A 72089-nucleotide genomic window follows, 5' to 3' on the forward strand; every position below is an offset into this window, starting at 1 on the left:
CTATTTAGGCCCAATAATGTTGAAGGCCCCTCAATAAATCAGGGTACGATGTGACTTGGAGGGATCCTGCAAATTATGATATTCCTCTGGTTCTGCTACTTCCTCCTTCTTGATTATAGAGTTTGAAGTTTGATAGGTCCTGTCAGAGTAATTGCAGTATATTTAGAAGGGAATGCAAACTGAAGCCATTGTGTTCTAGTATAGGGTGGCGTAAATTTTTAGTGCAAATGAACAAAGTGTCACTCTAGAAGATTGTTATTTTCTGGATGGTGTCAAAATGTTTAAGAGTTATTGGGATTGCACTTATCCAAAGAAGTGGAGAGCAACCTTTCGAAGACCTGACTTGTAAATAGTAGAAAGTGTCTCGAGGCATCAGATGAGTTACCTGCCACAAGATATTCAGATATTGACTTATTCTTGTATTGCTTGTGTGGCTGGTTCAAATGAATTTCTGGTGAATGGTAACACTCAGATGTTAATTATGAGATTTTGATGATAATAATTTTGTTGAAGTTGTTATTTTGTTGGTGGTTGGACTCTTTCATTTGAAATGGTTATCACCATTTATGAGCTCATGTCTGAATGTTGCATAGAGTTTGAGATGGACTGCTTCATTTTATGTGAACGGAAATGAACATTGTATAACCATTTTTGAATATTCTCATTATGCTCTATGTTTGCTCTTATATCCTCTTTATGACATGACTATCTTTAACATTGTGGCATATGAAAAACACTAACTATAAGCAATGGCCTTATGATGCCTGTCAACCACAACATACGTATATTGATCAACCTCTCAATCAACAGCCCATTCCATGTTGCATAGTTCTATTTCCTAGACAACTATTATCATCAAACAGGCAACCAGGAGGCACAGAAACAAAGATAAAGCTATGGAAAGCCCAAATGTCAATTGTGAGACACATAAAGCCAAGATGTATTATATACTATTCTTTAAATGGCAACCCATTCAGCCAAGTGTCTCATCGACCTGCAATCCAAAAGGACCTGTCTAATGCTCCATATTGGTTTCCACTTTGCCATTTTCCCCCATGAATATCAAAGGCTGACAAGTGTTAGATATTAAACTTTTTCAAAGCAAAGTGAGTTGGCTAGTGTGGCCTGAGAAATGTGAAACATTCAGGTAGGTTCTGGCAAATGTTCAGTGCCACTCACAATGCTTCAGTGAATAACATGGTTGCCAATACCAATACTCCAGAGATCTGAGCACCAGATCTCAGCTAATACTCAAATGCTGCATTGTCAGCGATGACACTTCTGAGATGAGATGCTCCAAAAAAACTATTGCTCCCTAAATTGGGCTATTTTGAAGAAGACCAAGAACTTGCCCAAATCTTATTAATACGATTTGATGGTGACAATACGAAGCAAGAGGGGAATTTTGAAAGAGTTGTAACTTTCTCTTTTATTTTGTCCATGACAAGTGACATGTAAGGAAAAAAATTGACAAAGTATAAACAATACATGCAAAGTAGTGGAAGAGCTCAGCAAGTTATGTAGCATCAATAGGGGGGAATAAGCAGTTGATATTTTGGGACAAGACCCTTCATCCTGAAAAATCGATTGTTTATAAACAAAAGACAACAGACAATAGGTGCAGGAGTAGGCCATTCGGCCCTTCAAGCCAGCACTGCCATTCACTGTGATCATGGCTGATCATCTGCAATCAGTATCCAGTTCCTGCCTTATCCCCATAACCTTTGATTCTACTATCTTTAAGAGCTCTATCCATCTCTTTCTTGAAAGCATCCAGAGACTTGGCCTCCACTGCCTTCTGGGGCAGAGCATTCCACATATCCACCACTCTCTGGGTGAAAAAGTTTTTCCTCAACTTCGTTCTAAATGGCCTACCCCTTATTCTTAAACTGTGTCCTTTGGTTCTGGACTCACCCATCAGCGGGAACATGCTTTCTGCCTCCAGCGTGTCCAATCCCTTAATAATCTTATATGTTTCAATCAGATCCCCTCTCATCCTTCTAAATTCCAGTGTATACAAGCCCAGTTGCTCCAATCTCTCAACATATGACAGTCCTGCCATCCCAGGAATTAATCTTGTGAACCTACGCTGCACTCCTTCAATAGCAAGAATGTTCCTCCTCAAATTTGGAGACCAAAACTGCACACAGTACTCCATGTGTGGTCTCACCAGAGTCCTGTACAGCTGCAGAAGGACCTCTTTGCTCCTGCACTCAGTTTTTTCTTGTTATGAAGGCCAGCATGCCATTAGCTTTCTTCACTGCCTGCTGTACCTGCATGCTTACTTTCAGTGACTGATGTACAAGAACACCTAGACCTCATTGTACTCCCCCTTTTCCTAACTTGACTCCATTTAGATAATAATTTGCGTTCCTGTTCTTACCAACAAAGTGGATATCCTCAAATTTATCCACATTAAACTGCATCTGCCATGCATCCGCCCACTCACCCAGCCTGTCCAAGGCACGCTGCATTCTCATAATACCCTCCTCACATTTCACACTGCCACCCAGCTTTGTGTCATCGGCAAATTTGCTAATGTTACTTTTAATCCCTTCATCTAAATCATTCATGTATATTGTAAACAGCTGCGGTCCCAGCACCAAACCCTGCGGTACCCCACTGGTCACCGCCTGCTATTCGGAAAGGGACCCGTTAGTCGCTACTCTTTGTTTCCTGTCAGCCAGCCAATTTTCAATCCATACCAGTACCCTACCCCCAATACCATGTGCCCTAATTTTGCCCACTAATCTCCTATGTGGGACTTTATCAAAGGTTTTCTGAATGTTCAGATACACTACATACACTGGCTCTCCCTTGTCCATTTTCATAGTTACATCCTCAAAAAATTCCAGAAGATTAGTCAAGCACGATTTCCCCTTCGTAAATCCATGCTGACTCAGACCTATCCTGTTACTGCTATCCAAATGTGTCGTAATTTCATCTTTTATAATTGACTCCAGCATCTTTCCCACCACTGACATCAGGCTAACCGGTCTATAATTCCCTGTTTTCTCTTTCCCTCCTTTCTTGAAAAGTGGGACAGCATTAGCCACCCTCCAATCCACAGGAACTGATCCTGAATCTATAGAACATTGGAAAATGATGACCAATGCATCCACAATTTCTAAAGCCACGTCCTTAAGTGCCCTGGGATGTAGACCATCAGGTCCCGGGGACTTATCAGCCTTCAGACCCAACAGTCTATCCAACACCATTTCCTGCCTAATATAAATTTCCTTCAATTCATCCATTACCCTAGGTCCTTTGGCCACTATTATATCTGAGAGATTGTTTGTGTCTTCCCTAGTGAAGACTATCCAAAGTACCTGTTCAACTCGTCTGCCATTTCCTTGTTCCCCATAATAAATTCACCCATTTCTGTCTTCAAGGGCCCTTTATATACTTAGTATATTTTTATATTTTTAGGGTCTTAGGGTGTATTTTTATATATTTTTATACTGTCCTTTACTTCCCTTGTCAGCCACGGCCTCCCCTTTACTTCTCTCCATCGATACTGTCTGATTTGCTGAGTTCCTCCAGCAGCTTGTGTGCATTGCTCAATATTTCCAGAATCAACAGAATCTATTCTCATTAAAGTACAAACAACTTATTCACTTACAGGCGATGATTATGCATGGCATTAATGTTCTTTTCTAATCCTGGTGCTTCTCCTCGGTAGTCATCAAGATTTTGTGAATCTGATTATTCAGCTTGCCATCACAGAACAGACATACCTAATGCAAAGCAGAATCACAGCTTTTCATAGCAGGTCTCATGAGATAACAATCCCAAGCGGTTAGCTGTTGAGCAAAGATGGAAATTAACTCTTTGTCCATCAGATTTGTGCATCTTCATTAATCCTCTTACAACTTTCCTGTCATTGTTGCTCAAGGTCCAGGGAAGCCTGAAACATGATAAATCCACAAGACCATAAGATATAGGAGCAAAATTAGGACATTTGACCCATTGAGTCTGCTCTGCCATTTCATCATGGCTGACCCAATTTTCCTCTCAGACCCAATCGCCTGCCTTCTCCCCATATCCCTTCATGCCCTGACTAATCAGGAATCTATCAATCTCTGTCTTAAATATATGTAAAGACATGGCCTCCACAGCTGCCTACGGCAAAGAGTTCCACAGATTCCCCACTCTCTGGCTAAAGAAATTCCTCCTCATCTCGGTTCTAAAAGTACACCCCTGTATTCTGAGGCTGTCCTCTGGTCTTAGACTCTCAAATCATAGGAAACATCCTCTCCACATCTACTCTATCAAGGTTTTTCACCACTTCATAGGTTTCAATGAGGTCACCCCTCATTCTTTTGAATTACAGTGAAGACAGGCCCAGAGCCTTCAAACACTCTTCACATGATAAGCCATTCAATTCCGGAAATATTTTTGTGACCCTCCTTTGAACTCTCTCCAGTTTCAGAAGAGCTCTTCCAAAATAAAGGGCCCAACACTGCTCACAATACTCCAAGTGAGGCTTTTATAAAGTTTCAACATGGCATTCTTGCTTTTATATTGCAGTCCTCTTGAAATGAATGCTAACATTGCATTTGCCTTCCTCATCTCAGACACAATGTGAAAATTAACCTTTAGGGTATTCTGCACAAGGACTAGTAAGTCCCTTTGCATCTCAGCTTTTTGCATTTTCTCTCCATTTAAAAAAATGGTCAACTCTTTCTTTTCTTCTACCAACGTGCATGACCATACACTTCCCGACACTGTATTCCATCTGCCATTCTTTGCCTATTCTCCTGATCTAAGTCCTTCTGTAACCTCTCTACTTCCTCATAACTACCTGCTCCTCCACATATTGTCATATTGTCTGCAAACTTTGCAACAAAGCCATCAATACCATCATCCAAATCATTGACATATATTGTAAAAAGAATCGGTCTCATCGCAGACCCTTGTGAAACACCATTTGTCACTAGCAGTCAACGAAAAAGGTCTCCCCTTATTCCCACACTTTGGCTCCTGTCACTCAGCCATCGCTTCATCCATGCTAGCATCCTTCCAATAATACTATGGGCTCTTTTCCTGTTAAACAGCCTCATGTGTGGCAGTTTGTCAAAGGTCTTCTGAAAATCCAAGTACGCAAAATCAACTGGTTCTTCTTTGCCTATCCTGAAAGAGATTTATCAGGCAAGATTTTCCCTTGAGGAATCCATGCTGACTCTGGCCTAATTTATCATGTGCCTCCAAGTATCTTGAGATCTCATCCTTGATAATCAAGTCCAACATCTTCCCAACAGTTGAGGTTAGGTTAATTGGCCTAAAATTTCCTTTCTTCTGGCTCTCTTCCTTCTTGAGGAGTGGAGTGACATTTGCAATAATACTAGACTTCCGGAACCATTCTAGAATTAAGTGATTCTTAAGAGATCATTACTAACAATCTCTTCGGACACCTCTTTCAGAAACCTGGAGTGCACACCATCAGGTCCAGGTGTCTTATCAACCTTCAGACCTTTCTGTTTCATAAGAACCTTCCCTTTTGTAATGGTAACTTCACAAACTTCATGATTCCTGACACCTGGAACTTCCACCACACTGCTGGTGTCTTCTATAGTGAAGATTGATACAGAATATTTATTCAGTTTGCCTCCCATTTCATTGCCCCCATTACTACCTCTCCAGCATCATTTTCCAGCAGTCTGATATCCATTCTCACCTCTCTTTTATACTTTAATGTATCTGAAGAAACTTTTGATATCCCCATTAATATTATTGGCTAGCTTCCTTTTCTATTCCATCTTTACCTTTTAATGACTTTTTTGGTTGCCTTCTGTTGGTTTTTGCAAGCTTCTCGATCCTCTAATTTCACACACATTTTTGCTCCACTACATGCCCTCTTTCTGACTTTTATATTGGCTTTGTCTTCTCTTTTTAACCACGGTTATGTCATCTTACCTTTAGCATACTTCTTCCTCTTTGTATGTATATATCTTGAGCCTTCCGAATTGCTTCCAGAAATTCCAGTCATGGCTTCTCTGCCATTATCCCTGCCAGGATTCTTTTCCAGTCAATTCTCGCCAACTCCTTTCTCATGCCTCTGTAATTCCCTTTACTCCATAGTAATACTGATACATCCAACTTTAGCTTCTCCTTCTCAAATTTCAGGGTGAATTCAATCATATTATGATCACTTCTCCTGAAGGTTCTTTTACCTAAAGCTTTCTAATCAATTTTGGTTCATTGCACAACACCCAATCTAGAATAGCTTATTTTTCAGTGAGCTCAACCACAAGCTGCTCTAAAAAGCCATCTTGTAGGCAGTCTAGAAATTCCCTATCCTGTAATCCAGCACCAACCTGACTTTTCCAATCTACCTGCGTATTGAAGTCCCCCATGAGTATTGTAACATTGCCCTTTTGGCATGCAGTTTCTATCTCCCATTGTAATTTGTAGATCACATCCTTACTACTGTTTGGAGGACTGTATACAACTCCCTTAAGGTCTTTTTACCCTCGCAGTTCCTTAGCTCTATCCACAATGATTCAACACCTTCTGACATGATGTCACCTCTTTTTAATGAGTTGATTTCATGTTTTTTACCAACAGAACAACACCAGCCCCTCTGCCTTCTTGCCCGTCCTTCTGATATAATGTGTATCCTTGGAATTAAGCTCCCAGTCATAGCATTCTTTCAGCCAAGATTCAGTGATGCCTACAACATCATACTTGCCTATCTACAACTGTTTTACAAGTTCATCTACCTTATTCTGTATACTATGTGCATTCAAATATTCTTCCTTCAGTCCTGTATTCACCTTTTTCAATTTAGTCCACCTTTTCCATTGAACTCATGCTGTTGACTGGAATTTTACCCTATCAACAGTCTCTCCTCACCACACATTGCCTCTGTTTGTAAACCAGCTACCTCATCTTCAGAACTATCACCTGCCTTTCCTACTTCTTGCATTGAAATATATGCAGCTCGGGACACTAGTTGCACCACGCTCAACCTTTAGATTTCTAACTTTGTCTGAGGTCTTACTGACATCTACTTCCCCTACCACTCCACTAACTATTCGGCCACGCTGGATTCCATCCCCCTGCAATTTGAGTTAAACCCCACCCTGAGGCATTAACAAACCCTCCCGCTAGGATATTAGTCACCCTCCAGTTCAGGTGCAAACCACCCCTTCTGTAGGGGTCCCACCTTCCCCGGAAGAAAGCCCAATGATCCAAAAATCTTCAGCCCTCCCTGCTACACCAATTCCTTAGCCATGTATTAAACTGTATAATCTTTCTAGTTGTAGCCTCACTAGCACTTGGCACGGGTAGCAATCCTGAGATCACAATCCGGGAGGTCCTGTCCTTTAAATTAGCATGTAACTCCCTGAACTCCCTATGCAGAACCTCATCAGTATTTCTACCTATGTCATTGGTACCTACGTGACCCATGACTTCTGGCTGTTTACCCTCCCATTTAAGACTTGATCCGAGATATCCCACCTTTGCACCCAGAAGGAAACATAATCCTGTCTATTCCCCTAACTAACAAATCCTCTATCACCACATTGTGCCTCTTCTCCCCCCTTCCTGTCTGAGTCACAGAGGCAGACTCAGTGCCAGAGGCCTGATCACTGTGAATTTCTTCCGTTAGGTCAGCTCCCACCCCTAACAGTGTTGTTGAGGGGAATGGCCACAGGGGTCCTCTGCACTTTCTCCTTCCTGACTGCCGCCCAGTTTCCTGTGTCCTACACCTTGGAGGTAACAACCTTTCGATATGTCCTATCTATACCCTTTCAGCCTCACAAATGATCTGGAGTTCATCCAATTCCAGCTCCAACTCCTTAACGCGATTTGTTAGAAGCTGCAGCTGGATGCACTTTTCGCAATTATAATCGTCAGGAACAATGAAGATCTTCCTCCCTTCCCACATCCTGCAAGAGGAGCAATCCAGTATCCTGCCTGGCCCCTCTACTGTTGTAGCTGAGCAGACATAAAGAGGAAAAAAAAAACTTAACCTTGATTTTTTTCTTTTGCTTTCTCTGACTAAAACCTCCCTTGGCTGAAGCCTCGAAGAGCTAAAGCCTCAAGATCACCACTCTGACTCTGCCCACTCAGATGACGCCACTGTACTTGCCCCTGCCTTCTTTCAATTTGCTCTTGCTAATCTATCTCAAACGTGATCGCAGAACTGTTAGCAGGATGCTGAATTGGAAAAGATTCTGTTGGGAGTTGGCTTGTTCCGCTCTACCTGGAACACCTGGAGGATGCCTCTAAAAACAAGTGAGATTGGTCGAAGGACACTTAGGCAGGAGGAGTGGCAACATCCAAATACATGAATGTTTGAATTATGAGCAGAATTAGACTGTTTGGTACTTTGAGCTTGTTCTACCTTTTAAGTGATTGAAATGATGAGTAACACACACAGACTGGTTGACAACTCAGCAGGTCAGACAGCATCAATGGAAAAGAATAAAAGGCCAACATTTTTGGCCGAGGACCTTCATCAGGTGTTTATGATTGAAATGACTGCAACCTCAGATGAACATCTTTGTCTACCCACATAAACCTTTCATCTTCTTCTTTTTCAGTAATTTATTGAACTCGTTTCTAAAAATATTCAAGGACTGCTTCCACCATCTTTTGAGGAAGAGAAATTCAAAGATTCATCACCCTCTGAATGAATAATTTCCAACTTATCTGTCTTGCATGGTGACTCTTAGTTCCAGATTTTCTTACAAGAATAGATATGATCACCACATTCATCCTCTCAAAACCCTTCAAAATGTATGTTTCAAAAGGTGTTAAATTGTCCATTCTCCATCTCTGCTCCAGTTAATTACCATCCCTACAATATCTTAATGCCATGTAGTTTTGTCCATTTCTAACATATTTTCTCCCTCTTGTGCTCTGCATTTTCGGGAAGCTGAGTTGTGTGCTTGCCCGTGTATCTTTTTTGTGTGTTTCTTTGTGAGTGTGGGTGTGTTTGTATGTGTTTCTGTTCAGCTGTGCGTGAATGCTTATGTATGATTCTGTTTGTGCAGGTGTTTATATGTGTCTTAGTCGCTAATTCTGTGTGTTTCTGTTTGTGGATATAATGTGTGTGTGTTGTGTATGTTCCTGTTTTATGTACACGCATTTGTGTGTGTTTTCTTTGCGTTTCTGTAGGTTGCTGTTTGTGTGTGTTTGTGTGTGTGTGTGTGTGTGTGTGTGTGTGTGTTTGTGTGTGTGTGTGTGTTTGTGTGTGTGTTTCTGTGTGTGTGTGTGTGTGTGTGTGTGTGTGTGTCTGTGTATGTGTGTGTGTGTGCACGTGTGTGTGCGCGTGTGTGCGTGTGTGTGTGTCTGTGTCTGTGTGTGTGTGTGTGTGTATGCGTATATCATCGGCCTAAGGATTCATTGGACATTTTTCCTTCCAACACAACTTCACGTACACAAGTATAAAAGTAGCATCTAATGTGAGAGAAAATATACCTGCCAATTTGGAACGATGCAAGCCCCTAACTCTCTTTTGAGCAAGGCAGCTTGTGTCTGATGGATGGAGATAAAAATCTCACTGGAATTCATGCATCGGTCATATCACTATTTTGTGAAAACATTTTCTTGCAATACACTGGCAGGTTCATTAAGCTTTGCAAACTTAGGAACATGAGGCTTTTTAATGTTTAAAAGTTCAAAGAAAATTTGTTATCTCCGAGCATATACTACCCAGAGATTCATTTTTCCTGCAGGCATTCACAGTAAATAGAAAGAAGCACCAAGGATGAAAAAAACTCACATGATAGAGACAAGCAACCAATGTGCGAAATACAACAAGTGGCATATACAAAATGAAAAGAAAATGATAGTAATAGTAGATCATAAGACCATAAGGCATAGGAGCAGAATTAGGCCATCCAGCCCATCGAGTCTGCTCCGCCATTCCATCATAGCTGATCCTAGATCCCACTCAACCCATACACTTGCCTTCTCGCCAAATCCTATGATGCCCTGACCGATCAGGAAACGATCAACATTTGCCTTAGTATATGCATGAACTTGGCCTCCACTGCGGTCTGTAGCAGAGCATTCCATAGATTCACTACTGTCTGGCAAAAAAAAAATCCTCCTTACTTGTGTCCTAAAGAGGGCTGTGCCCTCTTGTTCTGGATACTCCCAGCGTAGGAAACATCCTCTCCACAATCCACCCTATTTAGTCATTTCAACATTTGGTAGGTTTCAATGAGATCACCCCGCACTCTTCAAAATTCCAGTGAGTACAGACCCAAAGCTGTCAAATGCTCCTCATATGTTAACATCTGCATTACAGGAACCTTCCTCATGAACCTCCTCTGGATTCTTTCCAATGACAACACATAATTTTTGAGATATGGGGCCCAAAACTGTTGACCATAAGTGCAGCTTGACTAATGTCTTATAAAGCCTCAGCATTATCTCCTTGCTTTTAGATACTATTCCCCTTGAAATAAATGCCAACATTGCATTTACCTTCTTTATCACAGACTCAACCTGTAAACTAACCTTCTGGGAGTCTTGCACAAGGACTCCTAAATCCCTCTGCACCTCTGATGTTTGAACCTTCTTCCCATTTAGATAATAATCCACACTGTTGTTCCTTTTACCAAAATACATTATAACACATTTCTCAACACTCTATTCCATCTGCCACTTTTTTGCCTATTCTTCCAATTTGACCTCTTTACTTTTCCCTCATGTCATTGGTACCAACATATACCAAAACATCTGGCTGCTCTCCCTCCCCCTCCAAAATGCTGTGCATACATTCTGAGATGTCCCTGACTCTGGCACCTGGATAGCAATATGCTATTCAGCTATCCCGTTCCTATTCACAGAATCCCCTGTCTGTTTCCCCGACTATTGAATCCCCTCTTCTCCCTCCTTCCCTCCGCACCATTGATCCATGCTCAGTACCTTTAACCAGGTCTCGGTGGCATTCCCTTGGGAGGTCAACCCCCACAACAGTATTCTCCCCCTCCCCCTCCCACTTTCAAATCTCTTACTATCTCTTTTTTCCGTTAGTCCTGACGAAGGGTCTCGACCCGAAGCGTTAACTGTACTTCTTCCTATAGATGCAGCCTGGCCTACTGCATTCCACCAGCATTTTGTGTGTGCTGCTCCAAAATGGTATACCACATGGTTGCTCTACGCTAACTGCCTATTCACATGTCTATTTCTCCTGACAGTCACCCAGCTACTCACCTCCTGCAGCTTAGGGGTGACTACTTCCCTGTAATTCAGATTGATTATCTCCTTACTCTCCCGAACAAGCCAAAGGTCATCCAACTGCTGCTCCAGATCCCTACCACGGTCTTCAAGGAGCTGCAGCCAGATGCACTTCATGCAGATGTAGTGTCCTGGGATATGGCGCTTGGTTTCACTTTGTAGGAGGTGATAGCACTCAAGCCTTGCCACACCTGCTGAGCATCCTTCTTTGATTCAAGGCCGGTCAGGACTTGATGCTTTGCATGTGAGATAGCTTTCCTGAGGTCAGATCTAGACCTATCGTATTTTACTTGAAGACCACTGATCTGGCACTCAGCATATTGTGGACCTCTTGGTTTATCCGGGGCTTTTGGTTGGGATCATTTTGTAAGGACATACTCATCTACAACTGTCTTCATATAGCCCATGAGCACAATGACATATTCGTTCAGATCTTCTGATGAGTCCTTGAACATGGCCCAGTCCATCGACTTGAAGCAAGGTGTCTATTTGAACTCGCTCTGTCATGTTATTACTCATGACAGAGATATTTTTATTTCCAGCTATAAGCTCTTCCTCCATTTTGTTTCTCTGTACACTTGCTTCCACAGCTAAATCATAAGAACATAAAAAAAGAAGAAATAGGAGCATGAAGAGACCATTTGGCCCATTGAGTCTACTCCGCCATTCAATAAGATCATGGCTGATCTGGCCATGGATTCATCTCCACCTACCTGCCTTTTCCCCATAACCCTTAATTCCCCTACTATGCAAAAATCTATCCAACCTTGTCTTAAATATATTTACTGAGGTGGCCTCCATTGTTTCACTGGGTAGAGAATTTCACAGATTCACTGCTGTCTGGGAAGAGCAGTTCTTCCTCATCTCTGTCCTAAATCTACTCCCCTGAATCTTGAGGCTATGTCCCCCTAGTTCTAGTGAAAATCATTTTTCATTTCTCTTGTAAGACCACAATTGATTTGGCATCTACAGTGGGTAGCAGCACAGCAGCATACAGTTAGCATAATACTTTGCAGAACCAGTTGTGAGATCCAGGTTCAATTCCTGTTGCTTTGTGTAAGTTGTGACCATGTGGGATTCCTGCAGTTACCTCCCATTGTCCAAAGATGAACGTGTTGGAGTTAGAGAGTTGTGGGCACAGTCAGGTCTGTTAGCGCTAGAAGCATGGTAATATCTGTGGTCTTCACGTATTCAGACGGTGTGGGTCGTGGACACAAATGACACATTTCATTGCATGTTTCTATGTTTTGATGTACATGTGACAAATAAAGCTAATCTTTATCCTTAGCTTATACCAACTGTAAAGTCGGTAGCCTTGACTCTGATCCAGTAAGTTTGAGTTACATTGCAAGTGATGAGATTACCAATCTAGATTGATGCTCCAGTGCAGAAAATGAGGAAATTTTATACCATTAAAAGTTCTGCCCCATTAGATATGATATTAAACCAATGAAAGTGGATAAAAAGAACCATTAGCAATACCCAAGCCTTTATTCAATGTTACCATGACAGATGATTTAATCAACTATTTCATTACTGTTTGTGAAAACTTAATTTGTACTAACTGACCCATGTGTTTCCTACATTACAATAGTGACTATGCTTCAGAATCGGAGTCAGATTCAGAATTAGTTTACTATCACTGGCATATGACATGTAATTTGCTGTTTGACTGCAACAGTGCAAAGACAAACAATTCTATAAATCACAAAAAAAAATTATATATAGTGCAAAAAAAAAAGGAGTAACAAGTTAGTGTTCAGGGGTTCAGGAACCATTCAGAAACCTGATGGAAGCAGAGAAGAGCTGGTCAAAAATCATTGCATAAGGATCATCAGGCTCTTGTAGCTCCTCTGGATGGAAGTAATGAGAAGATGGCATGGTGAGGGTCTTTATTGGTGGATGCTGCCTTTTGAAGGCACCACCTTTTGAAGTTGTCCTCGATGGTGGGGAGGTTTGTGTCCCTGATAGAACGAGTTGAGTCAGAAACCCTTTGCAGGCTCTTTCCATCTTGTGCTTTGGAACCTCCTAACAAGGCGGCATTGTAACCAGTCAGAATGCTTCCCACTGTACATCCATAGGAATTTGTACAAGGCATAGCTGACTTACTGGATCTCTGTAAACTCCAAACAAAGTAAAGATGCTGACATGCCTTCTTTGTGATTTGCAAAACTTACAATGCATATTTGAAAGATGTCTTGTTATTACCTGAAAGAGGTGTTCAAAGCAGTGGCTAAAGTAATTTATATTTCTTACTGCTATGGTTCTATGAAGAGCAAAGACTATTTTACCCTACATACTGTACGTCAGCTGTTTCCTTACTGGCCTGGGCTACCATCTCACACTTCCTTACTAATACTTCTGGTTCAAAGGTCAGTATATACACAAGGCTTTCTTTCCTACTTTCAGAGTCTGAAACTGCTTTTTCTTCAGACTTCCTATGCATAACTTCATAAAATGGAATCCCACAGAATAGAAAGAAGTTATTTTGCCCAATATGATTGTGCTAGCTCTTCCAAGAAGATTTTAACTTTTTTTTAATTTTGAGGTACAGCATGGTAACAGGCCCTTTTGGCACAGCAAGCCCATGCCACCCAATTATAACAGCATGACTTACTAACCCTTGAGTACAGCCACATGTTAATTGGTAGAACACAGAAACTCCTTACAGACAGCAGTGGAATTAAACCCAGGTTTCTGGAGCTGCTATAGTGCTATGCTAACCACTACTTTATATTAGCAGTGCCACCCTTTTAATTAATCCCATCGCTCCCTTTCCTTTCTCTTTATCTCACATTTCCCCACCTATCTAATTCTTGTGTAAAATGTTATTGATCCTGTTTCTAGCTCTCTTCAACATATCTGTAAAAAAAATGGGCCAGGGAGACTGTGGGCCTCGCATTTACACCTCCTCAGCCCCACATCCCCACCCATAGAGAACCAACCTGATCACAACCACATTCAGTAATATTGCACCCAGTTTTTATTCATCTGAATACTGTTTTATTTTGTCAACTTTCTTAAATAAGACCATAAGGTATAGGAGCAGAATTAGGCCATTTGAGCCATTTGGGCCATTGACTGCTTCACCATTTCATCATGATTGATCCATTACCCTCTCAGTTCCATTCTCCTGCCTTCCCCTTTTGTCTTGACTGTTAAATAATCTATCGACCTCTGCCTTCAAACTACCCAAGGATTTGGCCTCCACAACCGCCTGTGGCAATGAATTCCACAGATTTACTACTCACTGGCTCACGAAATTCCTCCTTATCTCCATTCTACATGGACATTCCTCTTTTCTGAGGCTGTGCTCTGGTCTTTGACTCCCTCACCAGAGGAAACATCCTCACCACATCCACTCCATTGACGCCTTTCAACATTTGATAGCTGTCAGTGAAATTCACCTCATTCGTCTGAATTCCAGTCAGTAAAGGCCCAGAGTCATTAAATGCTTTTAAGTGATTCCTGGATAGGTACTTGGAGCTTAGAAAAAATACAGGGCTATGGGTAACCTTAGGCAATTTCTAAAGGAAGTGCATGTTCGGTACAGCATTGTGGGCCAAAGGGCCTTCATTGTGCTGCAGGTTTTCTATGTTTCTATGCTCTTCATGTGATAAGCCTCTCAAAGCCAGAATTATTTTTGTAAACCTACTTTGAACCTCTCCAATATGAGCACGTCTTTTCTAAGGGTCCCAAAACTGCTCACAATACTCCAAGTGAGGCACTACCAGTTCCTTATAAATCCTCGAAATTACAACCTTGTTGTTATATTCTTGTCCTCTCGAAACAAATACCAACATTGCATTTGCCTTCCTCACCACTGACTCAACCAGAAAATTTACCTTCAGGGAATCTTGCACAAGGACTCCCAGATCCCTTTGCACCTCAGATTTTTGAATGTTCTCTCCATTTAGAAACTAGCCTAGGCTTGTATTTATTCTATCAAAGTACATGACTATACAATTCCAGACACTGTATTCCATCTGCCACTTCTTTGCCCATTCTCTTAATCTGTCTCGGTCCTTCTGGAGACTCCCTGCTTCCTCAAAAATACCTGTTCCTCCACCTATATTCATATCATCCACTAACTTGTCCTCAAAGCCATGAATTCCATCATCCAATCATTAACATATTACATAAAAAGTGACCTCTGTGGAACACTACTGGTCACTGGCAGCCCACCAGAAAGGGCTCTCTTTATTCCCACTCTTTGCCTCCTGCCCATTAGCCAATGCTCTATCCATGTTAGTATCTTCCCTGTAATATTATGGGCTCTTATGTGACACCTTGTCCAGGGCCTTCCAAAAATCCAAGTGCACTATATCCACTGATTCTCCATTGTCTACCTCGCTTATTATCTTTTCAAAAAATTCCAACAGATTTCTCAAGCAAACCTTTCCCTTAAGGAAACCATGCTGATTATGGCCTATTTTATCATGTGCCCCCAAGTACCCAGAATCCGCAAGTTTAATAAACGACTCTAACATGTTCCCAATCACTGAGGTCAGACTAACTGGTCTACAATTTCCTTTCTTCTCCCTCTCTCCCTTCTTCCCTTCTTGAAGAGAGGAGTGACATTTGCAATTTTCCAGTCCAAAAGTATGCCGGAATCTGTGACTTTTTGATTAAAGCATCATTGACAATAAACCTTATTCTGATTCCGATACCCTCCAAGAGGACCATGACCTTTTCATGGTTTGGAAGCTTGCATGTCTCAATGACCCGGACAGCTATGCTGGCTGGAGTCAGGTCTTTATGCTTTGACTCTAAGTAGGGTTACCCATGCTGAACGGGCCAATGAGTAGAGGTCAGACTAAGGGTAGTCCACCCATCCTCCAGGTACAGGGTTTCAGTTCAGGGCTAACAACCCTGATGGATAAAGCAAAACTGTTATGGAAATAGCAATAAAGAATCTTTCTCCAACTCCAGCAAAGGCATAAAAAGCAGTAAGTAAGCAAGTAAGTGATTCAGATTTTTGATTCTTCTTGTTTCTTCATATATTAGTTTGATTACTTGCCTCCACCTACTGGCTATTTTTCCTTGCGAGAATCCTTCTGTTATACATAGAGCTATCATGTTTTTTTCTTATTTACCTCACTAAGTTGTTGCACACTGTGTTCCTACTGCCAAAATCCTCTCCTAGGTGGAGAAAATGAAACTCCACCTACTAATCTTGCAGCTATAATTTCTCATAGTGTCTGTTAGGCAGGAAATTACCTTGTGTTAACCATACTTCCCAGTGTTTCAATCCCATTAAAGATCTTCTGAAGAAACAGCATTGCTAACATAGTCTGCGAGTGCCCACCAATCCAAGTTCAAATTCAAATTCAAGTTCAAGTGCAGTTGTCATTCAACCATACATATATCTACGATAAAACAAAACAGCATTCCTCTGGGGCCAAGGTATAAAGCACAGTACATACAGCACACAGCACAAATAGTTACGTAGCACATACAGTCACAAAACATAATGTTAGCACAAGTCTTTGAGTGCCATGGCTTGAAGACTGATGGAGGATGGGATGTTGTCGTTGATCCATGTTTCTGCAAGAACAAGTATGTAGCACTTCCTCATCTCCCGCAAGGTGAGCCACAGGCTAACACAACCTAGTTTGTTTTCCATGGAGCTAACACTTGAAGGCCTCCCCTATCGGTGAGAACATGCCCTCTTCTCTTTGATAGCATCAGGGAAGAGGTACAGGAGTCTGAAGTCACACACTCAGTGATTCAGGAACAGCTTCTTCCATTCTGCCATCAAATTTCTGAATGGACATTGAACTCATGAACACTACCTCACTACTTTTTTTGTCCCTTTTTGCACTACATATATATATATATATATATATATACACACACCACTTAATGTAATTTACAATCTTTTCATTATTATATATTGCATTGTACTGCTGCTGTCTAACAACAAATTTTATGATCTATGCTAGTGATATTAGACCTGATTCTGAATCATATAAACCAGGCTCCAGAAGGACAATTTGCTCGCTTAAAATACATTTGTGAAACAAAATAAACAAAACTACACAGGTTTATTAATAAAAATTCTGATCTTATTTTATTATTTAAAATTAAATTGCCAGCAGGATTACGCTTCTTCTTGGGTTAATGGTACAAGACTTTAGATGCTAGGTTTGTAACTTCACCATTTTGCACATGCTTGATAATGTATTTGACAAACTCGGTCCATCCCTGAAACATTATAAGCAAAGAAGTACTTTTGAAGTACGGCTGTACTAATGCATTTTATTGTGTAATTTGCTTAAATCTCTTATGTTTTCCCACCGTGTTGAATCAAAGATTCACAGCTTTCTCCCCAAAAATGACCAGTTTTGGACTGCGCTCAGATGTTGTACAAATTTCACATTTGTGGTTCCATTAGCACTATCTATCAAAATGATGCATTATAATTTCACAGACAGCTTTTACCTTCTACTGTGATAAACATTTGATGCAGCCATTAAAATTTTACTGCACTAGTAATAATTATTCAAACCGTGCAAATTAGCTCAAAGATACTACTGTAATTCACATGTCAGGTGTGAATCTGTGGGCTCGGAGGATGATTTAAAATCCTTCAGAATGGTCTTCAGCTTGGGCTGAAATATAGTATTTTATAAAGCTATAATTTAAAGATTTTTGAGTTTCCTGATTATAGCCACATCAACTTAACATTAATAACAGATGACCTTCAGTGTCCTAAAACCTCCAAAATGACCATGCAATCTAAATACATCCAGTATTGCTTCAATGCTTTAATATATTGTTGATTTCATGACAAATTGCTGTTCTAACATGGGCTGGAAATGTTAATTGACATTTTATTTCTCAAGACTACCGTTCAATCTAAAAAAAGTCCAATGTGATCCTGAGATATTGTGATATCCTTCTGATATCTTTTTTGTTGGCTTTTTATGAGGTTAATTTTGATTGTTATTTATTCTTATGTAGCCCCCCGGTAAGCCTCAGGCTCGCTCAACTCACTTTGGTCTAGGGGAAGCAGCCTTCGGCCCCGCCAAACTGGGTAATTAAGTTTGTGTGGATGCTGTGTGATGTACCCCACTTGGCCAAATAACAGACAATACACCATATATGATTAAATACTAATTACATAGTTCCAGTAATATCTATAAATTGTAATCAGCGATAAAATATAAAAGGAAAGTAAAAGGTGCAAAACCTATCAGAGTTCAATCTCTTCGTGCACAAACAGTTGGAGCTCTAGTAACGGTCCTCTTTTCACCATTCGATCCCCACCGACCACCTCGACCTGCCGCCTGGGACCAACCACGGTGGTCAACCAGACGCTCCACACGAGTCTGTCTTTGTCTCCTCTCCTCGCCGAAGACCCTGGACCTCGGACTCCGGCTCGGGATCAGACCCATCGGCCAGCTCACAGCATCGTGTCCACTCCCTCTCTCCCCATCGCGCCTTCTGCCCAAAAACCCACACATCACAATAGCTTACAGACACACAGGAAAGAATAACACCTATCCCAATTGGTTAACAAATGGATATAATTCTCCTTATCAGTAATATAACCCAAGCAAGCTGCTAGAAAGAGAACCACTGTCTCAGCAGTTAACATCACAGAGAAGCCATTTTAATTATAACATAACAAAGAAGCCATTTTAATTAACCTACACAGTAACATAAAAGAAGAAACCCCTTACACTTAAATGCAACATTAATTTGGTAAAAGAGACACATGTGCAGTTGCTGTATGTGTGAAATATCCATTTAAAAATTCATCTTCAAACGTACTGTGTTCTTGCAAATCAAAATTGGAATTAGAATCAGGTTTTATATCATTGATATCTGTCATAATCTTTGTTGTATTGTGACAGCAGTATATAAAAACTATGAATTATGATAAGAAATATACATTAAAATTTTAAAGTGATAACTAGAGCACAAAGAGCAAAACTAGTGAGGTAGTGCCCATGGATTGTTTAGTTGTCCGTTCAGAAATCTGATGGCAGAGAGGAAGAAGCTGTTCCTACACAACACCATGTAAAAGTTATAAAGAATTAAACCACTTTGAAGCATGGTACAGGTCTACAACTAAGGGGCAAAACCTGGAAACAGTTTCTAGCAACCTGAAGCATTGCTAGATGACACAACCATGGCTAACAAGAGAAGTCAAAGTCAAGATAAAAGCTGAAGAGAGCAAAGATTATTGGGAAGTTAGAAGATTGTAAAGCTTTTAAAAACCAACAGAAGGCAATTTAGAAAGTCATTAATGTAAAGATGGAATACCAAAGGATACTAACCGAAAATACTAAAGAGGATACCAAAAGTTTCTTCAGATACATAAAGTGTAAAAGACAGCTGTCACTGCTGGAAAACAATGCTGGAGAGGTAGTAATGGGGCACAATGTAATAGTGGATGAACTGAATAAGTATTTTGCATCAATCTTCACTGTGGAGGACACTGGAGGCATGGTGGAAGTTCCAGGTGTCAGGGGGCATGAAGTGTGTGAAGTGACAGTATCTAGGGAGAAGGTTGTTGGGAAACTGAAAGGTCTGAATGTAGATACGTCACATGGACCAGATGTTATACACCCCAGAGCTTTGAAAGAGGTGGCTGAAGAGATTGTGGAGGCATTAGGTAATGATCTTTCAAGAATCATTAGACGCTGGAATGGTTCTGGGCTCCAGCAAAATTGTAAATGTCTCTCCACTCTCCAAGAAGGCAGAATAGCAGAAGAAAGGAAATTATAGGCCGGTTAGTCTGACCTCAGTATTTGGGAAGATCTCGAAGTTAATTATAGAGGATGAGGTCTCAGAGTACTTGGATGCACATGATAAAACAAACCATAGACAACAAAGTTTACTCAAGGGAAGTCCTGCCTGACAAATCTGTTGGAATTCTTTGAAGAAGTAACAAGCAGGATAGAAAAAGAAGAATCAATTGCTGTTGTGTACTTGCATTTTCAGAAGGCCTTGGACGAGATGCCACACATGAGGCTACTTAACTAGTTACAAGCCCATGGTATTACAGGAAAGATACTAGCATGGATAAAGCAGTAGCTGATTTGCAGGAGGCAAAGAGTGAGCATTAAGGGAGCCTTTTCTGGTTGGCTACCAGTGACTAATGGTTTTCCACAGTGGTCTGTGTTAGAACCGATTCTTTTTATGTTATATTTCAATGGAATTGATGGCTTTGTTGCAAAGCTGCTGGCGATATGACAATATGTGGAGGGGCATGTAATTTTGAGGACGTAGAGAGGCTACAGAAGAACTTAGACAGAATAGTAGAATGGGCAAAGAAGTGGCAGATGGAATACAATGTCAAGAAGTGTATGATCATACACTTCGGTAGAAGAAATGCAAGGGTTGACTATTTTCTAAATAGAGAGAAAATATAAAAACTGAAATGCAAAGGGCCTTGGGAGTCCTTGTGTAGGATTCCCTGAAGGTTAATTTGCAAGTTGAGTCTATGATCAGGAATGCAAATGCAATATTAGCGTTTATTTCAAGAGGACTAGAATATAAAAACAAGGATATAATAATGAAACTTTGTAAAACACTTGTTAAGCCTCACTTGGAGTATTGTGAGATGGCTTAGGTCCCTTATCTTAGAAAGGATTTGCTGAAACTAGAGAGGATGCTAAGAAGGTTCATAAAAATGATTCCAGGACTGAATGGCTTGTCATGTGAAAAGCATTTAATAGCTCTGGGCCTGTATTCATTGGTATTCAGAAGAATAAGGGGTGACCTCATCGAAACCTATCGAATGGTGAAAGGCTTTGATAGAGTGGATGTAGAGAAAATGTTTCCTTTGGTGGGAGAGCCTAAGACCAGAGGACACGGCCTCAGAATAGAAGGACATCCTTTTAAAATGGAGATGAGAAGGAATTTCTTTAGCCAGAGAGTGGTGGATTTGTAGAATTTGTTGTTACAGGCAGCTGTGGTGGCCAAGTCTTTATGTATATTTAAGGCTGAGATTTATAGATTCTTGATTGGTCAGGGCATGAAAGGATACAGGGAGAAGGCTGGAGATTGGGACTGAGAGGAAAATTCGATCAGCCATGTTGAAATGGCAGAGCAGACTCGATGGGCCAAAAGGCCGAATCCTGCTCCTATGTCTTATGGTCTTATGGTCGTTCCTGATGTGGAAATATTACTGTGTCGAAACAGACCCAGGGTACCTTTGGACCCACTCTTGTTATAGCCACCAGCACTCTCATGGCGGACCCCGGAATATATTGAGTTCATGAGTGTTATGTTCTGTAACTTCAAAATGTTAAACTAATTCAAAGGAAAACATGGGAATCTGAAAACCCAAGTGTAACTTTGAGTTTATTTTAAATGAGCCATGTACTTATCATGTGGTAGTGATCAATCAATTGAGAATGCATCTTAACTATATACACAACATATTATATAATACAACTACCATATATGGATATTCACAGCATAGTAAATTTTAAATTGTCACATTCGGACTGAAAGATTTAATTGCTGTGGAGGATTTCCTACTCTTGTGGGATATCATCTTTCCTGACAAGCGAGATCACTCTGCTTGGCTGCTGAGGCTTGCGGGTGTGAAAACAATCTCAAACAATCTGGGGCTTCCTTCGTGGTGGTTCTGACAGCTCTAGACACCTTCCTCCTCCTTTTCTCTCTCTTTGATCTACTTCAATCCATTTCTTTTTCTTTCTCATGCTTCTTCTGTCTTTCGCACCATTCTCATTCTGACACTACATTCTTTCTCTCCATCTCTTCTTCTTCTAGTTTGTGCATCTTAGGAAGGTCCATTTAGATCACTGGAGTATTCCCTTATTATTCCTGCTATTGCTCCCCTTACAACCTGATCCCTCTTCTTGGTTTCCTCATCTGCAACATCACATGACAAATCCTCTGTTTTTGTATCTCCATTGACTCCTTTCTTTTCGGCCTTCCATTCATCCAGATGGGCTTTGGTCGTTTGCATCTACTGTAAACTTTTTGTCTCCTACTTGATGTTCATGCAATAGCATTAATGCACTCAGGGTAGATTCTGGTACTTTATACTCACAAAAGTCGAAAGTTGCAATTTTCCTGAAGCTTCTTGAACTTAAAAACTCAGCCACATTGCTCAAGTAACTGCCTGGTCAACATATCAGAACCTTTCTCAGATATGTTGCCTACAGAAACTGCTGTAGTTGGACCACCAACAAGAGAAAATCTGCAGATGTTGGAAATCCAAGTGACATACTCAGAAAATGCTGGAGGATCTCAGCAGGACAGGCAGCATCTATGGGAAAATGTACAGTCAACATTTTGGAATGAAACCCTGCCTGTCCTGCCAAAGGGTTTCGGCCCTAAAATGTCGACTGTACTTTTATCCATAGATGCTGCCAGGCCTGCTGAGTTCATCCATCATTTTGTGTGTGTTGCCCTAGTTAGACCAGTACTTTCATCACTTTCTTGCTTCCTCTTGGCAGCATAGTCCTTCCTTGGTCCAATGTGCTTTTCAACCAGAGGCACAGAGATTGGCACCAATACCTGTTTGGCCTCTGTTCAGCAATGGTTCACGGTGTTCAGCAAGCAAGTACTTGTGGCATCATCCAGTACCATACTAAATTCACTTTCACGTGGCTTCATTGCTGGGGATATGGCATGCAAATAGTGGATGGATCTCCAATCAGGTTGTAGTTGTCTCAGTCATCACAGCCCCACAATGATGGTCCCTCTGTTTGTACCACAGACAAGCTCGATGTGGCTTGTTGGTTGTTGTATTTCACATTTATGAATATCATTCCCACAGGAGTTAGCTTTTCTCCAGCAGAATTCCTAGTTCACTATCAGAAGGCTTCAGTTTGGTACCTTTGAAATGCCAGTCAAACTCATTTTGTGGAATGACTGAAAAAGCTGAACCAGTGTCCAATTCCATTTTAAATAGTTTGCCATTCACTTCTGGCATAAGGGATATTACTTGTCTCTTACTATCTCTTACTATCTCTTCTTTCAGTTAGTCCTGACGAAGGGTCTCGGCCCGAAATGTTGACTGTACCTCTTTCTATAGATGCTGCCTGGCCTGCTGTGTTCACCAGCAATTTTTATGTGTGTTACTTGTCTACTGTTATTTTTCACACTGTGAATCTTGAGGCTATGCAATCTTGTGTCACTCTCATTAGTATCAGATTTTTCATGAACAGCTTGCAGATCAGTGCTCTTTTTGAAATTGCAACTTGATATTTTAGCTTTTTACCTTCTCCGAGCAGTCTATTTATTGCTGTCTATCCAACACGATCTTTGTATGTGACTGTGGAATTTTCTGCAAGTTTTACCTTTAAACCTGCATTGCTCTGGTGTATGTGAGCTCCTGCTCCGGCAGTAACAGAATTTGATAGGCCAGGCTGGTTTCTGTTTCAACTCTGTAATTCTATTCATGCTCACTTTCATTCCTGACTGCAACTCAATTTCATCTCTGTCTGCTGTTTCCATTGATACAGCAATTTTGACTATGCTTTTACCGTAAGTTGTGTTTCAGCTAGGAGCTGTTTTTGAATGCTTTCTTTTAAGATTTCTCAAACTAAGTGATCTTTAAGCCCATTATTGAACTGACAATGCTCAGACAACTTCCTGAATTCAGCCCCATATGCCGAAATGGACTCCCCCTCTTTTTGATTCTGCTTACAAAACCTAAAGTGTTTTGCATTCAACAATGCCTTTGGATCTAAATGTTCCTGCATTACTTTTACAATAGCAGCAAAGCTCATTTCAGCTAGTTTGGTTGGAGCAGTCAAACTTCAAAACAAATTGTATGCCTTTAACCTCAATGCACTTAGCAAAATTGGGACTTGCTTCCCATTGGCTATTTCATTTACTTCAAACTACTGTTCCAATAGTTCAGTATACAAGAGCCTGTTGTGTAATCAAACTTGTCAATCTTTCCTATGTAACCAGTCATTTTTGATTTTTTTAAGAATTATTATTTTCACCTAGACCTCACTGGTTCTGAGCTTGTGAAAATTTCCTTTTCTTCATGAACCTATGAATTCTTCTGTTTTCTGCCTTTTTAAAACTTGATCAAGTCTTCATTTCTGAAAGAACATATGTTATGCTGCTTTGAACTCGACTGTTCCCTACGGCACTACTTTTTTTTTTCGCTCCACTTCAACAGATTGATAGTCATCTCAGGTTCATTTCAAAATTACCTCGTAGTTAGTGTTATGTTTTGTAACTTCAAACTATTAAACAAATTCAAAGGAAAACATGGGAGTCCAAAAGTGCAGGTGTAACTTTGAGTTTACTTAGGTGAGACACGCATGTGTCATGTGGTAGCATTTATGTATTTATACATAAAACTTGTAATGAATTATTTAAATGAGCAAGAATGTTTAATCAACCAATATATATATAAGATGACTCATTTTGTATTGAAATGCTCAATACATACTATGAGTCTACCAGGGATTCATGTACAAAAAATGATCCTTTGGGGTAAGTAAGGGAGACCAGAATGACAGGTTGGTTTCTCACTGAAGGTTGGAGCTTCTGTGAGCAATTCAGAAGGTGCAGGATAGAAACATCATAAATATGAAGAAGTATTCTAAAGGAAGGATGGGGCAACAGTGGCTAACAAGGGAAGTCAAAGATAGCATAAAAACAAAAGAAATATGAAGGTCAGCTGGCCAATAATATCTAAAATGATGCCAGAAGTTTATTCAGATATCTGAAGAGTAAAATAGAGGTGAGAGTGGATATCCGGTGCCGAGTGGTGTTTGGCAGGGGCTGATGTTGGCACCACTTTGCTTCACATTATGGCAATGATCGGATGACAGTATTGATGGCTTTGTGACAATACAAAGACAGGTGAAGGTACAGGTAGCATTGAGGAAGCTGTATGTCTACAGACCAATTAGACAAATTGGGAGATAAGGAAGAGAAGTGGCAGATGGAATATAATATAGGGAAGTGTATGGTCATGCACTTTGGTTGAAGGAATAAGGATGTAGGCTTTTCTAAATGGGGAGAAAATTCAGAAATGAAAGCTGCAAAGGGACTTGGGAGTCCTCATGCAGGATTCCCTAAATGTTAACTTAATTAATGGCGCAGAAGGCAAATGCAATGTTAGCATTCATTTTGACAGGACTAGAATATAAAAACAAGGATGTAATACTGAGGATTTATATGGCATTGATCAGACGGCACTTGGATTATTGTGAGCATTTTTGGGACCCTTACCTATGAAACGATGTGCTGACATTGGAGAGGGTCCAGAGGAGATTCACAAGAATAATGGGCCTGTACTGGTTGATTTTAGAAGAATGGGGTGGGGGGTCCTCGTTGAAACCTATTGAATACTAAAAGCCCCAGACAGACGGGATGTGGAGTGGATGTTTCCTATAGTGGAGGAGTCTAGGACCAGAGGGCACAGACTCAGTCTGAGGGATGACCATTTAGAAAAGAGATGAGTAGGAGTTTCTTTAGCCAGTGGGTACTGAGCCTGTGGAATTCATTGTAGAGGCCAAGCCTTGGGTATACGTAAGCGATGGTTGAGAGGTTCTTGATTATTCAGGGCATCGAGGATCACAGGGTGAATGCAGAAGAATAAATCAGCTATGATGAAAAAGCAGACCAGGCCTGAATGGTTTAATTCTGCTTCTATATCTTATGATCTGATGGTCTCAGAATCTCCTAAATGCCCCTAATGTATCTGCCTTTACTATTACCCCAGGCAATGCATTCCATGCACTTACCATTCTCTGCGCACATTTCTCCTTTACTTTACTCCAATTACATTAAAAGCATGTCCTGTCATAATTAGATACTGCCACCTTAGGAGAAAGGCACTCTCTGTCCACCTTACTGTCTTCTACACCTTTGCTCCAAAGAGAAAAGCCCTAGCTTGCTCAAATTGTCCTCATAAAACATGCACTTTAGTCCAGGTAGCATCCTTGTAAATCTCCTCTGCACCTTCTATAAGGCTTTCATATCTTTCCCATAACGAGACAACCAGAACTGAGCACAATACTAAGGTCGAAAGAAAACTATTGCATTTACAAGATTTAATTCTATTATTTCATAGAGATATCTGCAATTCAGTGTACTATCTATGTGAGTATATAAACATTTGTTTAAACATAAACTGCATTACTTTGCTCTAGATTTCAAGACAGAATTATTATATGCTGCTAAAGAACACATTATGCAAAAACATATTAAGTAGTACGATGTCTTATTATTCATTTAACTTTAAAGAATTATCTTGTTTATGAAAAGTAATTTCCATAAATTGCATTAATAGTAATTGCAGAATACAATAAAACACTTCAGCTATTTCATCCACAGAAACTTTTCCAATCTTTTCTGAGAAGTTTGATTTAAGAAGAAAAAATTATTAAAAAAACTTTCCAACGGCATCATGTCAGTCATAAATATTTGATTTTGTATTAGTTTTAAAGTACAGCACCAATAGGTGAACAGAAAGCAATGTTTCCATGCCATATATTGACGAAAGCTGAATTACTGAAACGAAAATAAAGCCTCCATGCAGAACTAAAACAGTAAACCATGCACTGATGCTGTCGGCTGTAAATGAGGCCTCAAAAGAAAGAGAGATTTTTTTAAGTTTGGTGGATGATATCTTTCCCTTGTCTGATCTCAACTGAACTAGAAATGACATTGATTTACTTTGGAGTCCATAATGCTCATTCAAGCAGCCAGAGAAGAATTTTAATAAAACAGTAGAATGCATTACTTTGCTTGATGCTTACTTCACTTTATCCTCACAGCACGAAATACTTCTCTGTGAAATGCTGTTGTTATTGCCCTCTTGATGCCTCTCCTCACATGTGAAGATTGAAACCCTCTTTGCAGCAACGCTAAAGTAGACTTTAAACTAAACTATATGTTCCCTTGCAACATCATCTCCCAGTGCAGACTGTGCAAATTCAGAGTGATCAAGATGGCTGCAATCTCAGGGTGTAATAAACAATTTAATATTTAATGTTCTGAGCCAGTTCTGAGGTCAAAGCATTCTAAAAATGTCACACACTGATATTTAAATAATAAAAGTAAGATTATGAGATTGCAAAGCCAAAAAGTATTACATTGCCATGAGTGCAAGAATCACAAATAATAAGGCTGCAGTTCCTATTCATTTTTTATGAAGCTTGGATGTGGAAAGTTCATGCAGCCTCAAAACCCTTCAGCTGAGGTGGTCCCAACGCAATGTCAATTCTGTGTTGGGGGGTAGGGGTCAAAACTTAATCATTATTACAGTTTTGTAACGGATAGAATTGCAATGAACCACCCTCTAAAACGTGTGATTTCGAAGCAATGAGTAACCTTCTATAACCCATTGGAATTTGAAGTAATGCTGTTCCTAAAATTACTTAAGTTAACAAGAAAAATAATCCTCTATTGGGTCAGTATTTCATGTATCCATATCTGAGAAAATAACAAAAATTAGCCAATTAGTCAATGGCTCAATTTCTCTGCTCCTCAACTACACCATTATTTATAAATATCTGGCTTTTAGAACAGTTTGAGAGGTGCTCTGAAAAGAAAATAATTAAATACATTCCCACACGAATACCATACATTTGAACTTAAAGGTCAAACATAACACAAGATTATAAACTGGACACTGCAGGTCAATATGGAAAGGGACCACAGTTCTGACATTAAACCAGCTGAATGTTTTATAAATGATTCTGATGTATTTGCTTATTATCCTGCCCAGAATTTTATTCCAGATACATAAGCATGAATTTAGCCATTGGGATTTTCTTTGTTGTTTTTGCTATTCCCCATTCTCCTTTCTTTCAGTTATACATTGATTTCTGCAGTATTCACCTGCCACGTGCCTCCAAATAAATACAGTAACTATATTGTTCAGAGGCAGGTTATCCAGCTCAACTGGTCTCTGCCAGCATTAACACTATCTTGGAGTCTTCTGCCATCCTTCTGAACCTTTCTTCTCTCATCCTCAACTTCCAGTCTCCACTATTTTGAACAAATGGGCATCATGTACAACCTGTGACCGTTTGCTGATCTTCTGACTTGTTATTCATCTGGGGATCCCATTATATTACTGATTTCTTCACAGGGCTCATGAGTATCACACACTCCATGGACAGATTACCTTACTTCTAGTGGTCCATGCCGTGCAGATATGAATTCAGAACCAGAATCAGTTTTATTATCACCGGCATGTGATGTGAAATTTGTTAACTTAGCAGCAGCAGTTCAATACAATACATAATCTAGCAGAGAGAGAGAAAAAAGTAATAATAAATAAAATAAAACATCATAATAATAAATAAAAAGTAAATCAATTACATATATTGAATAGATTTTTAAAAATGTGCAAGAACAGAAATACTGTATATTAAAAAAAAGTGAGGTAATGTCCAAAGCTTCAATGTCCATTTAGGAATTGCATGGCAGAAGGGAAGCAGGTGTTCCTGAATTGCTGAATGTGCGCCTTCCGGCTTCTATACCTCCTACCTGTTGGTAACAGTGAGAAAAAGGCATGTCATGGGAACTGGAGGTCCTTAATAATGAATACTGCCTTTCTCAGACACTGCTCCCTAAAGACGTCCTGGGTACTTTGTAGGCTAGTACCCAAGATGGAGCTGACTAGATTTACAACCTTCTGCAGCTTCTTTTGGACCTGTGCAGTAGCCCCTCCATACCAGACAGTGATGCAGCCTGTCAGAATGTTCTCCATGGTACAACTATAAAAGTTTTTGAGTGTATTTGTTGACATGCCAAATCTCTTCAAACTCCTAATAAAGTATAGCTGCTGTCTTGCCTTCTTTTTAACTACATCAATATGTTGGGACCAGGTTAGATCCTCAGAGGCCTTGACACCCAGGAACTTGAAACTTCTCACTCTCTCGACTTCTGATCCCTCTATAAGGATTGGTATGTTTTCCTTTGTCTTACCCTTCCGGAAGACCACAGTCAGCTCTTTTGTCTTACTGACGTTGAGTGCCAGGTTGTTACTGCGGCACCACTCCATTAGTTGGCACATCTCACTCCTGTAAGCCCTCTCGTCGTCACCTGAGATTCTACCAATAATGGTTGCATCATCAACAAATTTCTAGATGGTATTTGATCTGTGCCTAGCCACACAATCATGTGTATATAGAGAGTAGAGCAGTGGGCTAAGCACACACCCTGAAGTGTGTCAGTGTTGACCGCCAGTGAGGAGGATATGTTATCACCAATCCACACAGACTTGGGGCTTTCCGTTAGGAAGTTGAGGATCCAATTGCAGAAGGAGATACACAGGTTCTGCGACTTCTCAATCAGGATTGTGGAAATGATGTCATTAAATGCTGAGCTATAGTTGATGAACAGCATCCTGACGTAGGTGTTTGTGTTGTCTAGGTGTTCTAAAGCCGTGAGGAGAGATGTTGAGATTGTGTCTGCCGTTGACCTATGTGGCGATAGGCAAGTTGCAATGGGTCCATGTCCTTGCTGAGACAGGAGTTCAGCCTAGCCATAACTAACCTCTCAAAGCATTTCATCACTGTCGATGTGAGTGCTTCTGGGCTATAGTCATTAAGGCATTAAGGCAACCCACATTATTCTTCTTAGGCACTGGTATAATTGTTGCCTTTTTGAAGCAAGTGGGAACTTCTGCGCATAGCAGTGAGAGGTTGAAAATGTCCTTGAATACTCCTGCTGGTTGGTTGGCACAGGTTTTCAGAGCCTTACCGGGTACTCCATCAGGACCTTCTGCCTTGCCTAACAATGTCAGACAGTCTAACATTGGCCTCTGAGACAGAGATCACAGGGTCATCAGGTGCGGCAGGGATCTTCACATTTGTAGTTGTGTTCTCCCTTTCAAAGCATTCATCTGTTGAATGGTGTTGAACACACCTGTGCTATATGAACCCTGAAGATGCTGAGAACTTTTGAACATTCTTTGAATTGTATATGTTTTTTAAAGGTTCAACTTTGGACATGAGGACCTGAATGTTATTTCCATTGTTTTGGTCATGAGGTTGCTTGCAACGATTAAGTGAAAAGTCTTTAATGTAGTTCCATGTGATGTAAGCAAAGAGTTACAATACTCCCTGCCCACTTGTAGGCAAATTTATTCCAGGCTTCCCCAGCAACTTCCAATTTTTTTGCTCTTTTGCTTTAGCCTAGCTTTTCATCCCTTACTCTGATGGAACAGCTATGAAGTTCAAGAGGGAAAGACAGTCTGCCAATCAAGCACCACTGGTCAGAATTCATCCAAGAACAAGGTGTGTGCCTAAGATGCATAACAGACATACTTCAGTAATTTACTAGCCATAATATGCTCAGTGACATAACACGATCAACACAATGAGAATCCCTTGATAAACTCTACAGTTTGGCAGTTGTGGCAAAATTTAACTTCCAGAATTAGAGCCATGGCTTCAGACAAGCGAGTATCCTGACATTTTGCATCATAGTACCAATGTGCAAGAACGGGAAAGCTTACAAAAAGTGGTGGACACAACCCTGTCCATCACAGGCAAAGCCCTCTCCACCATTGAGCACATCTACAAAGAGTGCAGCCACAAAAATGCATTGCTTTTATATTCTAGTCATCTCAACTCTGAACTCTGAACTGATTCTACAACACATCCTATACACTTACTTCAAGGACTCTACAATTCATGTTCTCATTTTTTTTTTTCGTTTGCACTGGTCGTCTCAGTTACCACATTGCTTGTCAGTCTGTGTTTGTGCGTAGTTCATCAATTCTGTTGTATTTCTCTGTTCTACTGTGAATGTCTGTAGGAAAATGAATCTCAGGGTATGTAGTAAATGGGGCGTATGGGGTGTCCAGGACAGTCAGCTCAGTTCTCAACTGTGGCTCCTAATAACTGTCTGCATGCGACAGCAGCCGCACCCTGGTACACCACTTCAATAGGTGGGCTAAATCAGGTGAAGGCATCTGGCAGGTCTCACACCCTAGTGAGATAGGGATATTTCTGTCCTAGCATGCAAAGTTAGCTCTGGTGGACTGGGCTGATGAGATCTACAGTGAAATCCAGAGGCCAGGGCAGGCGGTTCTGCAATGCTCCATGAAGAGCGAAGGGCATGACAAAGCACAGAAGGCAGTCTTCTACTGCAATCAAAGAACACCCCAGTTTATGATGCTTGTTTGCACCAATGGATCCGGCCTTCAGAGGTCAAGAGAGTGGAAATGCCTGTGTTTAACAGATTTTCCATTTTGGCAAACTCTCCTGCACAGGTCTCCTGTCGTTGTCGGACACAACAGACAACCACCATACTGCTCGCAATTTGATAATAAACTTATTTTGAACTTTGAACTTTGGAATATGTTCCAATGCACACAGATTTCATTTCATTGTGCTTTTTCGCTTGTCTTGCATTGGTTCTGCGCTGGTAGTGTAATGAAGAAGACAGCAAAAACTTTGTTATCAAATTAGAATGGTGAAATTATATAACCTAACAAGCTTAAAATATTGTAACATGTAAATCTAATATTGGTTAAGAGCCATTGGTGTGATAATGGTTAACATGTTTTGCAGTTTATTTTAAGTACTTGTTATGTGACAGGAAGCTGTTAGGTCATTTTGATACAAGAAGGAGATTTTTCCACTTAGAAGAGCCCTTCTCCTTCAGACCGTCAGAAATTGCAAAGATGCTTTTACATTTGCTATTATCAAGAGTTACTGTGAGCAAAAGAAATATAAGAGAAATGTTTTGCTTGAGATAATGTTCCTTCAATAAAATGAGCAGACTTCCCTTTTTGAACAGTGGTCATGAGTGGAGTTGAGTGCTATTTATGACTCTTAATTTTGCTGTCACCAGGGACTAGGCTAATAGAATACACGGACGGTGTTTACTTTAATAGGACAAACTGTTCTTTTCCCTTGATTAATTGCTTAATAAAACAATGTTCTTGAACATACTGAATGGATCAGAATTACAGTATATTGCAATCAGCCATTGTTTTGCAATACTGTCCCATTTACTAAAAGGAAATATTAAAGTGAGCATTGAAAACAGACGCAAAGCCACAAAATTCCAGAAAATTAAAGACAATGCAATCTTGTTATTACTCAGGGAATATCTTTGCTTCTTGATCACGGTTTTCCCAAAAAGATGATTTTGCTAACTCTAGATTAGATGATCTGTTTTTATATTTAGAGATAGAGCACAGCGGAGTAACAGGCCCTTCCGGCCCAATCAGCCTGTGCTGCCCCAAGTCACCAACTAACCTACCAACCCATACTTCTTTAGAAAGTGAGAGGAAACTGGAGCACCTGGAGGAAGCCTATGTGACCACAGGAACAAAATACAAACCCCTTACAGATAGCAGTGGAATTGAACCCATGTTGCTGGTGCTCGAATAGCATTATGCTAACTAATCAATCTTAGGTTGGGAAGTGGGGAATGCGAAGTATAGGATATACCCACTATAAAAAGCACACATCTTCTAGCTGCTAATGGACACTGAAGTGCCATTTTGGAATTTTAAGCGTGCCTTAGTTTTACCATAAAATAAAATAAGCCAAGATGATAGAAACAATGAAAGGGAAGTAAATATTCATGAAGCTAAAAAGAAAAATAGTCATTGCCTTCATGCTCTCTGAATCCTAAACTATTTCATTGCATCTTCTCCAATATAAACCAATATATATGGCTTCATTTACATTGTATTAACACTCCAGGGAATAATATAAATTCTGTTCGACGCTTCAACTGCATGCATTAAGCGCAATATTCATCAGATGAGCAACCCACATTGATGTCTCCACTTTTCTTAGCTGACCCTAAAACTAAGAAAATGGCACAAGTGATTGGCCCTCCAACGTAATCAGAGTACTTAGTTTAAGATTTAGTTCAGTTCAGCTGAGTTTAAGATTAAGCTGGAACCTCTGCAGGATGCAGGCAGTCTGAATTTTAGGTGAGAGAAGAAAATAATTGGCTCAGAGATTATTGTTTTCAAACAAAAGAGGCTGACGGTAAATTTAATGGAACAAATGCAAAGCGGACCATCTCCTAGATAGGGAACATGATAAACCTAGTCGGGAACTTGTGTGTTTGGGAGGAGGAGGGGAGAAACAGAAGGCAAAAATTGCCAGAGATGTTTGAGAAGATTTGAGGAAAGAAAGTTCTTTCACCTAAGAATTGATTGTGGTCCAGAACATCATCTCAAAGAATTGTGGAGGCAGAACTAACAGCAATTGGATGAACATTTAATGTGATATTGTTTACTGGGCTACAGATTGAGGAAGGGTTTATATTAATAGCCTTTTTTTAGGTGGCCTGTACAAGATGAGTCAAATAGCTTCCCTTCTCATGATTCATTGAGCGGCTTGTTAATACTTGGAGTACCTTTTCCTATCCATCTCTTGCCAAGAGAACAGTAGGGCCATAATAAAGAAAATGTAGAAAGTACATTCAGCTTCTCAGGAAATCAGAGCTGTCTGGGAAATCTCAATGACCATGCTTCAACATTAATTTCTAGTGATAATTAATTGATAATGATATCATATTAACTGTTGATCTGCTGACCAGCAACATGACATCATGAAAACTCTAACCTGATTCCCTTGAGGTAGTCGTAGGATAAGGTATAGAGAAAGATGAATATATTAAAATATCAAAGATTAACTTGTGGTAAGTTTTTGGAAGATCTGTAACTCTTTCCTGAAGCAAAGTCTAAGGCTTTATGTTGATATGTTAGGCATGTACCCAAAATTTGCCAATCAGACTGCCTAATAGTGTGTAGCCATATATTATTCTAAGTCTGATCTTGATTCTGTTTTTTTGGATAACCTAAATCATTGTTTTCCTCTATTCCAAAGGGATCGGAATTGTTTTCCAAACAAGAGGAGTTGTATTAGATTTATTCATAGCATAAGGTGGTGTCCTATGGGACTGAGCTGGATGCTCATTGATATTTAGATGAATAAGAAGTAATCTCACTGAAATAAAATATTCTGACTAGGCCTGATATGGTAAATGTTGAGTAATTTTTTTTTTCTATCTAGACCTAGGAGCCATCATCTCAGAAAAAAGTGCTGGTGAGTTAGGATGAGATAATGAGAGATTTTTTTTGCTTTCAGAGTTGCAAATCTTTGGACTTCTGCTGAAGCACAATGATTGGGTAAATACAAAGCTGTAAGTGCTTGTTTTTTTTTGTTTCGAAGGAAAGTAATGAAATGGAGATTTGGTTAAAATGAGGATTTCATTGAACAACAGCACAAACTTGAGAGGCCATAAGGCTAATCTGGCTCCTATTTCACATGTTCCAACAAAGAACCAATGACAGAATGGTTATAGTTCTGCTGAGCAGATAGAGTTTAACAGAAAAATAATTGTCAATATTTAATGAGATGAAAAGATTGGTCCAGAGGATGGAAAACAATGTGATGATACTTAAGAGAATATATTTTCAACAACATTCTGTAGTGGGTTCAGAAAGCACAATTCTACATTATTGCATTTTTGAAGTAAGTGACTACTGTTATTAGAATGAAATGTCATTGGATCCATTTTGAGTTGATGAGAAGATGATTTTGTTGGTCTATTGAAAATGTGAAATCAAATCAAACAAGGAGTTTCATACCCAAATGTATCTTATTAGAGAATGTGTTGTGTTGTGCCTGTGCACAACTACATATCAATTAAATAAAAGCACGCACATGGGAGATGGCTTTAACTGGAGTATTCACACTGCAACGAGCGAGTGAGAAAGAGACAATGCACATGTGTTGACAACAGCTCATATGCAGACAACAGATCAATGGGAGGGCGGGTGTCTTTGATCTAAAAAAAAGATCCACATATTACACTTCTTCCCCCTTTAGATTAATGCAACGTAAAACTGTTTATGTACAAAACATTCAATTTTCCTTTCATAAACATATTCAAATAAACATGCTTTCACAATAATGGACTATAGCAACTGCACAGTGCTAAAGGTTCATTCTCCTGGGTGGTGCTCTATTTCTTTCAAGATAGTGCCTCTGGACCTGTGAAGTGGAATCAGGTTTGGCAGGTGTCTTATCAATGATAACATTCTCACCACACCTCTGGACCTGTGGAGTGGCAACAGGTTTGGTAGGTGTCTTGTCAAGACAACTTTCTCGGATTACGGTATCATGTTGCTGTCAGTGACATCATCACAGAGAGGTAAGTCCAGTGACTGTAATATTTCTATTTTGTTAAATGCAGCCAACTCAGGTATGTTCTTTGGTGAGTGTTCAGTATCTAGTCTACATGATGTCTCCATGTCTGATTTCCAACATCCACTGTGTACATCAGTGGTCTAGTTCTTGTAACTATCCTATCAGGTGCCCTTTTATCTTCTTGGTAATCAAGAGCTAGAACTTCCTGTCCAATCTCAAAGCTCCTTGCTGCTTCACTTGGCAACTTTCTGAACTGTTTATTTTGCACTTCCCTCCATAGATCTGGTTTCAGGAGGTCTATGTGAGATCTCAGATTCCTGTTCATGAAAAGCATTGCAGGTATTTGTTTTGTCATTGCATGAACAGAGTTCTGATACAGAAAAAGGAAGATATCCACTTTGTGCTGTAGAGAAATCTCCTCCTTGTCCATCACTTTAATGGATGTCTTGAAGGTTTGGATAAACCTTTCAGCTAACCCAATCGTTGCTGTGTGGTGAGCAGCTGACTTAAAATGCCTGATACCGTTTTTCTTTATAAGCAGTCGGAATTCTTCTGATACGTATTGTGGTCCGTTGCCACTCATAGTTTGTTCTGGTAAGCTATTTGATGAAGATAGTCCTCAGAGCAGAGACAGTCTTTGCTGAGGTGGTTGACTTCATTGGAATAACCATCAGCAACTTCAAATGGGTATCCACAACAATCAGAACCATCGAGTCCATGAATGGCCCAGCAAAGTCAATACCATATCATTGGCTTTTCATCATCTTTGGCTTTTAGGGACCATTTAGGGACATTTTGTGCATTTCACATTGTAACATCTCTTTCTGCAGTTCTGCTGCATCCTTTGCTACAGTCTCTAATTGTATTGCAATGGTCAATGCCCATTCTAAGTTTAGGTTTCTTTCGGATAATAGCCTCTTTGGAGTGCTTTGACTATGCATGCCACATACAAGCCTATCCCTTAATGCATCATAAAGTCTACCTCTACAGTCATAGTTCAGAGAAAATTTGCATGGTTCTACAACATATTCAGAAGGTTTCCATCTTTTGACTGGTTCCTTCTGTAAAATCTAAATCTCTCAGCTATTATCAGCAGTTAAAGGCTCAAGTGATTTTGTAAAATTGTAACAATTTCATTGAAAGTCTTGCTTGCTGGCTTTTCAGGGGTTACTAGGTTGTGTATGAGACTACGTCCTTACACCCATTAAGCTAAGAAGTGCAGGGGCTTTCTTTTGCTCCTCCATGCTACAATACAGTTCAACCCTCTCAATATGCAACTCCCAGTCTTCAATAGCGCTGTCAAATTTGTTAAGTTTCCCAACTGAAGCCATTACCACCTTATTTTCACTTTAAATTCCGTGCACCGTTCACTGTTAGTAATGGATCCTTTGGCTTTCTCCTGCTGTTTAACTCTTGCTATTTCACCCCATAACTGTTGGTGCAGTTTGTGATATTTTCTGACATTCAGGTTCATACTCATCGCCAATTTTTTGTGTCTGCGCATAACTACATACAGTATCAATTAAATAAAAGCAAGCACGTGGGAGATGGCTTTAACTGATGTATTCACATTGCAACGAGAGGGAGAGAGAGAGAAAATACACATGCGCAGACAATACGTAGTCCGAAGAGGGGACTCTAAAAGAAATAGATCCACACATTACATGTTGCTCTGTTTGCAAGATGATTTAAATAAAGGAGTGAAATGGTTCTTAAGGTGATCATATAAGAATTGGTGTAACCTCATCTGGCATCTCGTTTACAGATCTAGTCTCCCTATCTACGAATGGACTACTTGTGAGAGGGGTTGCAGCGAATTGATTACAAGTATCGAGATAATATGTAATGAGCTGAAATTATGTGTACTGGTGCGGCCTGAAGGACTTAGAATAGGTGTTCCCAGCCCGTGGCCTACAGACCCCTCAGTAAGGGTCCATGGCATAACAAGGTTGTGAACCCCTCGTTTAGAGGAATTGCAAAATCACGATTAAACACAAAACATGGCTTGGCAGGACAGATGAAGAAGGTGTAATTTTTCCACAGGCTGGTGTTTCCGGAACCAAGTACTACAGATTCAGTATAAGACTAAAATAAGGACAAACATCTTCATCCTGGAACTAAAGAATTTTATTTTATTATACTTTATTTTATTTTTTATTTTGAGATAATACATGGAAAAAAGGCCCTTGTGGCCCAGTGAACCTGTACTGCCCAATTACACCCATGTAATTAATTAACCTACTAACCCCTGGAAGGTAGGGGGAAACAAAATCACCCAGAGGAATCCCATGTGGTCACGGCGTGAATGTGGAAACTCCTTACAGGCAGTGGCAGGATTGGGCCCAGGTTGCTGATGCTTTAACAATGATAGATTAACCACAATGCTATTGTGCCACACATTCTAGAAACATAGAAACATAGCACAGCATAATATAGGCCTTTCTGCCCACAAAGTTGTGCCCAACATGTCCCCACCTTAGAAATTACAAGGGTAACCCATAGCCCTCTATTTTTCTAAGCTCCATGTACCTACGCAAAAGTCTCTTAAAAGACCCTATTGTATCCACCTCCACCACCGTTGCCGGCAGCCCATTCCACGCACTCACCACTCTCTGCGTAAAAAACTTACCCCCGACATCTCCTCTGTACCTACTCCCCAGCACCTTAAACCTGTGCCTTCCTGTGGCAGCCATTTCAGCACTGGGAAAAAGCCTCTGACGATCCACACAATCAATGCCTCTCATCATCTTATACACATTCTCTACCCAATAGAGCCCTAGAGGTTCAGCTGATGAGTATATTCAAGAGAGAGATTGATTGACATTCCGAGAATCAAGGAAAATTGGGTTAGTATAGGGAAATGAGACTGAGGTAAAAGATCAACCTAGCATAACTGCATAGTGGAACAGATCAAGGTGGTCATTCTACCTATGTTTCAACATTTTAAAATTCTTATGTTCTTATGAATAATTCTGGATCTGTTGAGGAAATTAAGAGCAGTGCAAATCAAGAATTAACCAGTTGAGCATAGTTCAGAAAGCCAAATTCTTTTCGACGTAACCAAATCAGAGTGATATGATACTTATAATTCTAGATTTGCAAATATGAAATTGTAACTTCAAATCTCAGCTTGGCAAGCTGCAGACCTGGTTTCCATAATCTAGTCATTTATTGGCTAACCTGAGGAATTGCTATAAAAGCCCAAATGTTTTGGAGGAGGAAGCTTACCACCCACAACAATCTGGTCCACATTATCTCCAACCATCCACTCCACCCACCACAAAATTCTCTTGCAGAGATACTTACATTTTACTGTCACTTAATGAAAAAGTTAAGAGGAACATTGGGTAATCTCATTCAAAATGGCCGAGGCATCAGAAAAAGCCAAGCCTCAGGCAACTTCAGTTCAAATGATTTTGAAACCTTTCTTCACAAGTATGAAGATACTAGTGTTGAATTTGGATAGGTTTTCCAAAGAAGAGTCCAATAATGGCTTGATATATCCATACCTTTCAATTGTGCCTATTGGGCATCATTCTACTCACTGTCATCATTATGCATTGATATATTTAGGATCAGTTTGCAACTAGATTGACTCTCAGCTCACTTAAGTCTTATGGTTTTAAGTTAGACAAAGTTCAAGTTAATTACTTCTCTCAGCTGACATTACAGAACTTTGCTGGTGTGCGCACTTGTTGATGAAGCAATGAATTCAGCAAAAACATAGAGTAAGAAAGGAAGGGCAAGGAGCAAGGATCAGCCATTTGGCTCCTTGAGCTTGTGTTGCTATTACAAAGAACATATAACATAGAACATTGAACATGCAACAATGTTGCACTGATGCTTTAACCTACTCCAAAATCAATCTAACCCTTCCCTCCCAAATAGCCATTAAGTTTTCTTTCATCCTTCTGTCTATCAAAGAGTCTCTTAAATGTCCCTAGCTGCTTCTACCAGGACATCTGGCAGTGCATTCCACAAATTCACCACTCTCTGTGTAAAAATATCACCTTTGATATCCCCCCTAAGCTTCCTCCCATCACCTTAAAATTATGCCCCCTTGTATTAGCCATTATGAACCAGAAAAATATGTGCTAGAGGTCTCCTTAACCCATGACTCTTATTATCTTGTACATCTCTATCAAGTTACCTCTCAACTGCAGCTTGAAATTTCCCAATAAGAAACAAATATTTGACTCGTCAAAGTGAACCAGCGACTTTACAGTCTTTTGAAGGCTTTGGTGATTTTGAATTAGGTATATTTAAGGCAGAGGTTGATAGATTCTTGATTGGTCAAGGAATGAAAGGATACAGGGAGGAGGCAGGAGATCAGGGCTGAGGGGAAATAGGGTCAGCCATGATGAAATTGCAGAGCAGACTCAATGGATCAAATGGCCTAATTCTGCTCCTATATCTTGTGGTCTCATGGACTCTCAGGAATGCAGGTACCGTCATTGCCAGAAGAGAGTGCTCTGGGGTGGACTTCAATCTAGGTAAAACTGTCAAGGCCCAGAAGTGGAAAATGAATTGGCTTTCAGCCTCACTACTCCGTGCCAGCCAAGATCCCCCTCCTCCGTGTCTCCCCTGTTCTCGCCACTAGCATCGGGCAGAAACAGCAAGAGTCACCAGATTCCCATACCAGAGGTTCAGGAACAATTTTTGCCCAATAACCATTGGGATCCTGGACCAGCATGCCTTTGTTATGCATGGTTTTTCATGGATTATATTGTATTTCTTTATTTTCCTGTGGGTGCTTGCAAAAAAATTAATCTCAAGGCTGCATATGCTATACATACTTTGATAATAAATTTACCTTTATCTTCAAAGTTTGAAGCCAAAAGAAGTAAACATAAATGTTTACAGCTGTCGCAAAATCTCAGATGAGATAATTAGAAGACAAGGACTCATTTAAAGCTGATGTGTGAAGGAACTTCTTTCCACATTAACTTAGTTACAGAGAGTGAGGACTCGCTGGAACTCTCCATCCCAGATTGTGGAGATACTTAAAAGAGTCAGCTGATGTATCCTGCTACTATTCTGACTTTTCTCCCTGTAGCCCCTGTACCGTCACAATGAGGCCCAGGGGAAGCTCGAAGATCAACGCTCTGGCCCATTGCAGCCTGCAGAAATTAATATCAAATCTCGCAGATGTAGGTAACTCATTCCTTCATTTTGATTGTATGACAACTGATGATTTTGGCCTCCTATCCATTCTGATGCAAGGTTTCACCCCAAATCATCAGCAATTCTTTTCTTCCCATAGATGCTATTCAACCCGTTGAGTTCATTCAGCAGATTGTTGGTTGCTCCAGATTCCAGCAGCTGCTGCTTCCTTAGAATCAGAATCTGCTTTATCATCACTGACACAGGTAATGAAATTTGTTCTTTTGTGGCAGTACAATATATAAATAGACTTTAACTTATAGTAAGAAAAATAATAAGTAGTGCAAAAAGAGAACAAAATAATATGAGATATCATTTATAGGTTATTGTATGCCCAGGAATCTGACAGCGGAGGGGAAGGAGCTTGAGCGTGTGTCTTGAGGTTCCTGTACCTCTTCTCTGATGGCAGTAATGAGAGGAGCTGATGTCCTGGGTGGTGGATGCCCTTAATGATGGATACTGTCCCTTTGAGACTTTGTCTTTCAAAGATGTTCTCAATGGTGGAGAGGCTGGTGCCCATGATGGAGCCGACTGAATATACGATCCATTGCAGCTTTTCCGATCCGGTACAATGCCCCTGCCATGCCTGATGCTGATGTAACCAGTTAGAAAGCTCTCCACCATATATCTACAGAAAGCTGCTAGCGTCTTTAGTAACATATCAAGGCTCCTCAAGCTCCTAATAAAAAATAACCACTAGCGTGCTCTCTTCATAATACTTTTAGAAAGACAAAAACATAGAAAACCTACAGCACAATATAAGCCCTTCGACCTACAATGCTGTGCCAAACATGTACTTATTTTAGAAATTACTATAGGTTACCTATAACCCTCAATTTTTGAAAGCTCCATGTACCTATCCAGGAGTCTCTTAAAAGACCCTATTGTTTCTGCCCCCACCACTGTTGCCAGCAGCCCATTCCATGCACTCACCACTCTCTGCGTAAAAAACTTACCCCTGACATCTCCTCTGTACCTACTTCCAAGCATCTTAAAACTGTGTTCTCTCGTGTTAGCCATTTCAGCCCTGGGAAAAAGCCTCTGACTATCCACACAATCAATACCTCTCATCATCTTATACATCTCTATCAGGTCTTCTCTCATCCTCCGTCGCTCCAAGGAGAAAAGGCTAAGTTCATTCAACCTATTCTCATAAGGCATGCTCCCCAATCCAGGCAACATCCTTGTAAATCTCCTCTACACCCCTTCTACCATTTCCACATCCTTTCTATAGTGAGGCGACCAGAACTGAACGCAGTACTCCTAGTGGGGTCTGACCAGGGTCCTATATAGCTGTAACATTACCTCTCAGCTCTTGAACTCAATCCCATGGTTGGTGAGGGCCAATACACTGCATGCCTTCTTAACCTCAGAGTCAACCTGTGCAGCAGCTTTGAGTGTCCTATGGACTTGGACCCCAAGATCCCACTGACTCTCCACCTGCCAAGAGTCTTACCATTAATACTATATTCTGTCATCATATTTGACCTACCAAAATGAACCACCTCACACTTATCTGGGTTGAACTACATCTACCACTTCTCAGCCCAGTTTTGCATCCTATCAATGTCCTGCTGTAACCTCTGACAGCCCTCCACAATATCCACGACACCTCCAACCTTTGTGTCATCAGCAAATTTACTAACCCATCCCTTCACTTCCTCATCCAGGTTATTTATAAAAATAATGAAGAGAAGGGGTCCCAGAACACATCCCTGAGGCATACCATTGTTCACCGACCTCCAAGCAAAATATGACCAGTCTACAACCACTCTTTGCCTTCTGTGTGCAAGCCAGTTCTGGATCCACAAAGCAATGACCCCTTGGATTCCATGCCTCCTTACTTTCTCAATAAGCCTTGATAAGGGGTACCTTATCAAATGCCTTGCTGAAATCCATGTACACTACATCTACTGCTCTACCTTCATCAATGTGTGCAGTTACATCCTCAAAAAATTCAATCAGGCTCATAAGGCATGACCTGCCTTTGACAGAACCATGCTGACTATTCCTTATCATATTATGCCTCTCCAAATGTTCATAAATCCTGCGTCTCAGATCTTCTCCATCAACTTACCAATCGCTGAAGTAAGACTCACTGGTCTATAATTTCCTGGGCTATCTCTACTCCCTTTCTTGAATAAGGGAACAACATCTGCAACCTTCCAACCCTCTGGAACCTCACCCATCCCCAATGATGATGCAAAGATCATTGCCAGAGGCTCAGCAATCTCCTCCCTCACTTCCCACAGTAGCCGGAGTTATATCCCATCCGCTCCCGGTGACTTATCCACCTTGATGCTTTCCAAAAGTTCCAGCACATCCTCTTCCTTATTACCTACATGCTCAAGCTTTTCAATCTGCTGTAAGTCATCCCTACAATCACCAAGATCCTTTTCCATAGTGAATACTGAAGCAAAGTATTCTTTAAGTACCTCTGCTATCTCCTCCCGTTCCATACACAATTTTCCACTGTCACACTCGATTGGTCCTATTCTCTCACGTCTTATTCTCTTGCTCTTCACATACTTGAAGAATGCCTTGGAGTTTTCCTTAATCCTGTTCACCAAGGTCTTCTCATGGCCCCTTCTTGCTCTCCTAATTTCATTCTTAAGCTCCTTCCTGCTAGCCCTATAACTTTCTAGATCACTATCATCACCTAGTTTTTTTAACCTTTCATAAGTTTTTCTTTTCTTCTTGACTAGATTTTCAACTGCCTTTGTACACCATGGTTCCTGTACCCTACCATCCTTTCCCTATCTCATTGGAATGTACCTGTGCAGAACGCCACACATATATCCCCTGGATATTTGCTGCATTTCTGCCATACATTTCCCTGAAAACATCTGTTCCCAATTTATACTTCCAATTTCCTGCCTGATAGCTTCATATTTCCCCTTACTCCATTTACACGCTTCCCCAACTTGTATGTTCCTATCCCTCTCCAATGCTATGGTAAAGGAGATAGAATTGTGATCACTATCTCCAGAATGCTCTCCCACTGAGAGACCTGACACCTGACCACGTTCATTTCCCAACACCAGATCAAGTACAGCCTCTCCTCCTGTCGGCTTATCCACATACGGTGTCAGGAAACCTTCCTGAGTACACCTAACAAACTCCACCCCATCTAAACCCCTTGCTCTGGGGAGATGCCAATCAATATTGGGGATATTAAAATCCCCCATCATGGCAACCCTGTTATTACTGCACCGTTCCAGAATCTGTCTCCCTATCTGCTCCTTGATGTCCCTGTTACTAAAAAACACCCAATAGAGTTATTGACCCCTTCCTGTTTCTAACTTGCACCCACAGAGACTCCGTAGACAATCCCTCCATGACTTCCTTCTTTTCTGCAGCCGTGACACTATCTCTGATCAGTAGTGTCACACCCCCACCTCTTTTTCCACCCTCCCTGTCCTTTCTGAAACATCTAAAGCCTGGCACTCTAAGTAACCATTCCTGCCCCTGAACCATCCAAGTCTCTGTAATGGCCACAATGTCATAGCTCCAAGTGCTTATCTACGCTCTAAGCTCATCTACTTTGTTCATGCTACTCCTTGCATTAAAATAGACACATCTCACACCATCAGTCTGAGCGCATCCCTTCTCTATCACCTTCCTATCCCGCCCTCACACTGCCTACAAGCTTTTGCTATTTGTGAGCCAACTGCCCCTTCCTCCGTTTCTTAAGTTTAGTTCCCACCCACCCAGCAATTCTAGTTTAAATTCTCCCAATAGCCTTAGCAAACCTCCCCGCCAGGATATTGGTCCCCCTCGGAGTCAAGTGCAATCCGTCCTTTTTGTACAGGTCACTCCTGCCCCAAAAGAGGTCCCAATGATCCAGAAACCTGAATCCCTGCCCCCTGCTCCAATCCCTCAGCCACACATTTATCCTCCACCTCGCTCTATCCCTATACACACTGTCACGTGGCACAGGCAGTAATCCCAAGGTTACTACCTTTGAGGTCCTACTTCTCAGCTTCTTTCCTGTGGTTTGTTTTCAGGACCTCCTCCCTTTTCTTATCTATTTTTTCAATTTTTGTTCAGATTGCACAACATTACACAGACTGTACAGCATTTGCAAAGCATTATCCAGATGAAGAAAACAAATCTTCTCTTCTTATTTTAAAGATATTTAATCCCATTATAGAAATTCCCTTTGTTCCCTTCATCACCTTCCCCTATATTCTCTGCAACTTGTTTCTTTCCCAATTCTGCTGAAGTTCATGGACCTGAAGCTATATTTTTCTTCCCAATATGCTGCCTGACCATGTGAATTGTTCCGATTACTTTCAATGTTCAATCCCGATGTGAAAAGTTACGATGGCACTTTTAAGAGCAACTCCAATGGGAATCATCAAATATTCCCATTTTGAAGTACAAAAACTGGAAGTCACAGCCACAGCCAGAGGTACTTAAATAAACAACATTGTTTTGTGATGTTTAAAAATCTAACAATGCTCAAAATCGGCAGACCCCGGACAGCAGACTCAGGTCGCGAGTGTAGTTTTCCTTTAAGAATATGGAAATAGGGATGCAGTGCTCAACTGCAGGTTTGTTTGAAATACAGGGGCTTTAGACCCCCACTCCCAACCATCCTTTCTGGTGAATGCACAGTCTCTGGAAAATAAAATAGAAGACCTCCAAGCAATATAATAGTACCATAGGAACATTGGAGACTGCTGTGTACCTTGCTTCACGGAAATATGGCTATCCCCCGCTATTTCAGGAGTGTGCTGCAACTCAATGGCTTCATCATTCTTCACAATGACAGGACAGCTCAGTCTTTTAAAGGGATAGGAGGTGGAGTATGCTGTATAATTAACTCATCATGGTGCACAGATGCAACGATTCTGTCTCAATCCTGCTCACCCATCTTGAAACATCCAGCGGTCAGATGTTATTCATTTTATATGCAGAGAGAGTTTTCCAACATCATCCTGGTAGTGGTGTACATTCCAACTCAGGCTGAAATCAAGAAGGCACCGGAGGAGCTGAACACAATGATCAGCCCCATGAAACAGCATATCCTGATCCCTTCCTTATCATTGTGGGGTTTTCGACCAGGCCAGCTTGAAGAAGTGTCTGAAGGGCTACCACCATCATATCACCTCTGGAACCAAAGGAGCCAAAACATTCGACCACCGTTATACCATCATCAAAAAAAAGCTTACCATGCCATCCTATGCCCGCACTTTGGCAAGTTCAATCACCTGGCTGTACTTCTACTCCCAGTGTATAGGCAATAACTAAAGACCACAGGACCATTGCTGAGGACCAAGAATGTATGGTCAGGGGAGGCGGAGAGCACTTAAAAGACTGCTTTGATTGAAATGGACGATAGTCAGGGATTCATATTTGAATCTGAACCAATGTGCTACACTGTCATTGAGTTCATCAAGACCGGTGTGGACAAGTGTGTGTACACACTGGACATACCTAAACCAAAAGCCGTAGATAAACCAGGAAATCTGTAGTCTGCTGGGGGCTAGATCAGTGGTATTCAAGACCAAAACTGTACAAGAAGTCAAGGTAGGACTTACGGAAGGCTATCTTAAGAGCAAAAAAAAACAACCCCAATTGAAGTTAGAGACAGAATTGGATGCACATCAGCTCTGACAGGGTTTTCAGGCCATTACCTCCTACAAAGCAAAACCTAACATCATGAGTGGCTGTGATGCTCCACTCGTAGATAAGTTCAGTGCCTTTTTGAACACCTTGAAAGGGAGAATAAAACTACACCTATATTAATCTCTGCAGGATCCAGTGACCCTGCAAAACTCTGTCTTGAAGGCTGACGCCAGAACATATTTCAAGACTGTGAACTTTGGTAAGGCGTCAGTCCTGATGATATACCTGGTAGAGCACTAAAAGCCTGTGCCAACCAAATGGCAGGAGTGTTTAAAGACATCTTCCATCTGTCATGGCTGCAATTAAAGGTTCCTTCTTGCTTCAAAAGTGCAACAATCATATTGGTGCCCAAGAAGAGCATGGTGAGCTGCCTCGGTGACTATCGCCCAGTTCCTCTCACCTGTGATGAAGTGCTTTGAGATATGGTCTTGACCAAAATCAACACATTCCGAAACAAGCAACTAGACCTGCTGCAATTTGGCTATCGCCATAATAGGGTTACAGTGGATGCATCTCACTGGCTCTCCACTCAGCCTTGTATCACCTGGATAATTGCGATACTTACTTAAGGCTGCTGTCATTGATTACTACTCAGAATTAAACACAATCAGACTCTCAGTTCTAATCAACAAGTTCCAAAACCTTGGTGTCTGTACCTCGCTTTGGAACTGGATCCTTGACTTCCTCACTGGGAGACCACAGTCCATGTGGAACAGAAATCACATCACTTTCTCACTGCTGCACCTCAGGGATGTGTGCTTAGTCCACTGCTTTACTCTCTCTACAACCATGACAGTGTGGCTCGGCACAGCTCAAATGCCATTTATATATTTGCAGATGTCACAACTATTGTTGGCATGATTTCAGATGGTAACAAGGAAGAATACAGGAACGAGATAGAACAGCCAGTCGAGTGGTGTCGCAGCAACAATCTTGCACTGAACATCAGTAAGACCAAGGAACTGACTGTGGACTTTAGGAAGGGGGAAGTCAAAACAACACACAGCAGTCAGTCCTCATCGGAAAGAGTGAGCCGTTTCAAGCTCCTGGGTGTCAACATCTCTGAAGATCGTTCCTGGGCCCAACATATTAATGCAATGACAGCGAAGACAGAACAGCAGCGGCATTTCATTAGGAGTTTGAGGAGACTTGGTAGATCATCGCAGACTCTTAACAAAGTTCTACAGATGTACATATCATGAAGAGCAATCTAATCGGTTGCATCACTCTCTGAAGGACCACTGTGTAGGATCAGATACAGCTGCAGAAAGTTTTAAACTCAGCCAGCTCTATCATGGCATTAGCAATGCCTCAGAAAGGTAACATCCACCATTAAAGACTCCCATCATCCAGGACATGCCATCTTCTCATTGTTACCAATACGGAGGAGGCATCCATGAACACTACCTCACCATCTTTTGTCTCTTTTGGCACTACTTATTTAAATGTGTTTACACAGTATAAGCACTTACTGTAATTTATAGTTTTTATTGTTATGTATTGCAATGTACTGCTGCCACAAAACAACAAATTTCACAACATATGCCAGTAATATTAAACCTGATTCTGACCTTAAAGTTGTCTAAATATGACCTATTTGTAGGAAGCCGGGTATGGCCGACCATCGCCAATTATTGCCCTACAGTTCCCTCCAGCTGTGTTGCATGCAATCCTTAAGAATCCTTTTGAACAAAATTAATCTGCACATAACTTGCACTTCGACGATTTTGATGGATTTTTTAGATCTGTGAACCTTTATTAAATTTGACCTCATTAGAACCATCTGTTTCCAGACCTACCTACAGACTAGTACTAATCAGGAAGAGAAGCTGAGTGCCTGGCTGGGGGTTGGGTGGGGAGGGTGTTAAAGTGTTAAAGTTGTTACATTGACTGTCGAAGAAGAGGTGTACGAAGAATGTCACTCAGGGTTTTATAACAAGAGAGGAAGACTGAACAGACCTTTCACACCAACACATGGTCGCAACCAGACAGAAGCTGGCATAGTGTGTTCTGCAATGACTTCTTGCCTCCTCAAAATCTTTTCCTACATATGTAGTGTGAAAGCCAAGAGATGATAGAATACTCGTTGCTCTCTGGATGGCCTGAATTGAAACAACAATCAAGTAGATTTAACTATTAGTATCTGTTTATTATTATTGTCACATGTACCAAGATACAGTGAAAAAGCTTGTCTGGCATACTGTTCATACAAATCAAATCCTGACACACTATTCAGGTAGAACAAGGTAAAACAATAACATAGAATAAAGTATAAAACTACAGAGGAAGTGCAGTGCAGGTAAATAACAAGATCATAGCAAGGTAGATTATGAGGTTCAGAATCCGTCTTGTCAAATGACCTCCAATCTAATAGGCATCCGTTAGTCTCATGAGACCATGGATTTGCACCTTGGAAGGTTTCCAGGGTGGCAGGCCTGGGCAAGGTTCTATGGGAGACCAGCAGCTGCCCATGCTGCAAGCTTCCCCTCTCCACGCCACTGAAGTTGTCCAAGGGAAGGGCATTAGGACCTATATAGCTTGGCACCGGCTTTGTCGCAGAGCAATGTGTGGTTAAGTGCCTTGCTTAAGGACACACACGTTGCCTCAGCCAAGGCTCAAACTAGCGAGTTTCAAATCACTAGACGAACGCCTTAACCACTTGGCCACACACCAACACAAATGACCTCCAAGAGTACCACAAATGTCTCGTAGTTTGGAGGCTTACATGCCTCAATGACCCAGGGAGCTATGCTGGCTGGAGTCGAGCATATACCAAGAGGAAGCTACTGACACAACGAAGCACAATGAACCTTGAGCACTGCCAGAGATGGAGGACCTTCATTGCTGTCCTAAACACCAGTGGCATAGCGGCACTAACTGACTTCTTGTATGAGAATTTGAAACCTGCAGGATAGAAGGTGTCCTTAAGTCTGGTGGTTGGTGCTTTCAGGCTTTTGCATCTTCTGCCCATTAGGAGCAAGGAGAATTTTGGAGTGGTGGGGTCTTTGACTATGCTAGCTCCTTTCCCGAGGCAACGAGAAATATAGAGGGGAGGATGATTTCTGTGATGTGACTTGCCACTTATCATTGCTGTCGAGGTTTTACTGAATGCACATTGTGTCCCCACCTGTCTTTGTATTTTAAGCAAATTTAGCTGCAGTGTACTTGGTCGCTTCAGCTAAATAATTAATGAAGGTACCGAGTGTACTGCTGACAAAATTGCTTTGGAGAAAGCTTGGCAAGTTGTTGTAATGTATCCTGCACATCAAATATACTGTAAACAAGATGGATAATGAGACGAGCAGCAAGGACAATGCTCAACTAGATTGTAATGCATGGTGATTAGGTTACCAGACTGGTATCCACTACAGTAGCTGAAGAATTTCCATTCAGATAATAACCTAAAATTTAAAAATATAGTCATGAGCAATGACATTGTCAAAGTAGCAGGATTGTCCAAAACTCATCAGATTCACTGGCGTCTTTCAAGGGAGCAAGTCTGTCCTCCATACCTGTCTGGTCTATACGAGATTCCAGTTAACTCATAAATATCCTGTGAAATGGACTGTTACCACTCAAAATTGACCTCCTAGAATTCCCAAATTCCCACCTGTGCACTATCGTGGAAGAATATATATATATGTAACACGCTGGGAAAGGTTTCACTGAGAATGTAATAGTCTTTCTGTAGAAGCAGAGTTTGGGTTATGGTTAGAGATAACGGGTGCTTTGGAATGTGAGCCGCCAATGACGGGATGGTGTTTTCGTGCCATGTGTCTGACACCAGGGTGATTTTGGGTCTTTTGTTCGGTGCAAGATGAAGAGAGAAGACGCCGGAGAGGAGAGGTCGCAGGAGTGGACTTGGAGTGGGGCCGGGAGTGGAAGAAACCCAGGGAAATTGATGGAAGACTGGCGAAGGGGAAACTGTGAGTTCCATTTTGTGCACATTAGACTGTGTCATTAAAATCAGCCCTTTGCTTTTCCTTTACTAACCCTTTAGTCAAATTAAGAATATTATAAAGCTAAATTGTTTAATTGTATATGGTGTACTGTCAGTTATTTTGCGGTACTGATTCGTAACAGAGTAACAAATCACGCAGCATCCACACAAACGGGGTTTTGGGTTAGCTTACACCTCATTCTCACACGTTGGCGGAGACAAGTCTGGGCAACATTCCTGAGACTTATGCAGTCAGCAGAACCTGAAGGTTACACACACATACACACACACACACACACACACACACACACACACACACATACATATATAAAAATGTTTGAGAATAATTCCTGTGGCCGGTTATCATCAAAAGGTAGAATTCCACTTTGAATTAAAAAAAGGCCACACGGGGAAAAATAACGACCTATTGATTGTAGTCTGTGATGAGGTCCAATTCAAGATAGTAGAATCCAATTAAATTTAGATGTCAACAGTTTTCCTTGAATTTTATGGTTGATAATAATACTGAAGCTAGGCTTAGAGTGAACAATGCTTAATAAGGCACTGAAAGTGTGTAATCAAATTTGTACTACTTTGAATGCTGCGTGTTTAGAAGACAAAAAAGTTTCCATATGCTGTAAAATGGAACAAAAAAAAACAGAACACAGCATCCCACATTCTGCTTTGTTTTGTTTTGTAGTCAGTGGTGCACTACTCCAATTTTGCAACTTTCAAAGGAAAGCAGCATTGCACACAAGTAAGAAAGGAAGGCACAATCAACCATGCATAGTTGTATTTCATTCATTGGATTTAGATATCATTGTCAAGAGCTGCAATTAATGCACACCTGAAAGTGCCTTTGTCTGTCTGGCTACCTTGGCTTTTTTCCAAGGGCATTTAAGAGTTAAACTTTGTTGGTTGCCTGGACTCACAAATGGATCATATCAAGGAAAACTTGTCTTATTTAAAATATTAATAAAGAATGGGGTTCTTCTGTGAACAAGGGAAGCACTGCGGTGCCACTAGATGGTTCTCCACAACACCAGTGATCATGGTTAAATCGTGACCTCTGGAGACATCTGCGTGGAATTCACATATTCTCTCTGTGATCACATGCGTTCACTGTAGGTGCTCCAGGTTCCTCACACATCCTGAAGATGTGCAAGGTAGGGAACTTAATTTGGCACTGAGAATATTTTCTGGTATGTAGGTGTGTCGTAGAACATGGCAGGAGCTGATGGAAAATTTGGGGGAGGGGAATGAAAACATGAACATTCATGGGAGATTGAGGTGTGCATAGACTTGGTGGGCTAATGGACTTGTTTCAGTGCTGTGTGATTCGTGATTACAGTTATTGACAATAGATATTTGCTTCCTAATTTTATTGGCTGAATTTAAAGCCCTTGTCATTTGATCATTTGTCCAGCCATCTATCACTAAACAGAGTTTTCTTAGGAGTTAACCAAGAAATAGGTGGTGGAGTGGAGATACACTTCTATCAAAGGAAGTATAAGGTACTTCCCTCTGCTAGCTGGCCTGTCACCTTTGGGCAAGGTGTAGCACCTGCTTAGACCACCAATCACGGTCACGTGAAGCCATGAGAGCAGGAGAAGGATAGTCATATGACCCACCTGGTTATTACAAGTCCTGGTTATGCGACCACTGATGCCAGGCAATTTTTGAATAGTATTGATAATGGCTAGGGTCACCCATCTTATAAAGACACTGCCCAGAAAAACACAGTGGCAAACTACTTCTGTAGAAAAATTTGCCACGAACAATTATGGTTATGGAAAGATCGTGATCGCCCACATCATATGACACAGCAAATAACGAACAATTGAACGTTATGTGATTATTTGTCCAGATATTATATTAAGTGGAACTCTATCACTATACAGAGCTTTTAAAAGAGATATTGAAGTGGACTGATGAGGGCAGGGTGGTAGATATGGTCCATATGGATTTAGGTAAGGCATTTGACAGAATCCTGCATGTTAGGCTGGTCCAGAAGGTAAGATCACTTGATTCTAGGATGAGCTAGTCAGTCAATGGGATAGAGAATTGGTTTTCTGGTAGGAGGCAGAGGTGGTAGAGGATTGTTATTCAGATTGGAGTCTGTGACTAGTGATGTTCTGCTGGGATCTAAGCAGTGTCATATCTGTTAATGATTTGGATGGGCATGATTAGTAAGTTTTCAGATGACACCAGAATTGGTGTTTGGTGGACAGTGAAGAAGATATTATAAGCAGGACCTAGACCAAACTGAGGGATGAGGTTACAAGGAGAAGACTTAATTCTTTGGAGTGTAGGATTGAGGGAAATAGATAGATTGAATACCCACAGGCTTTTTCCAAGGGAAATTAAGAAACAAGGGTTTAGGTTGAATATGAGAGGGGAAAGATTTAATATGAAGCCTTAAAGCAAACTACATATAGAGGGTAGTGAGTATATGGAAGAAGTTGCCAGTGGTAGAGATAGCATTTTTAAAGGACATTTGGGCAGCCTTCTAGATTGGAAAGGTTTAGAAGAAAAAGGGCCTAACACAGGGGAATGGGATTAACTCTGGAAGTCACCTTGGTCAATACGAATGAATTGGGCCAAAGGGCCACAATTGCTGTATAACTCTATGACTCTATGACCACCACTGTATGCGAAATGTAAGCAAACATGGTGCATGCTTTACACCAATTCTATATTTCCACCCTACCCACGCTTCAAAGCCTGAAGAGAATAATTAAATTGGATGCAAGTAAATTAAATTCCACTGGCTGGTTGGTAGCTGACAGTTCCAAATGAAGGGCTCAATTTCAGCCATTCGTGCATCAGAAAGTCTTGGACTCCAGTGCCTATCATGAAAGGTAGAAATCAGAGACAAGATGGATACTAAACTCCATTACATCCAGTTCTGCTCTGTCACTGGGTTCAACAGTGGTATGTTAGAAAAGGGGTTTGGATTCATTTCATATCTGTCCCCTCTGCTTCTATATTGCACAGAAATGGCATTGGCATCATAACCCTAATGTAGGAGTCATTCATGGATCAGTGGAAGAAAGTAATTGCAGTGACTCCTCACTTAACTTCCTCTTACCATTTTTAATTTCTATTATTTGTTCTTCTTCGATTGTTTCCTTTAATCTTCGTTATTTTTATATCTATATTCGTAATGTTTCTTTTACATTAATCAAATCTATTTGAATAGTGTTACATGTCTCTGACTTTCAATGATATTTTAGAATAACTAAAATGCCAGAAAGAGCCAGCAAACTAGGAAATGTTGACAGGATGCAGCTTCTTGATACAATGCCTGATGCCTACTCACCACCTGTGGGTCCCTCTAACTATTGGAACATGTATAAATGCAGTGGTGGGGAAGTCAGTCCAATCAGCGTTTCATGTCCGGAAACTATAAGTGGAGAGGGATGAGCACCTTAGATCAAAGACAAAGTAAAGTTCATTATCAAGGTATTTATATGTTGCCATATACTAGATTAACTTTCCTGCAAAAGGAAAATAAAGAAATGTTATAAAATTTATAGAACAAAACTGTATATGAAGACTGACAAACAACCAATGTACAAAAAAGTCCAATTGTGCAACTAAAATCAGTTCAGATTTGTGGTGAATGGAATTATCAAATCCGGTTCAGATGTGAATCTGCACGATGGCACAATGCATCAGGTCCAGGAAAACAAAACAGTAAACAGTAAGCTTGTGTGTGTGTGTGTGTGTGTGTGTGCGCGCACGCGCGCGTGCGAACACATGCGCAGTTATACATGTACATTACAATCATCTTGGTTGGTAGTGAAAATCTGTTTCCTTTATCAGGCACTCAGTGGCCCTTTTATTTTGTACACTACTTTCTGTTCATGATCTTCTGCTGCTGTAGCCCATCTACTTCAAGTTTCAATGTGTTGTACATTCAGAGATGGTCTTCTGCACACCACTGTTGTAACACATGGTTCCGTGAGTTACTGTTGCCTTCCTGTCAGTTTGAACCAGTCTGGCCATTCTTTTCTGACCCCTCTCATTAACAAACCATTTTCATCCACAGAACTGCCACTCACTGGATGCTTGTTTGTTCTTCGCAACAGTCTCTGTAAACTCTAGAGACTGCTGTGCCTGAAAATCTCAAGAGATCAGTAGTTTCTGAAATATTTAAACCACCATGTCTGGCACCAACAAGTATTCCACAGTCAAAGTCACTTAGATCACATTTCTTCCCCATTCTGATGTTTGGTCTGAATAACAACTGAACCTCTTGACCAGTGCTGCATACTTCTATGCATTAAGCTGTTGCTGCGTGATTGTCTGATTAGGTATTTACATTAACTAGCAGGTGTACAGGTGTACCTGGTAATGTGGCCAGTAAGCGTATACCCTGCCCAATGCTCATTTCCTCTATTGTCAACTGATCTGAATACCAGATGAAATGTTTAATGGCAGATATATAATTGACAGTCAAAATACTTTTATCTAATTTCCCAGCACACATTTTGATAAAAGGCTCTGTGAGGTTAAATTGTTGCCTCAGGTTAAACTCAAATATATTTATTCATTGGCAATCAAGTGGAGGGGTAGAGATCCTGCAAATACACAAGGACAAGTATTTGATAGCAGCAACAACTTGATCTGGTTGACACTAGCACATATATCAGGGAGATCCAACTCTACGTTGAAACTTCATACAGATGATTAGACAAGATGAGTTAATGGTGCGAGTCTGCCCGTGTACAGTAAACAGTGGGCAGCAAGACCTTAATTCTCAGATAAATGCTGCTTCTGTCCAGTTCCCCACAGTTTCAGCATCGGGTCTGACAAGATCTGTCCTGTTATGCACCAAAAAGCACAGCCTAGCAACAAAAACTGTGTTACATTATCATAAAGTTATCACACTCCTGCTTTAACGGGGATGTTAAGCAATTTATTTTAAACAGATGAATGATTCGTTAAAATGGAGGAATTTGATAGTCATATCAGGTATCCACACAAAAACACCACCCAGCATGATTTCTGTTTTTGAAGGTGCCCTTGAAATCTAGAGAAGTTGCTGCACTGAGTAACTTTCACTTACATGCACTTGGCCATCCCACTAATTAATGAGTGAACCGCCAGTCCTGGATAGGGAAAGGGACCTCTATTCCCAATGCCCCCACCCGCATTCAAGATTAGATCTACCAAAGTAATGACAAAATAATTGTACAGTCAAATGACAATTTTAAGAGGGCAAAAGGTGAACGAATATTTGAATCACAAATTTTACTTATAACAGTGGATCTTTAATCATCACGTAATGCCAGTACGAGGCGTTTTGAATGATCACGGTTCATTGCTAATGCTTGTGCCACTTCTGTCAGCTCTTCTACTGTGACATCTCTCTCAATCACAACGGTTCATCTCATCATCTTGTGAACTTGGCCTTGATTTTCCCACTGGGTGCCATTCCAACAGATGGCACTGGAGCCTTTCACCAGGCATGATTTCAGCATGCCTGTACCATTTTATTCTCTCCATCCTGATTAGCATGTCAGCGTGTCACGCTCTCTCCTGTGCCGGCTTTCTTTCTTCTGTCGTGAGCACTGTGCTCAAGTGATTAATCGCAGAGCTCGTCAAATGCATGCGTGGGTTAATTGCCGCCTTTAGTCTTACCCCAATGTGTCCATGGAGAGCACAAAGACAACACATTCAGGTTCAGTTTAGAAGTTGATCTCTTGAAGAAACAATTTCATACAAACTGGAAAGTTGTGCATGTAATATAATGTCTTCTTAGAAAAGTTGACAGGAAGTAATTTAGCCACAGTGAATTTCTGGTGATATATGATTAATGTGCTGACGTCTTGCTTTTGTTGGGCAACCTTGTGCATCCACAAGAGTCCCCTTCACACTGGACCATTGTGCATGATACTCCACAAATTCTAATACAAAGGATTACACACCCATATTCCTGATTGTGCACAGTTTAACAATGATGCATGTTTTCCAGTTGCTATATACAGTACTGTGCAGAAGTCTTAGGTGCATATATATAACTAGGGTGCATAAGATTTTTGCGCAGTACTGTAGTAATTTTATGTATTGCACTGTACTGCTGTCGCAAACAAAAAAAAAATCATGACATGTGAGTGATGATAAACCTGACCCTGATATGGGTCTCTATTGTAGACGAAGAGTGGGAAGTGGGGCGGGGTGGATGGGAGAGGGGAATCAGATTGGGAAAAGAAGGGAGAGGGGATGGAGGGAGAAGCAAAAGATAGTTATTCTGTAATGGCCAACAAACCAATTGTTTGTAATCAAATGGCATTGTGTGGTGTCTCAGGGGTATGTATGAGACACCACCCGCAGCACCACCCCAACACTCCTTCTCTGCTACCTGCTCCACACCCCTCCCATGGTGCTACCCCCCCACCATTCCCAACATCCTTTGCTCCCACTAGATCAACATACACCTGGACCTTGGCCCATCCATGTACTCATCCTAATTTGCTTTATATGTTGAAATCAAACCCACATCCGCCACTTCTCCTGGCAGCTCATTCCACAGTCTCACCTGAAGTTCCCCACTGGTTCCCCTTAGATATTTCAGGGGGAATATGGAAGGGAACACTATAAGGAGCATAGGTTTTACATCACAGAAACAGGCCATCTGGCCCAATTCATCCACACCATCCAACAGGCACCCTTCCCTATTAATCCCACTTTGCAACTGGAAATGATCTGCTGGAGGAATGCAACAGGTCAAGCCGCATCTGTAGGGGGGGCATAATTGTTGACACCGTGCATTAGAATTGATAGTGGCCAGTATAATGTGGGGGGTAGGGTGTGGTGGTGCTTCAGGAACCCAGTGTAATTTGTGGACCAAGGAGGGAGGGGTGAAAGATGATGAGCATTTAACTCTTTCTACAGAAGAGCCATGTATGCACAGAGAGGGATGGTTCATCTGCAAATTCCTAAAGTCCACAATCATTCCCTTGGCCTTCTCCACTTTCAGACTTAGGTTATTGTTCTCACACCAGTCCACAGCCACTCCACTTCCTCTCTGTACTCCAACTCATCGTTGTTGATGAGGCCAACCTCTGTTGTGTCATCCACAAGTTGATGATATGGTTTTGGAGCTGAATCCTGCGACACAGTTGGGTATAGGAGCATCAGGACTAGCACTGCCAGATTGGGTAACAGCTTCTTCCCCCAGGTTGTGAGACTAATGATCACTCTGCCAGCACTGAGGTCTCATCATTACAACAGCAAACTGTTTACTTTTACCTGTGTTGCACACTACATGCACTTTGAATTGTATTTTATCAACTTGCTTCTGGTAATATTTTCTTTTATGTGCTGTGTGTGATACGTTCTTTGTCAGTGCACCGTGGTCTGCCAGAAGACTGCTTTGTTTGCTTGTATTTATGTACAACCAGATGACAATAAATTTGAACTTGAACTCGATCCTTTGTTAAAGGGTCATCAGAAATAGATTATGCGTCATTAGCTTAATTAATTTAGCACAACAGTTTGAGGAGAAGGGCCTGTTCCTGGACTTACTGTTCTGTTCCATGTTTTAAGAATTGAAGGAGGATTGTCAAATGATGGCTTGTTTACCAGTGGTGGGACAATGAATATCAGGAATGAATTAGAAGACAGCTTTCGAGGATCAGAATTCCTACATTTTGTACTTGACTCCCGAGAAGCTCCCGAGGATCACAAGTTGGCTTTGTTGACTTGACATGAAAAGCCACAGTCCTGCTGATGAGAATGTGCTTGAGGTTTGAGGTCATATAGGGAATATGATGAGAGTTGTCTTTTTGTGACAGAATTATTTGTACAATTTTTTACAAAGTTGCATCAAGTAACATGAAAAATGGGAAACAAAGTGTTTTATTTCGATGACTGATAATCTACACAGTCTCTTAAATATGGTAATTCATATTCAGTTATAATACCCAACCAACTTAATACAGCTCATCTGCAACTTGGTGAGAGCTTCACCTGGAAAGCCTTGATAGCACCTAGAATACATTAACTAATCGCATTTCTTGTAGGTGTACTCAATCCATACTCCATAGATTTATAAAGTTATCTGGCATAGAAAGAGGCTTTTTGACTCGATTTGTCCATGCTAACCAAGTTGCCTACCTAATTCAGTCCAATTTGCCTGTGTTTACCCTAAATCTTACCTCCCCAGGTACCTGTCTAAACATTTTTGAAATGTTGCAACTGTGCCCACTTCTACCCATTCCTCACGCAGCTCACTCCACATGCTTACCGCACTCCATGTAAAAATAGTGGCCCCCTTTAAATTTTTCCTCCACTCTCACAAGAATCGTTACAGAAAATCTTTCTGACCAAGTGCAAACCGCGTGTACAACAGTTTGTCTCTGTGCAACAGGAGTACACACATCATAGTACAATAGTCACTGTCTTATTACTTTGTACATTATTAATGCACATTGATAAATTATTACTGTGTACTTTGTTATTAGCTATTATTATTATTGCTAAGTGTGTTTTTAAATGCTGCTGTAACAAAATAATTTCTCACTCAGTATCAATATATTAATAATTATTATTATTACTATTACTATTTTTATTAAACCAATACAGTCTCATTTTAGACAACACTTCCCTGGGAAATAGACTACAACTATTCACTTTATCTGTGTCCCATGTGGTTTTGTTTTCTTCTATAAGGTCACCCCTCAGCCTCCTAAGTTTCACCAAAAGAAGCCCTGTCCTATCCAATCTCTTCTTATAATTCAAAGTCTCCAGCTCTGGTATCTTCCTTGTGAAAATTTTCTGCACTCTTTCCAACTAATGACTTCCTTCTTATAACTAAACAATCAGATCTGTACACTATACTCCAAATGTGCCTTGTACAGTGGTAACGTCACATCCTAACTCATGCAATCAGTGCCCTAACTAATAAAGACAAGCATGCAAAATGCTTTTGTATCTATCCTGTATACCTGTCCTTCCGCCTTCAGGTAACAATGCATTGATACACCTCAGTTTCTCTATTCTACTGTGCTCTCCAGGGCCTTTGTCCAAGTTACGATTTATTTGCCATCCCACTTTCCCAGTTAATCGAGATCCTGTTTTAATCTTAAGTAACCTAAGATTATGATTAAGATTAAGGTAAAATCATGGGCTACTATGAATTTGGTCTTATCTGCAAACTCATTAATCTCGCCACTATATATTCACCGAGATTGTTAATACAGATGCCAAAAAGCTGTGGACTATTACTAATCCCTGCGGCTCACCACTCATCACAGGCCTCCAATCTGAAAAACAACACTCCAGTACCATACCCTCTCTCTTAACAGCAAAGCAATTTTACATCCAATTGCTCACCCTGAATCCCATGTGATCTAACATTACAGGAACTTGTTGCAAGCCTTGCTAATGTCTATGTAGACAACATCAACTGCCCTGCCCTTGTCAATCTTCTTGGTTACCTTCCCTAGGACCAGTTAGTGTATGTTAGTTATGTAATGTAGTTAGTTAGTAATGTAGCCATTAGTGTAAAATTATTACACTATCAGTGACCTGGGTTCAGTTTGCCATTATCTGTAAAGATCTTATACATTCTTCAAGTGACCAAGTTCGGTCATAAAGCCTGTTTCCATGCTATATAACTCTATGACTCAATGGAATATGGAATAAGAATAATTGCAAGAAATGTGACAATCTCCTTGGTTAATATACTTTTGGTGCAATCAAGGTTTCCTCTGGGTGCTCCGGTTTCCTCCCACATTCCGAAGATGTATGAGTCAGTTTAATTGGTCACATGGGGCAGCTTGGGCTTGTTGGGCTCGGAGGTCCTGTTCCAATACTGTGGCTCCAAATAAAAGTAAAAACTGAAATTAAGTTTATGAATCACTCATTGTGTAGAACACACAACTTGGCATATTTTGCTCTCTGTTGCCTTAGAATATTCAGTTCTGATGTCCTCCACTGTTCCCCTCCCTGCGATCAGCAGGAGATCTGAGCGTAAGTTGTTATGGCCCTTTGAGACTGCTCCACCATTGAACAGGATCATAACTGCACTGATCCAGTCCTAAACTCCACACTCCTATCCAACATCCTAAATTCTTACTGACAAAGCTCTGGTGAAGTGCTTGTGATCTGAAAGTTAACTCTGTTTCTCTGTCCACATACTGTATACTGTACATCGAACAGTGTTTTTCCAGCAATATCTGTGTTTTTGTTTCAGATCTCTACCACCTGCATCATTTGAAATACTTTCATTTGTTGTCAAAGCTCTTTTAGATAAGGAATTCCAAAATTCTCATCCCACTGACAGAAAAACCAATCTAGTCCTAAGGAGTAAACACCTTTCCTGACACTTGCTCCTAGTTTCAGATTCTCCTCATTTCACATCATTACCACTGATACAACTATCTCTATTGCCCATATCAGCCATCACTATTAGGCTCACTGTCCCACCTCGACACCCTTCCTCCCACAAAACATATTAAGTATCTTTCAGTTTCCATAAGGCTATGGGACATTGAAGCAGAGTTTAGACATTTGGTCCACTGAGAATGCTTTGCTGTTTCATCACTTCTGATTTATATTCCCCTCAACCCCATTCTTCTGCCTTCTCCCTGTAATCTTGGATATCCTGAGTAATTAAGAACTTATCAACTTCTATCTTAAATATACCCAATCACTTGGCTTGCACAGCCTTCTGTGGCAATGAATTCTACAGGTTCACCACCATCTGACTAAAGAAATTCCTCCTCACCCCCATTCTAAATGGACATTCCTCTATTCTGAGGCTGTGTTCTCTGGTCTTGGACTCCCCTACGATAGGAAACATCCTTTCCCCATCCACTCTATTGAGACATTTTAACATCCGATAGGTTTCAATGAGAACCCCCCTCATTTTACTGAGTTCTAGTAAGCAGTGGTCCAGAGCCATCAAATGCTCTTCATATGACACGCCATTCAATTCTGGAATCATTTCTGTGAACCTCCTTCGAACCCTTGCCAGTATCAACACATCCTTTCTAGGATAAAAGGCCCAGAAACTGCTCACAATACTCCAAGTGAGGACTCACTAGGGCTTAATAAAGCCTCAACATTACATCGTTGGTTTTATATTCTAGTCACCTTGAAATAAGTGCTAACATTGCATTTACCTTCTTCACCACAGACTCAACTTGCAAATTAATCTTTAAGGAATTCTACACGATGACTCCTAAATCCCTTTACACCTCAGATTTTTGGATTTTTGTTCCACTTAGAACTTGCTCTCCTTTTATTTCTTCTATGAAATTGTATGACTATACATTTCCCAACACTGTATTCCATCTGTCACTTCTTTACTCATTCCCCTAATCTATCTAAGTCCTTCTGTAGCCTCTCTGCTTCTTCAAAACTACCTGACCCTCCATCTATCTTTTGTATTTTCAATAAACCTGGCCAAAAAACCATTAATTCCTTCATCCAAATCATTGACATGTAATATGAAAAGAAGCAGTCCCAACACTGATCCCTGTAGAACACCACTAGTCGCCGGCAGCCATCCAGAATAGGCCCCCTTTATTCCCACTCTCTGCCTCCTGCCAGTCAGCCAATCTTCTATCCATGCTAGTAACTTCCCTGTAATACCATGGGCTCTTACCTTGTTAAACAGCTTCATGTGCGGCACCTTTGTCAAAGGCCTTCTGAAAATCCAAATAAACAACACCTACTGACTGTCCTGCCTGTTATTTCCTCAAATAATTTCAACAGGTTTGTCAGGCAAGATTCCCCTTGAGGAAACCATGTTGACTTTGGTCTATTTTGTCATGTGTCTCCAAGTCCCCTGAAACCCTCATCCTTAATAACAGACACCAATATCTTTCCAACCACTGAAGCCAGGCTAACAGGCCTATAATTGCTTTTATTCTGCCTCTCTCCCTTCTTAAAGAATAGAATCAGAATCAGGTTTACTATCACCGGCATGTGATGTGAAATCTGTTAATTTAGCAGCAGCGATGGATAATATAGAAGAAAATAATTATAATAGTAACAATAATAAATAAATCAATAAATCATATTCATTATATGTTATACAGTATACATATGTTGAATAGATTAAAAATTGTGCAAAAAACAGAAATATTATGTATTTAAAAAAGTGAGGTAGTGTCCAAGGGTTCAAAGTCCATTTGGAAATTGGGTGGCAGAGGGGAAGAAGTTGTTCCTGAATCACTGAGTGTGTGCCTTCAGGCTTCTGTACCTCCTTCCCAATGCTAACAGTGAAAAAAGGGCATACCCTGGGTGCTGCGTTTCTGAGACACAATTCTTGAAGATGTCCTGGGTACTTTGTAGGCTAGTACCCAAGATGGAGCTGACTAAATTTACAACCCTCTGCAGCTTCTTTCTGTCCTGTGCAGTAGCCTTCTCATACCAGACAGTGATGCAGCCTGTCACAATGTTCTCTGCAGTACAACTATAGAAGTTTTTGAGTGTATTTGTTGACATACCAAATCTCTTCAAACTCCTAATAAAGTATAGCCGCTGTCTTGCCTTCTTTATAACTACTTCAATATGTTGGGACAAGGTTAGATCCTCAGAGATCTTGACATCCAGGAACTTGAAACTGCTCAGTCTCTCAAATTCTGATCCCTCTATGAGGATTGGTATGTGTTCCTTCGTCTTACCCTTCCAGAAGTCCACAACCAGCTGTTTCGTCTTACTAACGTTGAGTGCCAGGTTGTCGCTGCGGCACCATTTCACTAGTTGGCATATCTCACTCCTGTACGCCCTCTCATCACCACCTGAGATTCTAGCAACAATGAGTGACACTTTGAAATTTTCCATTCCTCCAGAACCATTCCAGAATATAGTGATTCTTGAAAGATCATTACTAATAACTCCACAAGCTCTCAGCTACTTATATCAGAACCCTGGGGTCTAGTACATTTAGGCTTTGAACTGTCCATCCTACCCAAGCATGCAGACAGTTACCACTTTTAATACCACTGTTAAGAAACCAGTTTCTCACCACATTATTTAGGAAATGTTGTACTTAACATTACCTAGAGCGTAGAAGGGCAGTTGTGTTGTAGCTGTATAACACATTGATTAGATCATATTCTGAGTATTGTGTGCAGTTCTAGTCACCTTAGTATAGGAAGAATGTGGTATCTTTGAAAATGGGACAGAAGAGGTTCACCAGGATGTTGCCTGGATTGGAGAGTATTGGCTATAAGGATTAGACAAATTTGGAATGCTTTATCTGGAGTGTCAAAGTCTGTGGTGGTGACCTGATAGAAGTATATAAAATTATGAGATGCATGAATAGTCATTTTACCCCAGAGCTGAAAATATCAAATACTGGAGGGCATAGCTTTAAAGTGAGCTGGAATGTTGAGATGTGTAAGGCCAGTTTTTTTTTATTACACATAAGTATTTTTACACAGCTACCAGAGTGATAGGTACCAGATATTGCTGTTTGTGGAGATGGTAGAAGCAGCTTTGATCGTTTGTTCGTTATGTGCTTGTCGTATGGTGTAGGTGATCATGGTCTTTCTATGACCATGATCGTTCTTGGCAAATTTTTCTACATGAGTGGCTTGCCATTACCTTCTGGATGAAAACAAGACGGGTGGCAGCAGCCATTAACAATACTCTTCAGAGATTGTCCGCCTGGCGTCAGTAGTCGTATAACAATGCACCAGGTGCTCATATGACCATCCACCATCTGCTTCACGCAACCTTGATCGGGATGGTGGGGGTGGGGGACGGGGGGGCTAAGCAGGTGCTACACCTTGCCCAAGTGTGACTTGTCGGCTCGCGGAGGGAAGAAGCGCCCTACACCTCCTTTGGTAGAGACGTACCCAAGTAGATATGATAACAATCTAACTGAGTCATTTATACAGGCCTAGAACTGAGGAATAGGGTACACGCAGGTTGAAATAGTCAGCACAGGTATTGTGGACCGAGGAGCTAATACCTGTACTATGCCCCTTTATGCTCTATTATGTCATGTGCCCGGAACGGCAAAAGCCTAGGGTTACATTCATCAGGAAGACCAGCCCTGGCTACGGCAGGAGGGGTGGTAGGACTACTCTTGTCCCTTACTCTCTGCTTCCAGTATTCAGGATTTCAGCCAGTTTGAAGGAACGGCAAACCTCTGCAAGCAATCCATTTAACTTGGGATTGCTGCCAGACTAACGCACTGAGCAGAGTCGGGATCCCCTATATGGCACAGGATTAGAATTCGCCATCCGTTACAATCAATAACTTGCAGTCCCTCAGAAACTAGCATCCCCAATCCCTGGAGAAACCTTGCAATAACTAAAGTCCGGCAACTTGCGCATCATGGAGGGAGCTACTGATATTTTCCGGTGACGGTCTACCCTTCCTCCACAGTTCCTTTTATTCGTGCTCATTGCTACACACTAGAGAACAAGACTGCACTCGGAATGCTAAAATATCAATGGTCGGAAGAAATGAATTAATAACTACACGCTTTAATGCATGCACTTTGCGTGAAGTGGCATGCTCGAGGGAAAGGCTGGGTTTGGGGCTGCACGCTGGCCACTGGGATTCAGATGTTCAGACCTTCAGTTTGTGACAGCTTGCAACCACAACACAGGAGAAATTCAGGCAAAGTATTGTGGCTTTGAAAAAAAAAACAAAAAGCTTATTTTCTGTTATCATTTGGGTTCTTAGATTATACTCCGTATTGTATCTTTCCAGCTATCTATCATATATATAAATATGTTTTCTTGTCTTCAGCCAAAGCTGTGCACTGAATACCCATTGTAATTAAGGGGATTTATTAGTCACCGGCATTTGGACAGTCTTGCAAATCCCACTGAATTCAGTTCATATATTATTAGCATCTTATTTTGACTATGCTATATTACTCAGTGTATTAATGCACCCAAGCAAGGTAAGTGATCGTCGCGTTCTTAATCACACGACTACAAAATAAGGGAAGCACACTTTATTAAGACACGACCTAATCGAAAAACAAAAGCAAAAATAAAAGAATCTTTTTTATCTCCTTGTATTTCCTTTGCTTGGGTGAGGGCAGGTGTGAATTGACGCTGGGTTCTCTAACAATGCATCCCTTTTTAGTATCGAATTATTGAACAAGGTGAAGGCGAAAAAGAAACATTAAAAACAATGTTTTTTTTTACACACCTGTAATTTTACCTGAAGCAATGCACGGAGCAGCATTTTATCCACGCGGTCTGTACAGGGGATCGGATAAGAAATAGCCGGAATCTCTTTCTATGTACTCGGCTACTTCAGATCCCGGTTGAAAATACGTCTTTCAAATCTCCCCCGTCCCATGCCGTTTCTCCCCCAGCTGTCCGGGTTAAGAACAAAGTATAACAGAATAGTTCTGAAGATTTTTGTTCTGCCTCTCTTTCTGGCTCTGCTTTCAAACTTTTCTGAAAGCAAGAGATAATTGGATCCATAGTAAGCGGATGAATGCATCTTGCATTTTCCTTTAAAATACATCTTTATTAGTATCCCTTCTCCAAATGAGACTGGTGAAACAGGCTGTTTAAACCCCAGAGGTTTTTTAAGCAATCTGTTCTTTTTTTTTCCCCAACGTCCGCTGAGTGGCAGAAGGTTTTTTTTTACTCCACCTTCCTCAGATCCTATTAATATGTGCATCAGAGACTAGCTGTTATTACCCCGTGCTTCCACTGTGCACGGTGGTGCTCTTCTGCAGTCTGAACTGCATTCGCATCACATTTCACCTCCCTCCCTTCACCGGGAGACTTCGACCCGCGCTCGCAGTGGCTGGGAGCTGCTCTGGGGCTCTCGGCCAACCTGCAAGCGCAGGAGGGGTGACACCTGGCCGGTTCGTTTACTGGGATACACCGTACCGGTCACCGCGGGCTGGCTTGGAAGACTTCTAACGCAAGCAAAATAAAGGAAAGTGCGGCGAAGTGAGGCTGCATGCACAGAACTCGCGCGGTCCAAGTTACAGCGGACCAAGTGCTTGCATCTTGGTGCGAATGAACTTTAATTCCCGGCCATCGCTGAAGAGAGCGGAAGAGAAAAAAGAGCGAGCGAGAGAGAGAGAGCATCATCTTCCAACCAGTGTGAAGGAACGAGAGCGAAGACCTGCAGACAAGGTAGGAGAGTATCAGATACAAAAGCAGATGTTACAGTAACGAGCGACAATTACTTATAACATGTGTATCAAAGAAGTGTTATACGCAGAAGACGTTTTGACAGGAATTTAATAAGAGCTGGAATAAGAGATTTAGATGAAAATCCTACCATTATCGAAAAATTACGCGGCTACTAATCAACTATTTAATTCTTAAGCTTTCTGTATATTGGTATATCCTCTTTATATTCTTTATCCTTCGCTGTTACTACTCTGTTCCAGATGCGAGTATGAATTCGTCACGGGCTTTATTACAATTAGGGATTACTTTTAATTTCTACCTTAATACGATAGCGCAGCGCGTCACGCAAACCTACAAAGGCGAAAGAATAACTTGGTATTAAAACACGCTGAATAATCTGGAGTTTGTGCATATGTCGTGCTGTGCTTGCGATGTGCGATCAATCATGTTTTGGAGTATTTACTAACAAAGTACTTAGAGGAGCTGTTAAATTTAACAAGGAAAGGTAAGACATCTCAATTCACCCTTACTGCAGGAGTTCTCGATAAACAACCAGGGATGTCAGTCCACTGAATTGTTCTGGTAATTGCCTCGGACTTCGCGAAACACAATTCAAGCACTTAATAAATCTTGTGACTGCCACGTTATAGACTAATCAGAAGCTGAAACTAATCAATTTTTAGGCGAGCTGCAGATAAACTTGACCGCTGAAAGCTGCGGAAACGAGTGTGGGTTTAAAGGCAGAAAGTTGCCTGAGCGTTCTTCAGACAAAAATTCGGATTCCACCTGTAACTGAGAGACTAGAAGCAGTACAAGCATGATCCTGATCTAACTCACTTACCGAATTTACGCGGCAAGGCTCTAAGATGTCAGGGATCGAATGGAAGTCAGGAGCAACGTATTTAAAAAATCAAACATTGTAATTGATTTCCTTTGAAATGTCACCCTTGTTAAGAGTTATTTGTTGCAATGTTGTTACATAATTTCTTTCTTGCGGATTTGATCAATGGCAAAAGTTAAAGAGAATAGGACATAAGCCTTTCGCAATGATCTTTTGATTATTGCACTGATTAGTGATGGTACCATTTATTGCAACGCTGTGCATGCCAGAGCAAAATAAAACATGTAGCAGTTTTAATCCCAATTATTCACACAACATATTTAACAAGGTAAATATAGAATCTATTTGAATTCATTTGAATGATATTAAGTTTCCCTTGTAGAAAGGTATGCTTTGAGTAAAACTTATTCACTTATATTCATTTTGATAACCACAGTGCAGCAGACGCAGAAAGATTTAAAAAAAAGTGGTAGATGTAGTTACAGAAATTAAATTGGGCAGAGCTGATTTTGGATTCGAGATATAAAGAGAAATGTCGATAAAGTTTATATTTAGATCTATTTTTTTTACATTAGTCTTGATTAGTGAAGTTTGCAGAACAAGTTAATACAAGCCATTAAGTCAACTACTATTTGAGTGATAGAGGTAATGCAATTAATCATTTTATTTCACAGGAAAAAACACTTGCAAAGTTTATGATTGTTTGGTGTTGGAAAATATCTTGCTTCCTCAAAACATCCCTAACATTCCACAAACTAAATTTTAATACTTGTCTGTAGCAAGAAATGGACCACCCTGGCTGAGTCAAAAGTTACAGATATACACTCTGGTTTCTCTTTCCTAGAGTTTGAAGGGTAGTAGCATCAATATACAATGTCCTGTCTTCACACACATTTTGGAGACCAGTACATCCAATCTACTTTCCAGGATGTGCTGTCACTGGCTATTTTGAGACATCTTATCCACCTTATTATCTATTAAATAGCATGTCAAAATTTTAAAAAAATCTCAGACCAAAATGGAAAAGTTACAGTTTTTCTTCTCTGTGGATCTTTGATTCTCAGTTGTGCATCCAACTTGGTTAAATGTTGTCAGGTATCTTCAGAAACCACTTGAGCATACTTGTGTAACATAAGTAGTCAATTTACTTTTTCTCCAAGCACCACAGTCAACATCTCTCCACTAAATTTTCCAAATAGACTATTGTAGATAAGAAGCAAATAATTATTAGCAATAATGGTGCCAGTGTTATGATGTCTGCTTTACTTTAGCATACCTTGGCATGTAATCTTTGTTATCCTGTCAAATATATGAAGCTATCATTGTATTCTTAGTTGGGAAACAATGGGTTGGGGGGGGCGGGTGGAGGAGGAATGCAGATTAAGATCTATATTGCATTTATGTTCATTATCATAACTTGCCTGTATGGTTTGTGATGCTGATAGAAGTGAATGGATTTTGGATTCGAGATATAAAGAGAAATGTCGATAAAGTTCAAAATATCACTACCAACTGGTGCTACACATTATCAGGATGAATTTCCACTGGCATTCCTTAAGCTTTCTGCTGAACTTCCTTTAGGCTCCTGTTGCTGTTCCAATGCTGCAGTAGGTGGACACCAAAAATAATTCTTGTAATTGATCTACAGCACTGTGTGTTTGGATAAATCTAGTGGCTTGCAGTAGGAAGAAAACCCTGATGGTTTAAAAGTAAAGCAGAGTGGTTGGACTTTAACTGCACATTACTTTTCCTAATTGCAAATGGGGACAACACCATGTGGATTTTTAATATGCTTGGTTAAACAATTCATTTTAAAAGAAAAGTAGTTAGTTCGATATGTTACTGGTAAAACTGTCACTTATTATCCACCCCCAATTTCCCCTGAACAGAGGAAGCAACGGCATTGTTGGGTTTTACCACCATACAAGCCAGAGCAGATAAGGTTGGTGATATTACTTCCCCATCAGATATTAGTGAACCAAACAACAGGAATTCTGCAGATGCTGGAAATTCAAGCAACACACATGAAAGCTGCTGGTGAACGCAGCAGGCCAGGCAGCATCTCTAGGAAGAGGTGCAGTCGACGTTTCAGGCCGAGACCCTTCGTCAGGACTCAGACTTAGTGAACCAGGTTCTTTTCGTTTTTGGTCATTTGATGTAGACCATTACCAAAACTGCCATTTAATTCTACAAACTTTTGTAGATTTACTTGCTTGCATTTAAATTGCTCAGCTACAGTGATGAGATTCAAATTCTTCTGCTCCCATGTCTTGTGTTTCTAGGTAAGTGGTCCAAGCCTGTGGATATTAACCTACAAAGGTATAATTGAACCATTGTGCTATACTACATGGCAGAAGAATATGATTCCACATATTAACATGTTTTTTTTATACTAGACACTTTTAATTGTATCAATTTAGATTCATGAGTTCAACCTTTTTACTTATGTCCCACTTATTATTGAGAAAATTGCCACTTCCTGCTATCTTGTTGTTCTAAAAGCTAGCTTTGCATGCACTTTATTTTTCACCCCTCTCTCTGAAGGTAAATATTTATGTTGGGTATCCAGCTGTCTTGTACTTCACTGAAGTGAGAATCTTTCATCTATGAGTTAAATGCAGACTTGACATGTTATATTACTGAAGATTCATCAGTGAGCTAGGTCCTAATCTTAATAGAAAAACACAGACCACCACCTTTGAAATGAGTAGTGAATAGCTTTGACTAATTCTTCAAAGGTGCTTGTCCATTTAGGATGGAACCTAAGGGCATTGCAGCCACCTGTAGGCAACCTAGTGATGTCACGTCTAAGGTTAACTAAATAGACTAAGGAAACATGTGAAACTTGGTGCTAATCTGAGTGGCTCAGTCCACATTAAATGTCGTGCTGTATGATGTGGGTGATCATGATCTTTCCATGACCTTGATTGTTCTTGCCAATTTTTTTCCTACAGAAGTGGTTTACCATTGCCGCATTCTAGGCAGTGCCTTTACAAGACAGGGTGCAGCAGCCGTTATCAGTACTCTTCAGAGATTGTCTGCCTGGCATCAGTGGTCATATAACCAGGACTTGTGATATGCACCACCTGCTCCTGTGTCACGTGACCCTGATCAGGGGGCAAAGCAGATGCTACACCTTGCCGAAGGTGACCTGCAGGCTTGTGGATGGAAGGGGCATCTTGCACCTCCTTTGGTTAAAATGTATCTCCACCCCATCCACAGTGCATCGTTTATTTATAGACTGTGATTCCAATGTGTTATTTTAGCTTATGTTTGTCAGAAAGAGGAATCAAATATTGAAAACTCATTTTGATATTCAGATTATCAGAACTTTAAAAAATGTTAATATTCTGGTTTCAAAAGCTGAGGAAGCAAGCGGAGTGGGAAAACACAAGGATTGACAAGAATATTGCATAATTGGTCTTAATCTCCACACTGGATTTCAAGCACCAACTCATTTAAGGTGGTTCAAATTTTTTTGTAGTTTATTAGTTTCTATTGGCCACTTTCCATGATCTGTAATTTTGAAAGCTTTATGATTTTTTTGACCAGTAGTGTCCTTTGGTGAATGCAAAATTGTATTTGAATTAGAGCAGCTTAAAATATTCAGTAATAAAATTTGATACAACCACATTTAACATTTGGATAGTGACATTATAGTATTATTTAAAGGTTAAGAGCACAGAACAAAATCTCTTTATATATTCAATCATTTATCTTTTCATAATTCTGACAGAAGGATCCTTAACATTGTGACACACTGAGGAAAAATAAGCCTTTGTGAATACACACATACACACACACTTTTGTTTAAAACATTAAAAAGGTCACAGAACTATCAAATACCAGCTTGCATTTAGATAGATCCCTCATCAAATATAAATGCTTTGAGATGTTTCCCAAATAATCATGGGAAAATAATCCTTGAGCGAGGAGGATCACAGTGAACAGAGGATATTATGATTTGACCAGACTGTTTACATCAGTGTTTTATACAGAAGAGCAGCTGGACATGGACACTGATTGGACTGAGGATAATGTAAGGTGGATAGGGACAGCACCAGAGATTCAAGGAGACTGGCAACACTGGGTGGGATTGTCATAAGGAGAGATTAGTCAAGGAAATGGATCTGAATTTAATAATTGTTTGCTTTGAGTGAAAGAGGCATTTTTGCTTACTATGTAGAATAGGTTGGAACTGAGGATAAAGTAGAAATCCAGGGATGACCTTAGCCATATGGAAGATCCTTCACTGAATTTCTGGTCTATGTTAAATTGGGCTGAGAGGGTAGCATACCTCCCGAAGTCACTTTCTTGCTTGTTCTTAATGATCATCATTGCAATGTTTGAATTTATAATCTCAAGGAGGGTTTCCTTCCTATATCCATTGTTCTCATTTTTACAGCGGTCGCCGCGGCAAAGGGAGGGGAGAGGATGTGGTTGTAGGAAAGGCAAGAAATGGAGAAGCAGAATGGAAACAATGATTAACGATGAAAATAATCTCTCACCTTTTCTTTTTCTCTATGATTGGGCAGTAGAGTGACCACTACTGTGGCTGAAATCCAATGGTCTGTGGCAGCAGAGCATAAATTTATAGATTTAGTCATTCCAGACTCATAATGCTAACAGGTATGACCATCCAATTTTTGTTGTTTTGAATAGGATATCACAAGATGGCTGCATGGCAATGAATCATTAAGGTTTCTGCATCAAAATATTGGTAGTTCTTATTCACAGTCTGCAGTGTGAATAAAGTTATTACATTAGTCATAAAGTGGTTTCTATTGCACTTAAATTTATTATTGAGCATCTACTTAGCAGCATAATAAGACACATTTATCTATAATTTCTGTATCTGTTTATTTCAAATGGAAAGCAACATCTGTTAAAATAGCTTTCGGAGATTTCTATTGAGCAATTCAATGCTCATCTATAAACTTGCATATTGAACTATACAGTATACAACCACATTGTGATTTGCAAATGGTCAAAAGAAGACTACATTTGGAAGCTAAATCTGAATTGCACATGGGCTTTAAAAAGTTGGGGACAAAGTTTTTAATGGCTTTCAGGTAGGTGCAGGTACGAATGGCATGAATGCAGTGTCA

Source organism: Mobula birostris, chromosome 5, assembly GCF_030028105.1.
Source record: "Mobula birostris isolate sMobBir1 chromosome 5, sMobBir1.hap1, whole genome shotgun sequence".
NCBI classification, from domain to species: Eukaryota; Metazoa; Chordata; class Chondrichthyes; order Myliobatiformes; family Myliobatidae; genus Mobula; species Mobula birostris.